This window comes from Agelaius tricolor, unplaced genomic scaffold, assembly GCF_023055355.1.
Source record: "Agelaius tricolor isolate 1412-34295 unplaced genomic scaffold, bAgeTri1.0.p SCAF_2, whole genome shotgun sequence".
Classification (NCBI taxonomy): Eukaryota; Metazoa; Chordata; class Aves; order Passeriformes; family Icteridae; genus Agelaius; species Agelaius tricolor.
Window position 1 is genome coordinate 52,360,048 of NW_027269262.1, and position 72,089 is coordinate 52,432,136.

At 39.7% G+C, this 72,089-nt stretch overlaps 2 protein-coding genes across 4 annotated transcripts in view; both read right to left on the bottom strand.

The window, feature by feature from the left end:
• Positions 1 to 213: 213 nt before the first annotated feature.
• On the bottom strand, positions 214 to 32,915 carry LOC139600699 (ras-related protein Rab-10-like). Of its 2 annotated transcripts, XM_071449075.1 has the most exons (6): positions 32,533 to 32,915; positions 26,490 to 26,550; positions 23,234 to 23,372; positions 14,646 to 14,735; positions 9,743 to 9,844; positions 214 to 587 (listed from the first exon to the last, which is right to left on the bottom strand). In XM_071449075.1, the coding sequence occupies exons 1-6, from the start codon at positions 32,690 to 32,692 to the stop codon at positions 513 to 515; spliced, it is 627 nt and encodes a 208-aa protein (XP_071305176.1). In that variant the 5' UTR covers positions 32,693 to 32,915; the 3' UTR covers positions 214 to 512. The 2 variants fall into 2 exon arrangements, with proteins under 2 accessions (XP_071305176.1, XP_071305184.1); XM_071449083.1 differs by lacking the exon at positions 14,646 to 14,735 and having other exon boundaries at positions 32,533 to 32,911.
• Positions 32,916 to 63,078: 30,163 nt separating this feature from the next.
• KLHL14 (kelch like family member 14) overlaps positions 63,079 to 72,089 on the bottom strand; it is a 60,613-nt gene continuing 51,602 nt past the window's right edge. For both annotated transcript variants that reach the window (XM_071418825.1, XM_071418834.1), the window contains exons 6-9: positions 69,462 to 69,652; positions 69,142 to 69,300; positions 66,244 to 66,401; positions 63,079 to 65,786 (exon numbers count right to left, since the gene is read on the bottom strand). In XM_071418825.1, the coding sequence (XP_071274926.1) occupies positions 65,646 to 65,786; positions 66,244 to 66,401; positions 69,142 to 69,300; positions 69,462 to 69,652 (649 nt within the window). In that variant the 3' untranslated portion in view covers positions 63,079 to 65,645. The remainder of the gene's footprint in view (positions 65,787 to 66,243; positions 66,402 to 69,141; positions 69,301 to 69,461; positions 69,653 to 72,089) is intronic.

The following is a 72,089-nucleotide window of genomic DNA, read 5'->3' on the forward strand; positions in this document are numbered from 1 at the left end:
CCCTATTCAAGGGTATTAAAGTAGCATGTATGTGTCTGAAATTAGTATAAAAGAAACCAAGCCAAAAATTCTCTGAGACTTGTCTTAAGGGATTGCAGTAAATATCAGGTACTTAAAGAGATGTTATATGATTTCATATATCAGAAGGTTGCTTGTGTGATGATGTCAATGTTCATTGTATTGCAAATCTGGTATAAATAACACACAAAAAAGTGAAGGGTATTTTTTTAATAACAGAAAATTAGTACACTTAAGACTTCATTTCTGCAAACATTTACATTCAAGCACTGTCACCCTGTAAAGCACCTAATAATTCCTAAATCAGATAGCTGTTTTATCTTCACATTAAAAATATGAAAATATAATATAAACATATAAAAAAATTTGGTGACAATGTCTGTGTAATGCTTAAACACTGTATTTTTGGATTGCAGGCTCACTTTTAAAATCTTATATGTTCCTTTGTAACACTTGATATTTCCTGAAGAGAAAACTGAATAAGAAACAGTATTTTAGAATGCACAGCAGGTTCTCTTCTTAGTTTCATTTAGAGATACAACGTCTAAGTCATGTAATACACCGGATTTCTGAAAAACAAACAAAAGCAAACACTTCATTAAGATAACTAGAACACAATGGTTGAAAAGTTTGCTTTTTCACATACTTTAATGTAAAATATTTGGTGCAGTCACTGGATATGTTTTTCCTTTGAATATTTAATTAAATTATTCAAGTTTTCTAATAAATTAGATGGAAACTGATGCCTACGCAAGTCCCATTTGGCATCTTTACATTCTTTAGCTGCCTCAAACACCTCTCCTAAATCTGAAGGGAACAGAAAATGTCTTTTGAGGAGTCACTACAAACCATACATGCCAATCCTGTAAATCTTTACTCACATGAACTGTTCTATAAGTACAGGTTCTTCTGTTGACTACAAATTTTAGCTGATTTTCAGTTAAGTACCATTATCTTTGAAGTATTGAGCATGGGTTGGAAAAGTACAGTTTAAAGGAACAGGTAATACAGAATATTAGTACTCACTAAAGAAAATGCACAGGCTATTAACTATTATAAAGGATGTTAACTTGTTTTGTGAAATTCAGTAAAATTCTGTTTTCTTGCCTCTATTTAATAACCAGGAATACCCCCAAATGGAAACAGCTCAGTCTTTATCATGATAAACTATCAAAATAGCACTCCACCCTTGTAAAACATTTATGTACTGATTGCAAAAGCAGATTGTAACAAAAATGAAAATCATCAAAACCAGGACTCTTCCTTTCAGCAATGAACTCAACTAGATAATTAATGTTGACCAGAGAAACAATCAAACCCAGTTGTGCAATGCAGAACATGTTGCAATCTTGTTCTCTGAAACTATGAACACTGAACCCTGAACTAGGGCACAAAGACACACAGGATATTGTCACATGCCCAGGAAAATGAAAGCCCCAACTTTCCTACCTGCCACTCTGCTGCCTGTGTCTTGGCAGGTCTAGCAACCAAGCACAGAGAAATAAGTACAACCTCTGGATTCACCACATTCCTCTCTCAACCCAAACCCAACAGCCATAAACAACCATGTCTGACAATAAAGAAAGCTTCCAACAATCTGAGCTGAATGAATGAAATCCAAAGCACAGGAGAAAAAGAAAGGAAGAAGGGAAAAAAGGGCATAATGTAGTACAGTACTAATCATGATTCAGAATTGAAAACTTACACATAGAAAGTCACAGGGTAGTTGAACACTGACTACATCCAGAAAGATTCACTTAAAATTACTCAGCTGCATCAGAATGAGGGTAAAATATAAAGTCTCCCCCGTGCTACAAAGAAGCTTTATGCCTCTTTGGCTAAGAATATTCATCACTTCCTAAAATTCTGGAGAAGATGCATGGAATTGGGTTCCTTTTTCCTTCTGTAGCCATAGTTCCAGCTCTTCCAGAGTGTTGGCTGCGCTGTGCCAGAGCTGTCCCCACAAAGAGTGGCTGAACTCATTCCTCCCTGAGGCTGCAGGGACCCAGGGAGGCTTCCACAGTGCATAGTGCTGGGGGGAGAACATTAAACATCTGGGAAGGGATCAAAAGTGATGGATAGAGGAAGGAGCAGAGGGCAGGAAATGTATTGTGGTGTCTAATCCCCAGGATGGATGCTGAAGCTGTCATCAGCAAAATTATTAGCAAATATGGTCTGACTAGAATATCTGAAGACTGTTGCTTACTGATTTTAGAAATTTCTTGTCATAATGAATTCTCCACATAAGGAAGAAATACAGCAGGTGCACTTTTACTTGGGGTTGTTTGTCTGTTTTGGGTTTTTTTGGCTTTTTTTAAATTTATTTTTTGAGTGGGAAGGACCAAAAGGCATAGCATTTTTATTACCCTTGAGAATTCCTAGAAATACCAACATGCAGCTTTATAGCTTCTGATTAGTTTTAACTTTTTACACAGTTGTGGCTATTATGATTTCTGCTAGGCAGAGACAGTATTTGGTAGTCTGCAAGCACAGACAGTACATTTTTGTAAAATAATTTTTTATTAAGATCTTTTTAAAAAAGGGAGCAAGGCAGATTCAAAATTACACAAACATAACCTTGTCATCTCAAGAAATAAGATACCACTCTGGTTTAGAGATAAGATTCTGAGGGGAAAATAAAAGCTTTGGAAGACAATGGTACAGTAAGAAATTTAATTTCACTCAATTGAGACCAAGAAATAACACTGAGCATTGATTGTTGTGAACATCAACTAAATAGGTTTTGTTTCACCCATGCTTTTTCTGGAGAAAACAATCAGTTTAGGTAGTAAAAGAGCTCTAGAAAAATCCCCATTTGAATTACCCTGTGACTTTCTATGTGTAAATTTCAAAATTCAAGTTTCACTTACTTAGAGGAAACAGCAGGTAATTTGAAGATGTTGCAGATTGTACTTCAAGACCAAACTTCCAGTCAAAGGGGAGAAACTTACATTTCCTTAAACACTAAGGATACTAATTTGCATCCTTAGCATTTTACTACTCAATAGTACTTTTAGATGGTAAGTAAGCTCTTCATATATCCTTGGCAAGGATCCTCACTACTGTTAAGTGATTAAGAATGATGAAACATATTTGATAATGCAACAGTTCTTACAATCTCTAAAATCATTATTTGTTAGTTCACCTACAAACTAGCCAGGACAGACAGACAAGAACCACCACTCCACAAATAAAGAACAGTCATTTTAAAATTAATTTAAAAGTTGAGGACTATTAATCACTTCAGTTTGTAAGACTGTTCCATATAGGGCCTTTGTGAAGCAAATAAGGGTCTGGGATCCATTTAAGCAAATGTGCTGCACACATATTTAAAAAGTGCACGTTCATAATCTAAAGAGATACGTCAAGTCCTGCATAAAGCACTGAAGCCACGATCAGATTTGGGCAATCCCACATAGTGCTCAGCCTCAGCCAAGCCTTGGGAGAGGTGGGGCACCCCCTCTCCCGAAATTACAGCAGGGAGGTATGCAAATCTCCCACCTGTGAGAACAAGGCGGGCAGCATTCCTCCTCCAGGGCTCCATGAACACCAACACTTCCAGCTCACATTTCAGCTCAGCTGCTTGGAACTCACTGCTCCACAAGTCAGCCAACAAACAGCCAAAAACTGAAAAGGTGAGAAGAACCAAAATGGTACCAAGAAGCTGGAGTTTCCACTTCAGTATCTTGGGCAAAGTGAGGTTTTGAAAATACCGCCACAGACACAGATGCCTCTGTACCCTGCAGTGATTTCAGTAAGATGTTGAAATTTCCTGCTATTAAATACTAGTTTTTCCTGTTAAATAGTGCAGCAGACATGTCTCACCTAACTGGCAGGCATCTCTGCAAGCCAGTTTTAAACTTCCTGCTTAAAACTTCCCTTCTGGCTGTCTCTCCTGCCCACTTCTAAGCAGAATTTGTATCACTGGCATGCAATAGATACCTAGACACAGGAATTGTGATGAGATGGCTCAGTTACCTTTTTTTTTTTTTTTTTTAATCAAGGCAAGAAAGCTAGGGTAGAATACAAAGGAAAATGTAATGGAAAAAACCCAACAACCTCTCTGAAAGTTTTCTAATGGAGTAAATATATAAATCTTCATTAATCTCAGCTGCACATTCCTTGCTGAAAACCTACTCAGGTAACGGTGGATCCACCTTCTCTAGCACCAGTTTTTGGTATTTTGATACTGGTTAAGTTATTTTGAAGGTGGGGCTCACTGTGGGTTTGAAAGAGTGACAGGATTTTACTTTATCCATATCATGTTCCCAGTCAAAGTCAGACCTAGAGTGCTTGCTGAAAAATTAGAAGCTTTGGAGGAAAACAGAAGAGACTGGAATTGAGGTTACTATTATTTATAACTTCTTTAAATTTGAGGATTTTTACTCCTATTAAAAAATGATCCTACTTAATTACTGCAATAATTTTGTTTATATTTAATGGGGATAGTTGACAAAGACTGGCAGAGAACTTCATGAAGTTAAGTCCCATGTGACTTCAGTGTTTGACCTACCATTAGAGAGAGCTCAGTTATTAATAGTCCCGACACTTTTTATGTATTTCCCCTATATTTGGGAATTCAAATTACCTGTTCAAAATACAAGAGAGTAGTGTCTCACAATCACAATAGGCTGGACATGGCACAAGCAGTACTAAGCAAGGGCTAGGGATATATTAGCAGGGAAGGCAATCAATCACTGTGGGAACAGGTACAGGAGCAGGACAGGAGGATATGAGGTCTGGCACAGCAGGATCCAACTGCTGACTACATTCCTCAAGGAATGCTGATGAAGGTCTTGCTCCCAAAGCCTGCTATTCCACCATGTCTGAAACATCTAACCCACTGGCAAACCTGGGGCTCTATCTCCCTCTCCTGTTACTACCATTGAGACTGTAACAATGTTGTCCTGCAATTAGTTATTCACAAACTTGAGAAAACAGGTGTGGATCTCCTGCGAGGTTCCTGAACCCTACAGATCATCTAGGTGATATTTAATATAGTTGCATCATAAAAACTCTGTTTAAGAGAGCAATATATCTTCAAAGTCAATATCCCGCAGAAGCAAATGCCAGAAGTAAGCCAAGTCTGTAACTTTCTTTTTTTGTGTTCCTGGAGTTTAATTTATTTAATTTGAATCATATGAAACCATACAGGCTGAGATATGGAGGCCTCCATAATCAATGGAGGGAGAAAGGCACCTCCAAAACACAATTTTATCCTAAAGACTCATCTCTTTCCATTGAATAGAGATGATTCCAGACAACCAGACCAGTCATGCAAATTTTAGCTGGCTAAGACTGCATGCTAAGATGAGTCTCATCCCCTATACACAGATGATGTGATTAAGTTTTGATTTACATGGCCTAATTATATGCTACTGTTTCCAGAAAAATATCTGGCTCATTCAATGTCCAGAACAGACTTTAAAAAAATTAAATAAGATAGCGTAGTTAAATTTTGCCTTACACTGCACCAGCACTAAGTGGGTTGGTACCATTTATCCTCTTTGCTTTAATCTCTGTACCTCTGTTCCCACATATGCAATGCTGAATATACCTAATGTTACTAAGAAAGTTAAGGAGATAAAAATCTAAAATGGATAAAAAGTACAGCAGTACAAGCATTATGAAAAACCTCTCGAAGGAATTATTATTCTGTGGTCAGTACAAGATAAATAAAGGGCAAATAAAGCCTGGGGCTCCATGCATGACTAAGGGTAATAAAGAAACACCGAGTATGCACTGCTGGAGACACAGGGATCTTTTAGACAAACTAACAATTCCATGAACCTCAGCAATAATGAAATCTGATTTCCTATGGATTTAGGTCTTGAAGTGAATTAAATTTGATATCTGTGATGCAAGTTCCAGCTGGAGTAGCTGGTTGAAGCATTTTTCAGTCTCTCTGTGTAGTGGTCTCTAATATTCTATGAACTAATGCTGGAGACTTTCCTTCTGCAGAGTACTCTGCCTCTCACCTTATTTTCAAGGAACTACTCAGGAACTTAATTATCTTTTAGTTTGATCTGTCAAATTTGTTTAAAATCAGCTAAGAAGTTCCAAAGGTACTTTAAGAGCAAAGGAATAGAAAACACAGTATAATCACAACAATCTTGTTGCCATAGGAAAGAAGTGTAAAGAAATGAAGGAAGGGCAAAATTGAGGCCTGCTACTTCTGAATGTTCATCTCAAATGACATCCAGCTGTTAAACATTAAATGTTACTCTCAACAGCACAGGGCAAGGTCTTAAATGGATTTTCACTGCTCTCTACTCAGGAGATATGTGTTTATTTAATATGATTAAAATAGTCTTAGTAGTCAATCACTCTTGGGAGGTAGGCAGAATATAAGTTTTGGTTAGTTTTATTGCAGTTTTCAGAAAAAGGTGACAACTCCATTCTTCTTTTTGTTTTTTTAATGGAGCTCTGTCCCGATCCTAGTTTAGAAAAATACCAACAATCACACCCAAAAGGACATATACAAAGGCTTGTAATATTTTTTGGAAAACCTACTTGAGAACACTACTGCTTGCCAGGCACGAAACCAAAGAACACAAAAGGGCAAATGCTAACTGCATTCTGGGTGGTATTTTTTTGGTTTTGGTTGTTTTTAGAGGACTGACTCACAAGTTCAAATAGTTCACTGGCAACCAGAAGCATTGTCAAAGAACAGCTGTCATCTATTAATGAACAGGTTTAGGCATATCTGAGATTCATGAGACTTGTGAATAAATAAAATACTGTTATTTATACATGCCTAAGCAAACTCCTGGAATAATCTATGTCATTAACATTTATTTCCACAGCAGCCTTTCAATACCATCAAATTGGTTATTATTGCCCTTCTCCAAAAACTCATCAGTCAGAGGAAGTTAAAACTCCTCTGCATTCAGTTATTATTAACTGATTGGTTTGAAAATTGTGAGTTCTCAGAAATATGGCGTGACTCCTTAGTTGTTACCAATGTAAGCAAAAAAAAACCCTCAAAAAAAATCTGATGGTTTTCATGAGCCTGCCCATGTAAATTAGAGCTGCAGGACCAAGACCCAGCATAGAATAGCTGAGATGAGAAGTATCTAAAAGGTCAAGCAGCACTTTAGTTATCCAGATCACTGGGATACAGAAGTCTTCTCTCCCCCTTAAGCCCACTACAAGACAAACTGCAAAAAAGATGGGAAAATGAGTACAAAATAGTGACAATACACTGAAACACTTGTGCTTTTTTGTTTTGTGTTGTTTAAATGTCTTTAATATGAAACTTTTAATATGGTTTTTTTCCCCAACCCACCACTGAACCACAACCTTTTCTAAATTTTGAAAGAGTCAAGAAGTTTAGTACTTCTGTATGAGCTCTATAACTCTGGACATCAATCTTCCCCATCTACAGGAGTGCTTTGTGTAAATGAAGTTACTAAGGACATGCCCACAGTAGATGGCAAACAAGAATGTACATAAAAAGTCCTAGATTTCCTCAGATTAATACAGTCTACAGCAATGCATCTGAGAATGGTCTACTGCCTGCGAGCCTACCCTGCTTATTTATCTTATCTCTGAGTAGGCTTCACGCACTTCCCAAAAGCGTGGCCATAATAGACTGTCCTAGGGAGTTCCTTTCTTCTGTGGGACTGGGAAAGCAATGATGTGCTTCCACTGAAGCATCTCATCAGTCTGGGACAGATGGTCCATTGCAGAGGGCAGGGATGCCTGATATCCCCAGGCATAAGTGCCTTGGGCCAAAATACTGTGCAAAGCTGTATCTCCTTTTTACAACCAGCAAATACGTATTTCACCACTACCAAATGGATGTATGACTGAAATTATCTCAGACTGGCATCTATCATGTCATTTTTCACAGCTACTAGTCACACTTGCTACTGCATTTTCCATTCTCCAAAATTTCATCAGTTAGAGGAAGTTAAAATTCAAGTAGTACATTCAGATTTCACAGTTTTGTGAACAGGCAAATTATTTTGTCGAACCTGAAAACCATGATGAAACTGTATAGTAGAATTTTTTTTTCCTAGCAAACTCTTTCTTATCAGCCCAGTGGTAAAACCAATTGGGCTAAAGGGGTTCTTGTTTAAATCAACAAATGCATTTTACTAAAAATGGCAAATTATACACCAAAGTAATGGTACACGATGCCGCATCAGGATTCCAAATATTTTTAGCTAAGGTGAAATGTTACTACAGACAAATATGACAAATTCTCATGGGCACACTTTCCAAACACACATACATGCAGAGCATACAACTGTTCAAAGCAGTTCTAATTAAAACCAAGCAGTAGTGTAACATGTTCAACGTGGCCTGAATTTTTTTGCCATGTCCACACTACAAACTCCGTGAATTTTCATGAAGGTGAGTAGCAATACTGAAGTTTCACTTACCGTAAAGTAAGTGTAGGCAATCTTAATGGGAAAAATACCCAAACATCATTTCTGCATGTGCAGAGAATTCTCTTAGCTATCATCCAAACACATTCTGCAGAAATGCTCACTTCACACATATTTGTCTTTGCAGCAGTTATGTTCAGTGCTATTGTTTTGTAGTTTTCATGTTTCATACTAACAATATATTCTCTATTTACAGTAGACATTGTCTCTTTCATTTACAACAAAATCAGTTATTTTACTTGAGACTTTTTTCCAACAAGCTCAGTAACTCAAGGGCCTGCCATTATCCTCCTGTTCTAAACAATATTTGACTGTTCAGTTGCTGAGCTTCACTTTTATGTCAAAGTAACCAAAATTTTTTTTTGCCTTTTTTTTTCCTCCCCCAAAATAACCAATTACAACTTGTGTTAATATGTAGTATGACAAGACCCCAATTTAGAAGCACCATCCCCTGACCAACCCCTATGGCTACTTAATCAAAACACTGCTACTTGTGACTTTGTCATTAATTTTGCTCATTTATCTTTATTATGATTTGAAGAGTATTTGGAGTGGAAGGTTAGTTTTGTACAACTAATATTGGTGATGAATGGCAGTGATAACACATTGCATGAAGAACATCTATTAAAGTCTAAAATAGTATTCTGCTGCCTAAAAATAAATTGCAATGCAAAATATTTTCAGAGCTAATGAACAATAATTCAGTCCTACAAAAGAATTGCAACTTTGAGGAGTAAGGGCCTTTAAGCCAACACACTCAAGTTAGAGAGATGCTGATTCTGACAGATACAATATTGATTCTACCACTAATTAACTCAAATCTTTAGGCCCTGACTTCAGAAGCACTAGTGTAAATCAACCAAACAAACAGCTATGAACCTTGGATAAAACATTTGATTGCTGAACATAAAAGCTCCACTGATTTCATCATCATGCGGCATCTTCACTGTGTGCGCACTCTGCAGAAACATAGAGGAAAAAGGAATCTTCCTGGCACAGAAGTGGAACTACTTGGGAGCTTTTAACCTCACCCTTAAAGGAAAGTATGGGAAATAAAGCCACAAATGCAGTCTTCCTGAATTTTCACTTTCTCTCTGAACTGTATTGTACCTGCTCACCTTTTTATTTTTCTGTTCTCCCATGATTCTTCTCCCCCATGTTCCTCCTCTGTATGCCTGCAGTTACAGGATCCCCCCAAAGTACTAACTCCAGCATGCAAAAACAGCATCAGCTGTGCTTTGCTTAATCTATTCTGTAGTTACAACCTTGTTTACCCAATCTGTCAAGAAAAATCTCCCATCTTCTTTCTCCTTGGAAAAGAAGCCTACCTTTTCCAGGATTTCCTTAGTCAAGACTGAGAATGCATCCTCGATGTTCACGTTTTCTTTAGCACTGGTCTCAAAAAATGGCATTCCGTATTCCCAAGCAAGCTGAAAAACAAATGCAGGAAATGGGATGAACATTCTTCAAGAAAAAAACCAGTTCCTAATACTAGTAGAAAGCAATATGAAGGTGTTCTGACTGCTAACACTCCATAAAAACCCTAATTAAGTACATGACTGCTCAGTAAAGTACTCTATATTCATCCTCAGTTTATAAATTTCTGGTACCTTTTAAAACATTCTTCTAAAATTTGTGTGTTTTCAAAACAGCTTTTTAAACCAATCTTTACTTGCAAATAACAAGAAAAAAATCCAGTGGGTCTGTTCTCAGTGTTTTGATTTATTTGGAAAATTAACTGTCTCCTAAGCAATTATTTAGAGGAAACTAATGGAGTGCCGGCAGATAAAAATATGACAAGAACTGTTGAAAAAAAGTGGCAGGATGAAATACAAAAAAAGAGATGTTCCCTTATGCTAGACAGAGAGAAGCACAGAGATAACAGACAAGCAAATAAGACATATGCATGTAAAATGATATTATGGTAAAAGGCAAAGAGAGAAAATACTTAGATGGGCAGCATAGACTTGGTTGATTTTCTTTAATTTACTCCTGTTGTCTTATTTCCAGTGTATTTCCATTACAGATAGCTTTGAGTTATGTTGGCATGAATAAAAGAACCTCAACACAATATATATACAATAATCAGACTCCAGAGTTTTAGTCAAAATATAATAAAGATTACACTTAAGGTAAAAAAACCCAAAGTAAGTAAAATGGTTTCCTTTCCAAAATGCTACAAGAAATTGTAGTTCTGAAAATAAAGAAGAGATCTAACTGGTTCATTAGACAGAGACCACTTCATAACTTCATAAGGGATTCTGAAACTCATTGGACTGCTGTGAACTGTTTTCGGTACTGCAGCAACTTGTTACAGAAAGTTAAGATCATTCAACTATTGCCAGTACAAAACAGTGATGCATAAGGGTTCATAAAGAAAAAGACAAGCAATAAAAGAATACTGGGCTAATAAAGTAGAGAGAACTACTGGGTCACTGATTATAAAGTACACAGAAACTACTATTAAATGCCCTTTTCCTTCCTTGTATCATGTAACAGGTTCCTAGAAGTTACCTATTTACAAACTTTGATGAACACATACCAACCCTTTAAATCATGGAATTGCAGAAATAATTTGGAAAGACAACGCCACTTGAAATGAGGCTACTGCCCACACAATACTGGGTCAGCCACGGCTTTTCCTACAGAAGTCTTGAAATCCACCAATGATGGAGATTCTGTAGCTTTTATGGGACCCTCTTCAATGGCTACATCAACGTTTTAGTGCAACTGGTTCTCCTCAACTCCAACCTGAACCTCCCAAGCCAGGACCTGTCTGCTCCCCATCTGTTTATTGTCTGTCTGTACAGAGAAGAGTCTATTTCTGTCATTCCTTTAGTGCCACTTCAGTTGCAGCAGACCAGTAACTGCTCCTTAGCCTGCTCTTTATCGAGCTCCCTCTCCTCATGGAATACTAGTAGTAGACACCAATCACCTTTATACCTGTCTGCTGGACCAGCTGCAGTTTCTCAACACCCTTCTTGAAATGGGAGAGCCAAAGCTGGACACAATATTCCATGTGGCCTTGTCAGCACTAAGTAAGGGGGGGTAATAATTTCCCCAGATCCACCATCCATCATCCTTCTAATGTAGCCCAACACCTTTAAAGCCATCAGGGAAGACTGCTGACCTATATTCAAGCTGGTGTTCATTGTAACTCATCAGTCTTTTGTGGCAGGGCATTGACTCATGCCTTGGATTATTCCATCACAGGTGCAAATCTTTGCACTTCATGAACTTCACGATGTTTCCGCTGGCCCAGTTCCCAAGTTTATCAAGGTCCCACAGAACTGGTGTTCTCCCATGTGGTGTGCCAGTCACACCCCTTAATCTCATGTCACATGCAAATCTCCTTCTATCATCAGCCAAATCACCAATGAAGATGCCAAACAATGTGACTGAGGCAAGGCTGACTGCCTATAGTTCCTAGAACCTTCTTCCTTGCCTTTTTTAAAAGACACATCACAGCATCAAAAGGGATCTCTTCTAACCACCATGATTTTTCAAAGTTGACTGACAGTGGCTCAAATCACAATGATCAGCTCTTTCAGCACACTTGGGAGAACTTCCTCATGTCTATGGGCACATCCAAATTTCCTAAGCAATTTCTAATCCAAAGCTTTCACACTGCTGGCTGACCTGCTCCTTTCCAAACCAAGAAGGGACCTGCAGGGGTCTGGGAGCAAGCTCTATTTGTGAAGACCAAAGAAAAGAAAAATCAAATCAAATCAAATCAAAAAACCTTGACCCTTCTCTGCATCATGTTACTACATTGCCCACTACACCTATCAATGCACCCCCATTTTCTCTATATGTGCACAATATTGGTCACAGAAGACTAATGTATCTATCTTTTAACTTCACTCTGCATACTGCTGAACTTTGTGGCAAGCAAGTCCTCCAAAAGTGTAGCTCAGCGCAAAAACCCCCACTGGTCCAGTGGTAAAGCAGTTGAAAGTATGAACATGTATTTGGCTACTCCCTCTCTGAAAGACCATAGAAAAGTGTATTCAAATAACTACTTTTTTTTTTTTTCCCTTTGGGAGCATCTTGAATAGATCCATAAATAAAATACCTAAATACATTTACAAACATGTGGGAATTATGCTACTGAGAAATGATATTTTATAATATCCTTGATAACAGTTTGGAGAACTTGTCTTGAAATAAGCTTGTATCTTACCAACAACAATAAAATAAGTAATGCTAATACTACTTCCTAGCAAAGTGCTGGTGTGATTTCTTAGTGCTGAATCAGAGAGATCTGTGATATTTCTCTGATAGCTGAACCTGATTTATAGCCTTGAAACTATAAATCAGGTTCAGCTATGAAGACAGCAAAAGCAAAAAAAAAAGAAAGAGGATTTTACTTGGCTTTTTCTGTTAGAAAGATTGGATAGGAGAAAACCAGCCACATTCTACCAAGTCATATAACCTTCAGCATTTTTATCTTTCAATGAAAATGATAATCATATTGGGGGCTGAACAGAGGAGCCCAAGAAGGTTGAGTTAGAACTTTTATCTAAGTGAATAAGAAGCAATTAATACAAGAAAAATATACTTCATAGTGTTAAAATTAAATATCTCAATTTCTGAGTGATCACAATTACATACGTTTGTACAAAATGAATTATTACATGATTTTGTGCAAAAAGAAACAACAAAAAAATTTCTCAGCATTAAACTGAAATGAAATTATACACAATAGCCACTCAGTTATAACAGATTTTTACAGAAATGCCAATATAGATTATGAGATTCCCAGGGAACCTAGAGTTCTTCTGTGCAAGAGACTGAACAGAACAGCACTTTAAAGCTCATTCTATCAGGGTAATATGAAATATGTAACTACAAATTATTATTTGTCAAAGTTGGAATTAAACTGTTTCCCCTCTTAATTAGGATATTTTCTTCTTTAGAGTGAGAGGACAATTACTGTGTCTCTCTCTCTCTCTGCTAACAGAATCTTTCTGCAGCACATTCAGTCAGATCCTTTAGCACTTGTAAATCATATTAAAAGAAGAAGTAGTATAACAGAAGAGTTGCCTTGACTCAAGGTCAAACACAGGCAAAATCTAGAAAGCAGACTCACTGGGGAGGACGTAATGATTTCTTTCTGAAAAAAAAAAAAATACTACATCAAGAGGAATTTTGGTTGCATGGTTAAGGACCCATAAGTCAGAAAATGTCATGGTTAATACCCTAAGCAAAACCCTACTACTGCCCTCTGGTGCACATGCATCCAGTGACTCTCTAGGTTTCTGACAGTGCATGCTTTGTGTGAGACTACAACATGTATTTTTCAGTAACCTTATTCCTTGTACACAGATATGGTACATTAACACTGACAGCATCTTCCATGTGAACTATGAACTCTCAGGAGTGTAATGTTGTCCAAAAGTTGATGTTATTTTTTTAAAGTTTCCTAATCTGGGATTATATAATTGGCAAGAAGCTATCTGTGTGTTTTTCTTCAAACATGAGACATCCTGCTTGACTCACCATGCCTGAAAGCATAACAGGAGGGCTAATTCCAAGTTCCAGAGAACAGATTCATACAGTTTGCAGTAGCAAAATTTACTGGTATATAGGACACGCTGTCCTGCAATATTTAATTATTATCCCAGTTTCTTCTGTCATAGCATGGCTTCTGAATTTCCTAACTGGCACTCAGTGAAAGACTTTTGCCATTCCCTTTAGACCAGCACTCCCCACTTAGTAAGTTCTTCCCCCACCCATGATCAGCAGCTAGAAACTCTACTGCAGTTGAGTCAATTATATGTGACATACACAGTTTTGGGGAGCTGGATGTTCAGTATTTGTCCAGTCTTATTCAAGGCTATTTAAGAGACAATGCAGATCACTTTGCACAGGCTGCCAGAATAGTTCTTTCACTGGTGGGTGGTATCAGAAAAAGTATGCAGAATGTATTTCATTTTAATAATCTACATTACAACAGTGCTCTGAAAATGCAGTCTATATAAGATTTCTGTTGTAACATCTAAAACTTTTAAAGTACATTTTAACCTTTAAAAGAAAAATTGGTATTCTGATGACATCAGCAAGGGATTACTTAATGTATTTCTAGCACTCTAGAACTTCACAACTGTTCTTCTAGAGCCAAGACCTAATAGAACTTTTGGAATTCAGGAGCTTTTTATCATTTTCAGTTTAACAGCTCAGTCACACACTAAGAAACTCAGGAGGACCCAAAGAAAGTACTAAAGATACCTTTTCTCCTTTCTGTTTTGGAACTACCCGCTCTGACTCCTTATCACACTTGTTGCCCAACAGTATTACGTCCACTTCATCACCTGCTTTCTAAAAGAGAACCAGCATTAATAAATGTCAAGTAAGAAAAAAGCAAACAAAAAAAGCTCTTCACCTTAAGCTCACAGTAACCTTCAGCACTCCATTTCCTTGAAAGTAAAGGCTAAATTCTCTCATGACCTTCATATGTGCAAATATTTTCCACCAGTTACTGGGATTTGGAGGAAAACAGCAAGGATGGAAAGAGCAGAAAAAAGCTACTTGGAAGTGCCACGTATAATTTCCAACCTCTTTCATAAGATATAAAGTATATGGTGCATGGGCACCATCTTCTGATGAATGCTCCAGCTTGAGGCTTTAAAGTGACTGGAAATGCCCTGAATTCACAGACATTGCCCTACTAAAAGTAATAGATTCATGGATTAGCATATGACTCTGCTCTACATCCAGCACTCACAAGTAAAAGGGAAGGAATTTGCTGCACCTGAAAGAGCACCTCTCTGTGCTTCACTTTTGCACACAGACAGTAAAATTACTTTCAAAGTGTTCAAACTCAACATAAAAGTCTGATTATTCCAAGACACTAGGAAGAAGGCAATAGATTTTAATGAAGTAAAATTTAAAAACCTCATTGATTTCAAAAGGAAGAAAAATCTACCTTTTTGACCTTGTCTCCTTCTCTGTTCCTCTAATCCACTCACATACATGATGACTGTGAAATGCACTGGGTTTTTCACATCAGTGTTATTTTAAGATAAGTAATTTTAACTATACGTGACTAGAATAATGACAAGAAAAGGGAATAATTCTGCAACAGCATGTGGAATTTGAAAACTGACACTCATTGTGAAAATCATAACATTTAAAACAGCTTTTGGTGCTTAAATGGAGGACACTGAGGGTCTCAATCTACAACTGAAGCTACTGTAGTCTGATGCCATGGCTTTTATTCTGGAAGTACATGCTCCCACAGCTTCCCTGAAGACTCAAAAGGCCTGGTCTCAGGCTGCAGATCTCTCTACAGGGACTTTGATGAAATCTCTGATCTCTGTCAAATGCTTAACTTTTGTAAATTTGCCATAAAACAAAATCCACCACAAGCATACACAGAAAAACCTCTATTCATCAAAGGATGAGAGAACACTATTTTTAGTCTATTTCTACTTTTACAACAATTTTTGAAGACTTCATCAGTAGGCACAATTTAACATTAAGGAACATTATTTCTTTTTTCTTATTCCATTCTCCTCTTAGAGTCATCTAGACTTATTTCATACCCACAGTTTATTAAAATGAAGTAAACTCTGTAAGAGTACAAAGTAGAGGCCTAAAATAATGAATTATTCTAACCCTGGATTAATGGACCAAAATGTTGGCTGTTTCAGAATGCATTGAAGCTTCACTCATTAAGATCAGTGGCTCTCCTACATAAAACCACATATATCAGCCCCAAAATAGGCTAAATAGACAATTAAATCTCATTATGTAATCAACCTTTAATTTGGAAGAATACTGAAGGCTGATGAAGGTTTTACAAGTGGCATTTGACTTCACTGTGAAGTTAGAGGTAAATACTTGCATACTGCATGTACAAACCAACTACATTCGTTCTGTAACTTAATTTCTCTATTAACAGCACAAATTTTTGCAGTAGGAATGTTCTTTCTAAACAGCATCAAACAATAACAACATTTAAATGAGGTTTGAGGTAGCAGGCCTTTCAGCAAATATTTATTAGTACTACCAATCACAAAGTATTTACTTCTGCAAATAACTACTATTTCTACCTCAATATAATGTATTAATGTATTTTCACTTTGTCTGGATCCTCCACCAAAGCACTTAGAGTTCTCTTTTTTTAAAGATGGTATCTTGCAGTATCATGCATTTAGAAAACTGAAGATTGTTAGTCAAAATGATGGCCATTTTAAATTCTGAAAACTGATTATGTATGATGTCTGAAAAAATTAAATCAATACGACTAGGCAGAAGTTTGACCATGTGCTCAGCTGGCATAAAAACTGCACGGGTACACTGATTTCAACTGGCCAAAAATATGGCTTTGCAGTGCTTCCAAAAGCTTGCTGTACATTTTCATGCTCTGTTATTTATAGCTCAGGAATAAGCTTTCCAAATGCAAAATCTATAGCTAAAAAGATGAAGGCTATTTTACAGTTAAAATCCTATTATGCAAGTCAGCACTGAATAAGCTCATAGACTCACTAAACATTTTTCCCCCATATTATGAAAAAGTACTATTAAAAATCATCAATTTCATCAAGGCAGATATAATTTTTTTCCAGATAAAGTTTTACTCTGGTATCTCAAAAAATGCCAATTTTTGATTCACTCTTTCAGTTTTTCTTTGCATTTTAACATTTCAAAGTTCACATTATACTGAAGGTTAAATTAAATATAATCTGAACCTGAAGAATACCTACACTACTATATTTTGAGAAAGAAAACATCATCATTGTATTTTTCTGAAAAAAATGGAGCCAAGAGATTTACTGAGACTGACCAAGTCTTCTCAAGTGTTTGGCACAGCTTGGAGCCACCACGTTTTGGCAGAAGGGTTTTTCTCCCACTGGGTTCCCAGGCAGCTAGATGTGGCAGCAGCAGAGCCAGGCTGCTCTGAGCAGTGGCCACGGGAGGGAGCAGCAGCAGAGACTCCAACCGAGCAGTGCCACATCCTGGACTCGGAACACTGGACACTCACATCACAGTACCACAGTCTCTGTAGCACACTGCTGACAGGGGCCACCCACCCATGCCCTTCACCCTGCTGCTTAATGTCCACCCAGCCAGGGAAATACACAACCTGACTATGAGGCTATTAACTGTCACAGACAGGTTTTATGAAAAAATCCTTGCCTTAGGATTTTTTCTCCTGAGAAGATGAGAGGCCTCAGGAATAAAATGTAAATGATGGTTTTCTGCTGCTTTGGAATGCAACAGGGGGATCTGTGATTGGTCTCATGTGGTTGTTTCTAATTAATAGCCAATCATAGTCCAGCTGTCTGGACTGTCTCAGTCAGTCACAAGCCTTTGTTATTCATTCTTTTTCTATCCTTAGCTAGCCTTCTGATGAAATCCTTTCTTCTATTCTTTTAGTATAGTTTTAATATATCACAAAATAATAAATCAAGCCTTCTGAAACATGGAGTCAACATTCTCGTCTCTTCCCTTATCCTAAGACCCCCGCAAACACCACCACAATTAACAGAAATCAAAAATGCAAAAGTGAAAATATCTTGCTCATTCCTTTCGTATATAATTTGTCTGGGGATTTGGGTGGGGTTTTTTTTCAAATATTAAGTCTTTCTTTTCCTACAGTTTTTATTTTCCAGAAGTGCTGTGAATTCATGTGAGTATGAAAAGTAGCAGACACCTTTTCTGTGAGAAAACTACACCATATCTGTACTTAGAGACTATTGGAAGAAATTATCCCTTCGCTTCTTAAATGTTGAACACAGATCTACCAAGAATGATCCCAACCTCCCCTGCAGAAAACTCCCCAAGATGATTATGAGCTCACCCAGAGTCCTCATTTAAAGTGGATAGATATCCCTCTATCCAGGGATACATCTTGCAGAAAACCACCTTGTCCCTTCACCACATCTTCAGGATGTAGCTGTGAAGGGCTGCTTGATAGTGATACTCATTAATTACAGCTTGAAAAGGCAACAGAAGTTTCTTTGTAGGTCCAAACAGTGAAACTGAGAACCCATGCCTGATAAATAAACTATGGGAATTCTTAAACAGTCTGTATTTGAGGAAGAAATGTAGCTTTTCACATTTGAAGAAGATGTACATGGTCAAACATCAAGATGAAGGCAGAGCTGGAGAAGGCCATAAAACTGGGAAACTTCTTACTCATTAGACAATGACACTAGAAACCTACCCTTTGTAGTACTGAAGAACAATTTGTTAGAAATAGATTGTCCTCAGAGTGTCTTTGAAAGCATCATGGGCAGTGCTCATATTAGGATTGCCAAACATGTCTCTTTCCACATTTTTTCCTAAGTGCTACTTTATGACCTCCATTACAAATGCTTGGTTTCCAGGACTTCAGTGGAAATAAAAGAATGATCAAATTTATTTGTTTACTAGCAAATTTAGAATGCAGTAGATATAAACCAATTTATTCCAAAGCCAACCCAGGACTACAGACAAACCAATTTAATAAAATGACAAGAGCAAGAATTTTAAGTTCTAATCAGAGCCATAATGACAAACCTATCTATGAATTGGGAGAATTCAATCTTTTGACATCAAGCTTTCCTACCTGAGGAAGAAAAACTGAGAAGAGCTTCAAGTCAAACTAATTTGCACTTATAAAGCAGTTTGCTGTGCTGCTTTTATTTAAGTATGATGCTGAAATACAGTCTAGCTAGTGTCCCAAATGCACCAGAGGAATCAAACCAAAAAAGGCCACTATGCAGAAATGAGAGCAACTCAATAATTCATACAGTTCATATCCCTCCTGGTTGAGAGGTCACTTCTTCAGGTAGGACAAATAGAAAATTAATGTATTAAAAGAACACTAAACTACTGTAACCAAGACTTGCACAAGAAAAGAAAATTATCTTCTCCATGCAGAAAATTCTGTGATGGCTGACAATTTCCAGCACAGAGATAATTGTTAGGAGCTGGTATTGCCACCTCGATGGCCACATCAGGAGACTAGCACAATTAAAACAAATTCAAGGTATTTAGAAGTAAATTATGACCTACCATCTATGTCAACCATTTTTGGGGACCCAGATGCCATGTGTGAATAATGGAGTGATTTAGGTTGGCAAGACTTCTAGAAGTCAGCTGGTCCAGTCTTCCACTCAAAGATGGGCCAACTTCAAAATCAGGTCAGGTTGCTCAAGGCCTTGTTGAATGGAGTTTTAAGTGCCTCCTTTAAGTGATCCTCTCTGGGCACCTATTTGAGCATTTGAGCCACTCTATTGTGAGGAACCTTTTGACAATGTTAGTTGGATTCTTGTTTAAAACATCCTGGAAAAAACTGTTTTCTGCAAAATGATTTGGTACACAGCTGCATGCATTTATTTAATTTGCAAAGGCCAAGCAGCATCAGCCTTTCAGAACAGGTGCATACAGTAGCTAAAAGCCAGGTCAGCAGGAGGAACACTTTCATAAATTGGACATAACCTGAAATTCTACAAATAAAGAATGGTTTCAGGTTCTAAAGTTATCTTCCTGCAATTATCATGCTTCTAATGAATGCATTACAAATCCAATATTCCTATATTGGACTTGCCAGTAATGTCCTAAAATATTAATCTGTGTATGAGTATATTTTTCTAGCAAGCTTTTAAAAAGTACATTTATGTTACTTAGTTCCCTCTAGTTCTGAATTCAAATTTTACAGCAATACAGATATGGAAGCATATTTGTGTCTTGTACTTCCTTGGACAATAACTCATTTTTAATAGTGAAGCTGCTGTATTCCACACTTAAACTAATTGAAATATAATGAGAACATTACTGGTAATCTGATTGTAATTGCACTGACTGGCCAGTTTTTTAAAATCAATGGGAGTTTTTAAGAATACTAAATTGCTTGGATTGTTATTTTCAACTGTTGCAAAAATGGCTTAGCACACTGAACAGATTTTTAGAAAACTTTCTGTTTAAAATCTTCATGTGCAAAGAACCAAAAGATGAGAGCATAATATAATAACTGAATTGCCTCCAAAATTCCTGTTCGACTGCTTCAGGTGCAAGCTTTACACCTATTAGTCTGGTATTTAGTGAAGTCTGGATTCTCTCTGTTTCCCTTTTAAAAACTTATTTATTTTTTCTATACTTGCATAATTTAAATGGTGCTGTAGCAACAGTCACTTTGATTTTGGGCATTTGTAGGGAATTAAATACTGGTTTACATTCACAGACCAAAGAAAGTGCAAGGAATGTCACCGACCTCCAGGAAGTAATTAATTTTCATGAAATGCCCTGTCTTTTAACAGTTATTGCTTAAAAACATTTCTTTTGCAATGAATAGCCCCATATATTTTCACCAAGACACTTCAGAAATTGATATCCCCCTAGGACTAAATTAAATTTTTTATTACTATCTAGCTCTATTACAACACTAATTGCTAGTTTTGAGATTGGTACAATCAATCATGCAATTTACATTCCTAGAAATTGTTTTAGATTATTTTTCCATTTTTTAAACTTTAACAGAAGTACCTTCAGGGGTTAAGATTAAACAGTCTAAGTTTCAATACCTTGAGTACATTTACACAAAAGTTTTAAAATGTCACAAATGGAGAGGAGGCTTGTGCAGGTGTCATTTCCTGATTGACTAAATCAGATCTAAACCTGCATGGTGGCCACAGGAGCTACTCTCATCCTTCCCTCCACCCTGGCCATACAGCCCTGATACCTTCCTGCTGTTTATGGCTGTGCACTGTAGGCCACTGAATCAATCACCCTGTTGATCTAATTGAAGATGACAGGACAATATGACCCCATTGGAGCCAGTGTGAAGCCAGAACAATATTTTCTGTTGAAATATAGATAGATAGATAGATAGATAGATATAGATAGATAGATAGATAGATAGATGGATGATAGCTAGACAGACAGAAAAGGATATATGCAGGTAATCTACATTTGCAGTTTCAAACTGCCCTCATACTGTTTGCTGAGCTAAATCTATGTTAACCATGAAACTGTACAACTGTAGTGGCATATCTAGCTGTGACTTTTATTTGGCCAACAGAAGAAAGGCACATGCTTTTTTTAAAAAAGTAAGAAAACAGATGTGTTAGTTTAAAGTTTGTGCAGACAAGCCAATAAGAATATTGTGTCATCGAATCTCCTTTGTAACACATTACTGAAGTTAGGCTTTGTTACCACTAGGACTTTTAAGATGCCTCTAAGGTCAAGAACAATGATTTAGTAGGTTACCAGAGTAATGTTTTTAAAAATGAGATATTGTGTATGTAATGTTTTCCTAAGGGTATAAGATATCCCATGTATATACTGTTGGATATATGATCATGTGTAATTCATTAATTCAGCTGTATACTGAAGCTGTGAAGAGAGAAAATAATGCATTTGATGGTTTTATTTCAAGCCCCTTGTCCCAAGATGAAAAGCCCCCTTTCCTATCCATGCCCACAAAATCACAAGAGTATTAAAAAACTTGCCTTAAACTTAACTTGATTTTGATCAATGGAGAGCACTACCTTGCTTGTATTCTTACACCAACTTCCACAAGCATACTAACTACAAACTGCTGTGCTACTGCTGAGGGGAAATATCACTGCTCCCTACAGCCTCCTCAGGAGGCAAAGTAGAGAGAACAATACTGATCTTTTTTCCCAGATATCAAGAGACAGGGCACATGGGAATGGCTCCAAGTTGTGCCAGGGATATTCAGACTGGACATTAGGAAGCATGACTTTGCCGGGGTCAAACACTGGAACAGGCTCCCTAGGGAGATGGTCAATTCCCCAAGCCAAATTAAGAGGGATCTGGAAAATGCTCTTAATAATATAATTTAACTTTTGGTCAGTGCTTAAGTGGCTGGGCAGCTGGACTAGATGATCATTGAAGGTCCTTTACAACTGAACTATTCTAGTCTAAAACTGCCTTGCCTCTATCTAAAAGAGAACACATCCAGAGAGACCTACCAAAAAAGACTTGGAATACAGGGTTAGAGTCAGCTGAATGATCTCTTGTCTAAGGGCTTACCCATGCTTCTGTCCCTTCACATTGTCTCCAGAAATTCATCTTCTGGCCTTCCTACTCTTACCTGTTTACCTTACTGCAGCTCCAATAAGTGTCAGACCTTTCTATGAGCCTCTCAAACTCACTAATAGAGCAGAAAAAACACTCAATTTCTTTTGCTGTGATAATTTTCTACCACATTAGGAAGTCAGAGCGAAGCACAGAGGGCTCTGACAAGCTCCAGTGGGAACACATACCCTGTCTGGCAGCCATGTGCTGTTGAATCACTTCCTATGTCACATGAAAGCACGTATTTCTGGCTGCAGCAGCCCGAGCAGCTGAGCTAACCAAACAGCCTCCCACCCCATTTCCTCCCTCTTGAAACCATCCTCTCCAGGAATATGCAGCAAGGACAAAGAGGATATTTAATTCCTTTGATCTTGGGATGAGGTAACTACACTGAAGTAATGAAATTAGGAAAGGGAAATCACTGGCTGTGATACAGAATTTTGATATGGAATCTAATTAAAATCCCAGGATGAGCTCATGCAGACTATCTATGCATAGCCACACCAGTGACAAGAGCACCATAATGCAGCATGCACAAAGAGGGATTGGAAGCTATGTTTTAGAAGTACTTCAGAAAGCATTCCTCCATCAACAGGGGCTTGCCTAAATATAAACCATGTTCCAGTTTCAGATGACAGTAATTCTACTATCATACTGTGTGCTGAGTTAAATGCAAGAAATTCTGGTCAGAAACATACAGGAACAAGAATACCTCTCATGCAGTCATTTAAAATGACACATTAATTACCTTCATTTAGTGATCAATTGCTGACAGATATATTTACCTCATATATGTCATTTATCCAGATTGTTATACTTTGAAAACTCTTCAGATTTGTGATGTCATACACGAGAACAAAGCCTTGTGCACCGCGGAAATAGCTGGTACTAAGTGTATGGAACCGTTCCTGGCCAGCAGTATCCCTGAAGGAAATTGTAACAAATCACACACATACAAACAAACAAACAAACAAAAAAGAGATTATCAGACTGCAGAATCCCCAAGAAAGATTACTTTACTTTAAGGAGTATTGTTCAAATTTTAAATTATGTACTCTAACACGAAAGGAAGAAGAAAAAACACAGATGACAGAAAATCTGGGTGCCAGATATAGCAATAAAAGAAATACACTGGAAATTCATTCTGTATGATACAGCCCTACTAGTGAAGCCAAGCCAGTGGCTGAAACCTGAGAGTAATGTCAAGCCCACCATTCCTTCTTTATATAAATAATTGAGGTGATAAAAAGATGTCAGATGAGATCCCCATATTTTGACAACCCCTTTGTAAACTGTGATACAAACAACAACCTGGTTTAGATGGAAGACAGGTTTTGGGGGAAAAGCCATAAAATATAAGGACACACTGGTTCTTACATGTAATGCCAGAACTTGAGGAAACAAACACAAATGGGATCCCTCAATCTGCTTCAGGAGATGTTGGCTACAAAGTACCATACCTGAAATGTTTCTATACTACTACACCAAGCAAGAGGAACAAATGAGACAAGCTCCAAGCTTTGTCCCAGTCCCAGAGACATGACATCACTGGCATGACTGAAACCTGATGGGAAATAAAATGAACAAGGAAGGTGCATGCCCAGGGGAAGCAAAGTCAGGTGACATGGAAAGAACACAGAGATTCTGTCTGCCACTATAGGGAGAAACTGTGTGGAATTGAAGCTGACAGAAACATGGGAGACAAAATTTTTTCAAATATATGAATGGCAAAAGGCGGTGTAGAAATAACATCAGCTCGTTACAGGATGAGGATGGTCACCTCACCTAGAGGGACATGGACAAGCAGAGGTGTTTAATGCATGCTTTGTCTTCAACACAGATGACAGACCAAGGGGGTCTCAGCACCCTGAGCTGGAGGACCATGACTGTGTGAATGATCAACACCCGGTCGACCCTGAAATTGTGTGGGAACTGCTTCTCCAGCTGGATCCCTACAAATCCATGAGGCCTGATGGGATTCATCTGAGAATTCTCAAAAAGCTGGCTGATGTCATCACAAAGCCTCTCTTGGTTTTTAAGCAGTCTTGGGAGTCTGGAGAGGTCCCAGCTGACTGGAAGCTGGGTAAAGCTGTCACAGTTTTCAAGAAGGGCAAGACCCTGGAAACTACAGGCCTGTCAGTCTCACTTCAGTGCCCAGTAAAATAATGAAAAATATTATTCTGGGAGATAAACCTGGACGACAACACAGTGTTTGCCACAGACAGCACAGCATGCCAAAGTCCTGCTTGTTGAACGTGACTTCCTTCTCTAAAACGGTAATCCACCTAGTTGATCTAGGAAAGGTGACATGGAAAAGGAAAGCCAATAGATATGATCTCATTGAACTTCAGCAAAACTTTTGGTAGTGTCTCTCACAGTACCCTCCAGACCAAATGTCCAGCACACAGCTGGATAACCATGCTCAGTGATGGGTGAGCAGCTGGCTCACAGGCTGGGGACAAAGGTTACAGTGAATGGGGTGATCAGGCTGGGGTCTGGTCACCAGTGGGGTTCTGCAGGGCTCCATCCTCAGCCCACTTCTCTTCAACATCTTCATTAACCACTGGGATGCAGGATTCAAAGGGACACCAAGTTTGCCAAAGACACTAAATTGGGAGAAGCTGTTGACTCCCTCCAGAGCAGAGAGGCCCTGCAGAGAGACCTCAACAAATGAGAGGACTGGACAATCACCAACTGCACGAAGTTTAACAAGGGCAAGGGCCAGATTCTGCACCTGGGATGGGGCAGTCCTGGTCCTGTGTACAGACTGGGGAATGACTTGCTGGAAGGCAGGGCTGCAGAAAGGGACCTGGGGATCCTGGTCACTGGGAATTTGAACATGAGCCAGCAGTGCCCTGGCAGCCAGGAGGGCCAAGCATGTCCTGGGGTGCACCAGGCACAGCAGCACCAGCCAGGCATGGGAGGGGATTGTCCTGCTCTGCTGTGCACTGGGGCAGCCTCACCTCAAGTACTGGGGGCAGTTTTGGATACCACAATATAAAAAAGGCATCAAGCTCTCAGAGAGCATCCAAAGGAGGGCCATGAGAATAGGGGAAGCCACACAAGGAGCGTCTGAGGTCACTTGGTTTGTTCAGCCTGTAGGAGACTGAAGGGAGACCTCATTGCAGTCCAATTTCCTCACAAGGGGAAGCAGAGGGGCAGGTGCCAATCTCTTCACTCTCATGACCAGTGACAGGACTTGAGGACATGGACTGATGCTGAGTCAGGGGCAGGTAGGCTGGCTGTCAAGAAAAGGTTTTTCAGCCAGAGAAAAACCTTTGTCACCCATTGACCGTGACAAAAGTTCAAGAATCATTTGAATGTTCTCAGGCACATGGTGTGATTCTTGGTGCCCTGTGCAAGGCCAGAAGTCACTCAATGATCCTGATGGGTCCCTCACAATTCAGCATATTCTATGATTCTATGAATTATGCCTTAAGAAAACTATAAACAAGCCTCTATTATTTTTGCATTAAAGCCTGAGATGAAATAAGTGCTGATCCAATACTGGTCAAATAATTCATACACAGATTTACTCCTTGACAAGTTAAATACTGGTATATAGAGATAATCTTCAGTACTAGATGCCTGGAAAGCCAGGTGTCAGAAGCCTTACATAACACTTAGAAAAATTTCAAAACCATAAGTAGCGCACATTCCCAAAGATTCATCTTATCAAAAGTAATTTCTCTTGGTGACCCTTTTGGACACACATTTGATGGGTAATGAAATGTAACATATTCTTTCTTTGTCACTTTCCCCAATGTTCCTACACAATTAAATACACTTCATAGGGATCACAGACCTGCACTTGTTTGTATGCTGCAAGTTTTATTGCTAATGCAACCTGGTGACAGCCCTCTTTTTAACGTACATTAGTTGTTGCAAAAAAATATACTCTCCCAGGCTAAACTCAAATTTTAAAATTTCCTAGTAGGAGCACCTGCACATTATGAAGACACACAATTCAAAGTAGATGAGATTTTTGATGTCATAATGCAATTTAGTCGGCTTTCTTTTGTGATACTAATTAAAACTTACCATATTTGAAGTTTCACTCTTGTATCATTAAACATTACTGGCTTTACTTTAAAATCAATGCCTAGAAGAAAAAAGGAAAATCTGTAACATTTCTCATAATAACATGGATTCCCTTTGAAGATTGTTTCTCACCTCTAGTTATCATGCAATTTCAAACAGAAAGTGAAAAGGAACAATACCATAGAAAGAATAACTAGCCAACCACATACACTCAAAATGGAAGCTTTAAAAGGAATTTATTCACTGCTGAGTGCCAATACATTGCACAAATACAATGCAAAGCAATGCCAATACCAAGCAAAGAAAGGGCAGGTCAAAGCAAAGGTGAAGATACTCTGAAACTGCAAGTATTACCATGGATTGGCAAGGGACATGACAGCAGTTTCATTTGCACAGAAGTACATTGTGCAAATACACTGGTGATTTTCAAGAGCATGGCAGCTATGAGTGGGAAGGTAAAAATGCTTACAAAGCAGCTATCACATGTGCAACACAATTTTTCTGTCCTTACTTTCAAATCCCTAAAAAAATATCCAGGTGTACATGAGCAGAAATAGGACTTGCCTGTACACATTAAATGCAAAGACAAACATACATGGGATTTAATTCAAAATGAAGAGGATTGGCTCTACAGCCTAAATCAGATCCAGAAAGCCAATGCTAAAAGCAAGCATTAACACTTAAAATCAATGCAGAATGTTGCCTCTACATAAACTACAAATCCTTCCTCAAAGATATTTTCCTTATGATTTATAGTGTTTTCCTTTACTGAATCGTCAAATTAGTACTCCAGATGTGCTAGATGATACCTAGATTTATGAACAGTTGAAGTTCCAGTTCTAAAATTAGAATCTGCCAGCTATCAGCTGCTATTTTAGAGTGACATATTTTTGCAGAGTAAAGCATTGTTTCTCCTATTACTTCATTGTTTGAAATACCATTTGATAATTTCCGTGACTGCTTTTGTCCCCCACTGAAAAACAATTAGGCTCTTTTTGTCAATTATAGTAAATGAAGTTAAGGTAACATTGTGACAGCTGACCATACTGTATGGGCAAAATTCCATAAGATCAAATTATAGCTACTTAAAATGACAGTGTCTGTTCACCAATAATAATGTCATTTGAAGGAACCAAACAGATTGAAAAATCACAAAAAATTTAAGTTAATACCACTGAACTGATTTCTGTAAGAATGTGCAAGCCAAATTACTTTATCAAAGGAAAGAACCCATGGCAGCAAACCAAAAATGCAGAGGAAATGCTCCCTTCCCTTGTACTGACAGATGTATTGTGCACAAAATTTTGACAAGTACACTCTCACATGCATGCACTCACATGCACTTTCAATGCCATTACCATTTTTCTGTGTGTATGTGGTAAGGGACTTGAGGTGGATTTTAAAAATTATTATGATAATCATGTCCTTCACTTGATGAATTTTCATTGAAGCTTCAATGAAAAGGAATGAAATAATATAATTGGTATTGGTAATTAGTATTACACAAAGCTTCCTTGATGGAATTAATATTGTCAGAAGGAAATGTGATTTAAGTAAAATTTGCTCATGTAAGGTGAAATTCCAACGTGATGGAAAACATTTGCTCCTGAAATTCACATGGTTTTGTTTAATTATCTGTATAATTTTCTACAATTGATGTTGAAGCAGTTGAGAGGAACAGAGTATACACTGGGAGGCTGGAATGTCACTTACAAATGGTGCATTGGGAACACAGCAAAAAGTTATATTCCAGACAGGGATTACCAGAACTATAGGGAAAAGTTCTTAGTTGACATACATTTTAACAATAAATTGCTATAAGCTTTTTAAAAAAAATTGTAAAAAGGGAAGCAGAGTGCTGAATCAGACTAAAACTTAATCTAAATTAAAATCAGGCATATTGACTTCTTAAGTCAACTTCAAAATTTATTGACCTAAAAGGTCAATGAATGTTAGTGAAAAACAGAAGTCAATATGTTCTGCATGCATGAATTGTTCATGTCTTTATATGAAATTTCCAGCAAACTTAGCAAATTGGAAAGACAGAAAAGAAAAATGAGATACACAATGCCAAAGACAGCTCACGGATTTCAGATGCTTTTAAGGCCTACCTGGTATATAACCTGATCAACATAACAAAGCAAGCATTGATTACAGCTCTTGAGATAAATGTTATTGCAATGCAACAGCATGTTCTTGCTTCTTTTAAGCTGTCAAATAAAACCAAGAAGGAGGATGCTGGGTGCAAGCTCTAATTCTTGGCTGGTTGTTATTTCCAACTTTTATAGCCATGAAAATTTATTTTCCTTATATTCCAAAGAGTAAATAATGCTCATATTAACACTGAGGCACCTTAAAGACAATTAAGTCTAAAAAGCATAAAAATAGTCAGCCACAGGGTAATTCAGCTGTGAAATGCCCCTCTCTTCCCTCCCTTTGGCCAACTGCAGAAGTCCTCTTCAAAGAGGTCTTTTGCAGCTGGCCTGGAAAATTACATCACACTTTGCACCCAAACAGAGTTGGTGGGTTCCTGATAGAAAATGCTCAAAAACGTACGTCTATCCAAAGAAAATGCAAATTTGAGTAGCTAAGCAGGACACAAGAGTGAAAGCATGGACAGAGGGTGGTGAATGCCCCTGTGCAGGTTCCACCCAGCCCACTGCCTGTCATACAGCATCTTCAACTCCAGGAACAGGGAAGCAGTTCCTAGCAGCTCCTGTGCCCAAACTGGGCAAGGGCCCAGTGAGACATGGTGGGTTGAGTTTCCACTGTTACTCCTAACCCCTATTTAACCCCTCCTAGTTGCTGGTGCATTACTTGCATCAGATTCTTTAATGAACATATCAAGCAATGTCTGAAGCAGAGAGGTGTCTGAGCAGTCACAAGTACTGGTAATTCCTGGTTTGCTGAGAAAAGCAACTCATGGGATAAGATTGTTTGTTAGGAAAACAAGAGTGACAAAAATATCCAGTTTTGTTAAAAAAATTAAGATGTGGATTGCTACTGATCTTCTTAACACAAGACACATTTACCTTCAATATGGTTCATTTTTGTTTCTTACTTTATTCCCTTCTAAAGTAAATATCAGGGAACCTACACAGACTTTTTAATCCTAATGTTGAAGTTGCACCACTTTCAACTATAACAGATTTGGGAGGACTCACAGCTCTGCAGAAAAGTTTCTCACAGAAAACACATGTGCTGAAGGACCACAGCGACCATAACACAGCAAAATAACCTCACAGCCTGTGAGATCACAGTTCTGTTCACTGGTATACCAGGAGGTTCTTCTGTTCATAAACCTCTATGAATTTATAAGCAATAATATTGTTTAAACAAAACCGTTTATTCTTTATAATCTATTCATAATACAATGCATCCACCTTATGATGCATTTAAGTTTAATTAGAAAACTATAACTGCTGATCATTTTTCCACACTATGTCATTGAAGAGGGGGAAGGGCACCCAGCCTTGAGTATTGAAGTGCTGCATTAGAATCTTTCAATGAAAATTTACAGTGGATGTATTTTTTGCATTTTTTCATAGAATACATAATTTTAGAAACTACCAGAGCCTACTACAAAATGCTTGTCTGTTTTTTCCCCCCTGCAATAACACTAGGATCTCTCCTAGTAACACAAATCTGTGATTCATGATGACATAGAAATGAGACTTTCAACAACCTTTTAACTTCTGTTCCTATGACCCTCTGCCACCAAGGAAGGTGATGGCATGTGATTTTGCCAGGGAACTCAGGAAGTTGCAAGACTGCACAGTCAGGATAATCTTCCCTCTGCTCAAATCACTGTTTCAACTGGACAAGTAAGGTGAAAAATCACCTGACAGCAGCTGAGCATTTAATAGGTTTTACAACAGAAAGGAATCATTTGACTGAGTTTGTATGAAACAGGCATCCAGATAAAAACAGTTATTTGTTCTGATGGTATCAACAGTGAGGAAGGAGACATCACAAACTGAGAAAACACTATGTGTCTTCTTCCTTTCCAACACTAGGAGCCACAATCTCTAGGGCATCCTCTCCATTCCAGCTGCCTCAATGAAGAAGGAACCTTCCACTTCCAACATTACTTTTGGAAGACACCACTCATAATCCCATTTGTTTTCAAAGTCCAAACTCTAAAACACATAGTAAAATGGAATTAAATGTAACACAGTATTTCAGAAATAACTTTAAAAACACATTCAGGTATCAAATACCATGTCTGGATTATTCATTTATATTACAGATAAGCACTTTTAAAAAAAGTTTTTAAATATCTCAATAATAGGTGCCACTAATGAAACTAAAGAGATTAATCTTAGTCCATAAACTGTCACAAAAATTATTATCTTCACTATTCCTTGAAATAGTTCAAGTCACAACTTGGGAAAGATATACTTAATAGCATATAAAAGTTTTTGAGTCTGCAGTGGACTGAATCAGGTGTAAAAGAAATTACATCTCAAAATAATAAATAACCTCATGGCCAGAAGGTAAACCACATCAACAAAGCTGTTATTTATTTTTACAGCCATTCTTTGGGGTTTCTTGCTAAGCCTGGCAACAAGTTGCCTATTATTAGGATCAATTTCCTAACTTTACTGTTGTGTTCTTCCCTCTTTGTCTGTGCTGATTTCAGAAACTGGTTTGTAAGAAAGGGCAAGAAAATAGAAAGTGGTCAAAGTTCAGCCATTCTTATGTGGGCAGGTCAAGTCATCTTGTGTACATTAAGTATTCCCTGAACAAACTACTGCCACAGCTACTGTCTGGTATTTAACTCCACTATGCCAGTATCTCCCAGATTGAAACAAGTGTAAATGAACCATGCATATTCCAAACGCACGAATACACCATTTCCTGGCATAATTTAGTTTTCTCCACAAAATCAAATCAAATCAAATCAAAGAAGAAAAAATTCTTACACACAAACTCTTAAAAATTAAAATTTCCTAATGAGGATGTGGGAAAATGTCCACAGCAAATCAAACCACTGTGCTCACATAACACATCTTCATGCTGGAGACAAGCTTTTCAGCATGTGGACAGTCATCCTGCCATCCTGCCATTCCCCATGGCACTGTGAGCCTGGCAGTGCCAAGGCAGTGGGGAGCTCCCCATCACCCACCAGCTACAGCGTGCCAGGACAGAAATAACATGGTCTGGCAGGGTTAATGATCTCCATCATTGCAACAGCTCTGCTTTAATCATCATGCACACTGCTAACTACAGCAGAGGATATCCTTATACTATTAAATTTATAAACACAAAGTTAAAGCCCTTTCTAGCCTGAAATATTGATTAACTGGGCTTTTTACTACTGACATCTGACAGCTCTCTGAGGTTGGTACCTGCAAGGAGGCTGTAGCCAGGTGGGGATGGGCCTCTTCTCTCAGGCAGCAAGTGACAGAACAAGAGAAAATAGCCTCAAGCTGTGCCAGGGAAGGTTTAGGTTGGACATTAGGAAGAATTTCTTCACAGAAAGCGTGATTAGACATTGGCATGGGCTGCCCAGGGAGGTGGTGGAGTCACCCTGGAGGTGTTTAACTCTGGTTGTTACTTCCAACTTTTCAGTGAATGGTCTGTTTGACATGGCGGTGTTTGGTCACAGGTTGGATCCGATGATCTCAGAGGCCATTTCCAGCCTAGCTGATCTGGGGCTCTGTACTGTTTTCTCTGCACCTTCACCGATGTACAGCAGCAGGGCCTCAGTGGGCAATAAGAAGGAACAAGTCTTCACAAGTTTACCCCAGGAGCAGGTTCCCAAAGCCCAGACGAGCAGCAAGGACAGTGTAACAAGCCAGCTCTCTGCAGTGGCTCTGGAGCCAGTGTGACACATGTCCTGACACCACGGCAAAGGTTTGACTGCTGGACGCGGCTGCAGAGCCGCACAGCTCAGCGCAGGGAGGTCCGACACCTCCCAGCCCGGCAGAGCCGCGCTGACAGCGCCGGTCCGGCCGTGTGCGAGCCGCGGGCACCGCGAGGGGAGGGCGAGGGGCGGCAGCGAGGCGGGCGGAGGCGCACGGAGCAGGCGGGCACTCACCGATCGTGGCCAAGTACGAAGTGGCGGGAGAGCCGGCGGGAGGCGAGCCGGGCTCCGTGTACCTGCGCACGATGGAGGTCTTCCCCACGCAGGACTCTCCGGCCATCACGATTTTCACCAGCAGCGGCCGCGACTCCGCGGCCGGCCCCAGCCCTGCCATGGCGGGCGCCGAGTGCCGGCCGGGCCGGGCCGCGCCGGGGCGGGGCGGGAGCGGGCCCGGAGCCTCCCCAGAGCCAGCCGCTGCCCCGAGCCCGCGTTATGAAATTATGCAAAGATACACTTTTTTTTTTTTTAAGAAGTTTTATCACCAGGGAGGAAGCGGGGAACTTTCACAACCCCCATGACGCTTCCCCCGTGAAGTACAGAAATAAACAGTCTGGTTTCATATTGCTTCCTAGCGTTAGGTCAGAGGCAGAGGAAACAGGTTTTAAGAATTTCCTCTTTTTCACTTTTAGTTTATTGTCATCTGACAGTCAAAGTGACCTGTAACACACATACACACACACACACACAAAACCCAAACCAAAAACCCCCATATCAACAGTGTAGGTTTGCTGCATTTGTGTCTGGATGTTTTTTTTTTACCAGAATCCCCCACTGTCCAGATTATAAGGCCATGGCCATTTGCCAGCATGGGCATGGAACTCATCCAGTGTCATAAATTTAGGAACAGGATATATTTGAATGAAAAGTGCTAATGTATATCTGCAAATATTTGTGTCTATCTAGGCCTGCAATGACTTCCCATGAGATTTCACCTTCAACTCTTCAAGCAACAACTTGATGACTTTATGTATCAGAGCCGTAGATGTGACACATTCGCTTTCTGTGGAGGACAATTTAAGATTCAGTGAGCTCCACCTAGCATGATTCAGAATTACAGAATCAGGACCATCAAGGTTAGAAGAGCCCTTTGGGATAATCCAGTCCTATCATCAACCCAGCAGTGCCACTGTAACCCCTAAACCACTAAACTGTATCACCAGTGCCAGATACAGACAACTCTTAAATACCTCCAGAGGTGCTGACTTCACAAATGTCCTCTTATCAAAGGCCAAGTATTATTTCAGGCTATGTCCCCTTCATCCCTCACACCAACCTGCACCTCAGCTTGCCAGTGTTGGACTTGGTGACCTTTAGGACTTTGTGGTAGAAAATCTCCAAAGGATGTCATTAACCTGTTTCTCAGACAGTAACATTTCCTTCATTGCTGGAAAAATGAGAATTTCTGGGACAAGCTGAGAAATAAGGAGTAGGAAACAACAGATGAAATCAACTACTGAGTTCAGTGGGCTTTTTAGGAGTGATCTCTGTGTAAAAAACCCAACGCTGCAAAAGAAGGCATCAGTTAGAGTGTTTCCATTAGGGACAGAGTAAGGTTGTGTATTGATGAGTCTGAATACATTCTTAAGTAACTGCTGGAAAAAGTTGAGCCCACAGGATACTTTCAGGTGACACCTCACATTATGAAGGTGTTTTGGGAGCCTGACTTGTACAATAAAGCAGCAGGCATGTGGCTTGCTTAGTTCAACAAAATAAAGGCTAGGAGGGAATATGGTTACTCTTTGCCAGGGATTCAACTAAAAGGAGGCAAAAAAAGCTGCATAAAATAAAGAATAATATAGTGAATAGGTAGATATACACTAACCATGAATGTATCTAAGCCAAAATTTGTGAGGGTTCTAATGATATTTCAGAAAATTCTTGCAGTTGAGGTAATTGGGAGAAAATTCTTCATAAAGGCAAAACGAGAAGAACATGTTGGCAGGCTGTAACTGCCTGCAGTAGGGAAGGACTGGATTTCATCAACCAGAACATTTCCTGTGAGAAAGATCCCCTTCTATCTCAGCAGCCCCATGAAGTTCTGCTTTCCCATGCGGGAATTTGAAGTTACCATTGTTTATCCCAAATCTGAGGGAAGATGGGGTGCTGGCATCTTCTGCTATTTCTCATGGGTCAGAGGTGATGATGTGTATGGGGGAACTCCAACACAGATAATGTAACATCAGCAGGCACAGACAAGTTCCTGCAGGCAGCTGTGTGTCTGTCCTGCTCTGGTCCGTCTGTCAGTGAGGCTGCTGGAGCGAGGACAGTGGTGCTGTGTCCTGTGTCCTGTGTCCTGTGTCCTGTGATGGGTGCTGTAGCAGGGGTGGACAGATGCATGCATGCATGTGGGCAGCACACTGCTTTACAGATACTCCTTAAGGCTTTGTCTTTGCTATGGAGCCTTCTCGACTGTCTGCTCTGAGGTTGTCCTTCTCAAAATAGCTTTCTTCAAAGGCAGGCAATGCTGCAGCTGCCTGCAGCACTTAGATTTACGTGTTAGCCTGGACTGATGGTGTTAACAAGGATGCTACATTAGCTCAGTCTTTACCCTCTGCTGTCTATCAGGCCAACCAATTTCAATAAAAAGGCTCTCCATAGCATTTTGTACATCCGAGTGTTGATTTATGAGCCATGCGCAAGGCAGGATTCTAGCCAAATTCCTAATGAGACTCCAAATACCTGGGGTTACTGCTGCTCTCAGTGAGTTACAGTATCACTTTTCCTCATATTCCTATCCACAAGGGGACAGTCTTTCCATCTCTTACCACCGACTAAAACCATTTAAAAGTTAGCTCCTTGAAAAACTACCATTCAATGAATGAAATTTATTTTTTTAAAATACATGTTTCATGCTTTAGAAAAAAGTTCCAGAACTTTATATATATATTACTGTTCTTACAGGGCTAATCATAAGCAAAGTTAGTTTAATGAAGCTAATGACTTGAAAATAATGACTGTGGCTACAAAATAATCAGTGCAAAGCACAAAATGAAGTTTCCATTATGCTTATTGATATATCTTTGGAAAATAATGCATTTTCTTCTCATTCAGCTTTTTTGATTGTTCACTGACATTTCTTGACTCTATCCAAAAACATGATTAATAGTACTAGGAATAAAGACATAATTTTAAAGGGGGTTTTAGTGGGAGATTGTTGAATTTTCATACAGAAAAATTGCTAGATTTATTATAATTTTATAAAATGTTAGATTATGAAAACATCACATTAATTTTTCTTCAATATTTGTAAATTTTCCCAGTTGGTGTCATATCTCCCAGATATGATTCTTACATTTTTGCTTCTTACCTGAAACATTCGGTTTAGAAATAGCTGCTTAATTTACTCTGTGTACAGAATACTTTGGGCAAAGCAAATAATGCCATAATTTTAAATTTTCAAACTGCTCACACCTCCTAATTTTCACTATGTGGCATATAGCCCCAGTCTCTCCTGATAAGTTGATAAAGCAGCTGATTTTTCATAGAGCCAAACCCCCACAAAAGTGGGCCAATTCCTCACTGCAGTTACAGAAAGTACTGTAAAGTGCTCTGAATGCAGGAAGGAACCACAGAGATTCTTCAGCAAAATATTTAATGCAAACCATGCAGCATAATCTTGTCACTAACCCTGCTTTGCACATACTTGCTAGCAACCATCATTAAAAAAAAAAGTTTAGGAGAAGAGCATAAATGTGAGCCAAAGATGAAGAAGCATTCTTTTGAAACATAATAGTATTGTTACAGATGCCACAGCCTCCTTAATAAATGAAGCTTCCTCCTTCATGAAGTAAAGCTTACAAAATATTGCAAAGTGGTTCAATGTATTCCATCTGAAATTATTTTGATGGAATATTAGAATACTAATGCAATTACAAATATTAGCAGCATATTCATGAAAGTTTTCATGAGCTGGAGATATAAGCTAAAAATGATAATGAGAAGAAAGAGCGAGGCTTAATTTGGATTTAAAATGCTCAGTACTAAGTCACTGCTCATGTCAAGATTACTCACTGAATAGATTCTCTTAAGTGACCAAAGTGGAACTTTTTGCTTTCATTTCTGTTAAGATAAAACCACTTCTGAGTGGACAAAATTGAGGTAAATTACTCATGATAGGCAAAACAGGGTTCACTAATCCTTAAATGAAATTTCTAGGCCAACTGTAAAGTCTTTTAGTTATTTAGGAGATAGGATTCTCTGTCAAACCAGTATATAATTTTTAAGATTTCATCAGAGAATAGGACATCTCTCTCTACACATCAGAATGACTCAAATGTGTGGTTACTGATAAAAACTGCTGAAAAGTGATTGCGATGAGTTACCCATTGTTTGTAACAGCTCACGATCCACTTGGGATTTGCAATAGGTTTTAATTTCAATTTCTTCAATGGCACTACATTCTGCCTTGGCTTATTTTCTTCAGTTCATGTATCCTTTGATATCTCTGGATTCCAAGCCATGTTTCTCAATATATTTGAAAGAGGCAGTGCAGTGGTCACAGTAACAGGCAATTTCAGCTGATTCAAGAACAGCAAGGAGAATACATGAAAGATGTGAGGATTTCTGTAAACAGAAGGAGAGGTAATTGAGGCTAAGAGAAATGTTTTAGTTACGAAGACAAGTAAGAAGGATTCTGATACATTACAGAGAAAGAAGGGTTACAAGTCCTGCCAGAAGCTTGCTCCAGTGCAGGCTTCCCACAGGGTCATGGACTCCTTCAGTCATGCACCTGCTCCAACCTGGGTTCCTCCACAGTCTCTAGGTGGATTTCTGCTTCACCATGGATGTCCATGGGCTGCAGGGACACAGCTGCCTCACCATGATCTGCACCACAGGCTGCAGGGGAATCTCTCTCTGGTGCCTAGAGCACCTTCTCTCCCTTCTTCTGCACTGACCTTGGTGTCTGCAGAGTTGTTGCTCTCACATATTCTCATTCCTCTCTCTCTGGCTGCAGTTGCCCAGGGGCTCCCACCAAACTCCCCCCCCCTACCTTCTTGACCTGGACAAACTTGGAAGAACTGTGGTTGTTCAGCCTGGAGGAAAGAAGACTTCACAGATACCATCCAGTACCTCAAGAGACTTTATAAAAAGGAGAGACAGGGACTTTTTATATGGGCAGGTAATGACAGGACAAGGGGCAATAGTTTTAAACTGATAGAGGGCTGGTTTAGTTTAGGTGTTAGGAAGAAAAAGAGAATAGTGAAGCATTGAAACAGGTTGTCCAGAGAAGTTGTGGACAGCCCACGTCTGAAAGTGTTCAGGGACAGGTTGGATTATTGCCAGGAGCAACCTGGTCTCATGAATGGCAGCCCTGCCACGGCAGGGCTTGGAATGAGAGGATCCTTAAGGCCCCTTCCAACACTAACCATTCTGTCTTTCTGTGATTAACACTGTTGTCCCAGGTGTGCTACCACCATCACTGGTGGGCTCAGCCTTTGCCAGCTGCAGATCCATTTTGGAGCAAGCTGGCATTGACTCTGTTGGATATGGGAGAAGCTTATATCAGCTTCTTATGAAAGCCACCTATGTGGCCCACCCCACCTACAAAAACCTGGCTTTACAAAAACAATACAGAAGATATCTTGGTAAACAGCATCCACAGGAATTGCCACAGGAATCTCTATTATTTGAAAAAAAACCCAAACTTGGGAAGCATCCTCGCATTACAAAAGAGCCCTGTAATAGGAAGAGGAGTGAAAAGAAATGTTATCATTGAGATATTAGGAGTAGGAGGGAGACACTAAGTACATGTGCTTATTCTGATTTTTCTTAGCACCTGTAATGTCAGGAGCAGTGTGGATGGAAGGAGATGATTGATCTCCAAATCAGGGGGATGGAGAGTAGAAAATTAGAGCAGATGTAGAGGTGAAGGACTGAATTCATCCTCGCAGGGGCCTTTAGGTACAATTTATGGGAATTATTTCCTACAGCAGTTTAGAGGATCTAAATGGAGTATGTGGCTTAGAGAGGTCACAAACTAAAGGCCAAGCAGCCGTGACAGTCATCTTTGAAGGTAAGCTTTGATGTACTCTTCCGATTACTTTTTTTACCCAGTGATGGAAACAAATAGGAAACCATGCAAGCAGACTGCTTATAGATGAGCCTGAGAATACACAGGCTACATCTGTATCACCTTCAGTAGAAATATCCATATTTCAGTTCAAGTTCACCAAGTGAAGTTGCTAGAGGAGTAAACCAGTGAAAATGCTCCATCTATCCAGTAGGTATTAGCTCATTTCCCCTGGCTGTCAATCACTGGCTTGCTCTTGTCTCCATGTGTTGGGCCACAGTTGGTCCTGCTAACTCCCATGCCACATGCTCCTCTTCTATATCCAGACTTGCTATTCCAGCTATGAGATGACTGTCAGCCCATCACAGATAGTTGAGGACACAGCCCTGCTGCCTTTGGTGGAGCAGGCCTTTTGGAGAGGAGGTGTTGGTAGTTGCTGATGGTGGTGTTTAATCCTCTGAACCTTGATTAGCAAACTGTAAGGTAGCTGGCAGCTCTCCAGACAATTCAGCTTTCCATGGCAGGAGTCTCCATGCATGTCCAAAGCATCCAGATTCCCCAAAACTACATATAAATGGCAACATGAACTTGTATCCTCTCCTTTGCATCCTGGTGAGGAGCTCTGTCATCTGGACTGTACCATTCCCCTGTGGAATTGCCTAATTCCTTTCACCTTCAGATCTGATGGCTCCATCTCCAGTCCCCCACTAGTTATGGAACAAAAAGCTGGGTTGGGTGCACTCAGAGCTGGGCATTTTTTAAATGCTCTTAAGATTTGAAGCCACCTTCTCCAAGTGGCCTCATGGTTTTGGTTAGTGGAGGTTATCTGAATGACTGTCTGGAGCAGGCAATGGTTTTTAATTTATTTTTCAGTGACTGTTTTCTGATTTAATGGAGGTTGCTGCATTTATACGTGTTGTCACCAGTCTGACTATATCTTCCTATATATCAAAAGCATGCAGAGTTGCAGATAGACCTTTTTATGTATCATATAAATCTATTTAAGTGAATAAATAAATAAACACTCCCAGAATGGAATAAGAGTGAAAGATTGCCTTGATGCTATTAGGAGTAGAAATATTTTGGAAGTACCACTATCAAATCATCTGTGAATATGCCGAATAGGCACATGCACATGCATAACCCCCAGAGAGTATGTTTTCCTTGGGATAAATGTCAAAAATTCAGGCATCCATTTTCATTTAAGTATCTGACATAGTCTTCAAATCCACAGTGCTTGGCAAAAATCAGATCAGCTTCCACTAATGGTGAAAAGATTTAAATTGCATTATATATATATAGATATAGATATAGATATAGATATAGATATATTTATATTTAGCCTTCTGAAAGCAAAGTAGGGAATAATAAGATTATTTGATGCCTAGATCCTATAGAATTTTTTTCCTGGAAAAGTCTGGTAGAAGAATAAGGCTAAATCAGTAGTACCCTAATTTGTTGTAGATAATCTAATTTATGTTGCTATGTATCATGTTAATGACTCTAAACCAATGTGCACATTATATTTCTTTTTCATTTGCAATTTGGGATTCTCAGAATAGGAGATGCAGAGACAAGGATAACCCATGTTTTCCATAAGAGATTCATGGAAACTGAAAAATAAGGTCTTTTAATATCTTTCATGATAACTGTTTTTCTTGGCTTAAGTGTAGGTTTTAAAAAATGGTGCTCATTGTTTTGTTTGTAGTTCTTTCATGCATGAACAATCATGCTGATGATGCATTTACTTCAAGTGAATTTTCCAATTGAAAAAGTGCTCTTGAGTAGTTTAAGTACTATGAATCACCAAAACCTCATCTAAGTCCCATAAAAGCGCTGGCTGCAGAAAACAGCCTTGGAAAGAAGACATATTGGGATTGTACTGCATGATTCAGCTGAAGGGAAGTATATTTGGTCAGCCCAGAAGAAGCTGAGGAACCTGACAGTTCTGTAAAAATGAAATTATAATACGCTAGACAGACAGAAACTTACTGCTGCGGCCCCCTCTTATATGCCTCACTTGTTCCTCACGGGTTTAAAGCAGTGATTCTAAATGTGAGAACCTCAGCCCTTGAAACATAGGATTTTTGTGGGGCATATTTCATTCCTTTCCTCTTTCTTAACTTGTTTCACTATTGTCTTTCTTCCTCTCTAGTTTGCCTTGTAGTTTGACTGTTGGAAGATCTCATTTTCCCTGGTATCACTGCCTGCACCATTTGGACAAATAGTATTTCTGATACAATGTTTTCTTAGTGTTAACAAATGCAGTCTATTTATTTCTTACATAATAACATGTTGACTGAAACAACTTTGAGTCCTAAGTATTTGTCAGGGAAACATTAGTTATTTTTCAGTTCTTATTCAGCTTTTATTTAAGGCTACTTTTGAAAGCAGATAAAACTATTCAATAAATTTCAATGTTTGAAAATTGTAAACTGTTTAATGATAACTTCAAAATACTAAGCTATTGCCTTATTTTTTTTTTTTTAATTTATGATGTAACTTAAGGTTACAAGTTCTTAATAGTATCTTAAATATGTTGGGAGTTTAAAGAATTTAATGTAGCTTTCTTTTCTGTATCTTGCATAGTGATGTATTGTCTCATGTGAGCAACACAAGTGCAGTGGGGTTTCCTTATGATTGGAATTTTAGTCAGGATCCAGTTTTTGGGGCCCAGATCTGGTCACAGATTGATGAGCCCTCTGGTGCTCCTGTAAAGGCTGAGAGGGTCACTGTGGCCACAGCACCTTTTCTGCTTGCTGCCACTTATGTATGCAGTTGCTTGTTGCTGGAGTAGATGGTTTCCATGTTGCCCTGGTGAAAAAAAAGTATTTTTGCCCACATGAAGCCAAGTAAAACATTTGCATTTTGGTTGCTTTTCCAAGAAAATTTGGATACAGTTAAAGATATTTAGTATAAGCCTTGGGGACTTTGCACATAAGTCTAGCCAGCAGTGCTGACAGGCTGACCACTGATACCCAGTATCAGTTTGTGATTGGCACTGCTCCTTGGGAATCTGGAACCAGAGTGCCTGAAATGCACCTTTGGGGTAGGAGATACCTGAGAAAATTTGATAGTTCATCTCATGTTTTCATTTTTGGTCACATCATTGGTGCACAAACCTTACTTTGGGGATTAGCATTCTTGTGCTGTTCTTTGAGATAAAGCACTTGGTGAAAGTAAAATGTAATTAATGTAATCGCACCCTCTGATGAATTATTAGAACAATAACTGTAAAACAAGAAAGAATAAATAAATTGCCTTTTGGTCTCTACAGCTTCCTAAGCAACAGGGATGGTATCTTCCCCTTCCTGTCTAAAAAATATTAAAAATGCCTTGAGGGTGGTATGCAGGGGAGGGAAGCTATATGAAACATGAATGCTTACTACTCATTGAAGAGATAAAAAACCAGAAGGTGCAGTTTTGCCACAAAGGTATGAAATAATCAATCCTCACTTCTAACTCAGTCTAACCTTCTTAAAGGCATGCCTCCCTTAAGTAAAAGCGACATCTAAATCAAGAACATTTTCTTTGATTTACAGTTAAAAAAACCCCAAACTTTCATCCAGGTCCCCACACACACACAAAGGTGAAGGAGTGATTGTGCACATCATTTGAAATATTGATCAAGCAGTTGGAAGTTATTTGGAGAGAGAGTAAAAAAATGTTGAGAAAGGCGGTATGTGCCTTGTTTAGCAAAACGGACTCTTGCAGTGGGACACACAGGTTGTACACCTGTGCATGACAAGCTCTCTTCCATTCCAACAGAAAGCACATTATCAGTTTTGCAATTCTGTAATAATTCATGTTCACAGTTTGCCTGGAAACCTTTAATAGAGAGAAAAATCCAATGAAATTTTGCTTTCTTGGACAGTACCATTCTGCTCAATATTATTATTGCTAATCTTCTCTGGTTATTTGTACACCAAAAATTCTGAAGTCACTGCTAGGACTTTTTAAAGGAGCATGGCTGAGGAAGCTGTTGTTCTGGCCAGTGTGCCACACGCAGAGCATTTTCCCCATATGCTACTCTTGAAAACAAGTAGTTTAGGCCACTAAAAAAAATCATCACCAAAGGTATTAGAAAAAGCAGGTTTTAATATTGATTTGCAAAAGTGTGGCTTAACACAGTTCAATGGCAAGGTTCACTCTATTACTCACTACAGAAAAGAAGAATACAAAGGAAAGTCAGTTTAGAATCACTTTAGAATGATTTACACTGAGACTGAGGATGCAAAAGGGTAAGAGTGCAATAGGATAAGGGAGAACCTTCTGTTAAGTCACAAAGTTCAAAGAAGAAGCTTTCTAAACTCCTGAAAGATCCTAGATGTAGCTAAGTCCAGTCTAAGTCACATGCTTGACCAACGATTCTAATGGGCTTAGCAGCACATAATTGTTGATGAGTATTTATAAAGTGATCCTACAGGGTTTACTACACCCACAACAATTACTTAATTACAGATTGAGGATGGCAACATTCATACTATGCATATTAGAGGGAATTTGGCTCAATTCCAAACATGAATATGAATACTTCCAAATAAGAAATGCATATACACAGATGCAGAGGTATATATATGTATGTATATAGGTACCTGTTAAACATCCCCCTTAAGTTCAGTGAAATACTCCTGTTGAAGGTCTGTGCACTGCACTTCTCAAAGGGTGAGGGCTGAGCATCAGAAGAGTGGAGGGTATCAGCTCATACCCCATCAGCTTTTGGTGATGGCCCTTCAAGTATCACAGACTTGAGAGTTTGTGGGCTCTGAGAGGCATCCCCCTCAGACAGAGGTACTGTCCACTACTGTCCATCAGAGTTCAAAGGACCTCACTTAAGTCCCCTGTTTATAGGGTCACAAAATGACTGACTTTAATCAATATGGCCATAATCCTGGCCACAACCCAAGTCAGTAAGCACTGAAGTTTTTCAAAACTCTGATAACAATGGTGCCATTCCACTTTGGCTACAATTCAGCTAAGTAATGTTCCAACTTGTCAGGGCATAATTTATTATCCCTTGTTCTCCACCTTGGTCAGGAAATGGATGTCCTCTGTATGAACAGGGCCGCTCCCAGCTGTGCAATTCAAGTAATTCTGGTCTGGTCAAGGAATGCTTCACTGCCCAACTCGTACAGTCAAGGGACGCTTCACTGCCCAGCTGGTATGGTCAAGGCTTAATGGGAATTGCTGAAGTCACAGAGCAGGTCCAAGGGGGCCGTGAGTGTGTGGGAAATGCACCACCACAACCCACACCATGACTTAAAGTCAATTTGTCTTGCTCCACGGAGTGGTGATGGGGTCACCTCTTGCCTCTGGGCCTATAAAGGAATTAATGCCATATTCCAGTAATAATTTGAGGGAAGTTTTTGGTTGTTATGTAATTATTTAGATTTTATTAAACATGATTGAGTAGTATTGCATATGTAAGGAGGACTTTGCAACTGTGCCACCCATCTAGCTATTTTCCACACTCTGTTGAATAACAACCATAATATGAGATAAAGAAATAAAATTACAATGGTATTCAATTTAGGGCTCCTGTTGGTGATGAGAACCACCCAAATAAAGTATCCTACTAGTGATGTTCTCTGTCCTTCTCTGCTCTTTCTAGGACAGGGTATATATCTTCTGTGGTGTAATGAACAGTGCTTAGATTCCTATGTCCATGGTTTTAGACATGTATGTTTTGCTTTTTGACTCAGGTCATCATTTTCTAGTAGTTTCTTTACCAAGGTAAAATTCATGCCAGTGGTGGTAAATGTTGATGTGAGATGCAGTTAATTTGCAACAATTGGTGGGTTGTGGCAGGAGCTGAATGGTTAAAATTGCATCTAAATTTGGTAAAATTACAGACACAGATATTTGACTGATTGCTTGTCTCTACAGTGGTGTTATCTCTAAGTATAGAATCACAAAGAGTTCTCAAAATACCCAAAATCCAATTCTGACATATACAAGTACAATTTTGGGATTTCATCAGGATGCATTTCAAAATGACAAACAATTGTTCAGTGTCAAACAAATGTCTTGGGTCTTAAGGGTATTACTTTCACAAATAAATCCCTGTTGTTCTGAGCAACAGAGGCACCAACATCAACAGCTTTGTGCCCATTTTCTTGGCCCCATAGTCTATGTTCTATCTGATATAGTTTCATGCTGATTTAATCCCATCACAATGATTAGCTTTATGGTGTATCCCAAAGTATTGTCAAAATTGTATCTCCTTCAGGTCCCTTTAAAGATGGAATTTATAGGTTATCATTTTCATTTGTATGAGTTCATTCCTGCCTACATATGAAGTTATTGTGTAGTGCTACTTCTGATCTATTTAGATCAGGCATAGCTACATTTAGAATTACATATGCATCAACCCATAGACACCCTGTTGTACACAAATTCCACATTTTGTGCTTAACAATCATGAAATCAAATAATAGTTCTACACTGTGTTTATCCAGAGGCAAAATATGAGTATGGTTTGTGTAAAAGTAAAATTGAACCAATGTTCTGGTTCTGACAATTTATAGAAAGATTTCTCATTATTTCTTGGTTTGAAAAAATCAGTATAGTGTTTATTAATCTTGATGGGACTTTCTGGGGTAGAGCCGTTGATTGCCCAATGCCCTATTTTTATTTTTTATCTCCTCTCCTAGTATTACAATTATTATTATTCCAATTATTTTCCCATGAAATTCTTCCATCTTCACTTATCTTCTAAATATACCTCATTTCAATGTATAAACAAAGTGGTAAGGTTCTAGCTTGCCTTATCTTTTGGCAGGATCCCCCAATGTTCCAGTATAATGCAGTGCATGATCCCAAGGCTTTTGTGTTTGATCTGGAGGGATTATATTTTCTCAATCAAGTGGAAAACCAAGACTATGTTGGGGCTATACAGCTGTTTTCATTGCTCTCAATATAAAGATATATATATCTGCTGTAAAAGAAAAGAAATAAAAGGTTTTGATAGGGAAAGTAGAATTGGTTATCCCTTTTGTGATGCAGGATAAATCCACTGTGCATTGATTCTGTATTTTTCAACACTCCTATCAGTAGCTTCCCATGCAAGTAAGCCATAGGGTCTAGTCAGAGTCACAGGCACAGTTCCTATTTGTGGTAAATTTACCATATTGGGTTGTCCTGGCTGTAATGCTATCAGATATTTTCTACAAGTGGAAGGTAAAGCATCAAGTTCAGCTTTTGAGAGAGAGAATGCTTGACTCACAGATTGCCGATTATTCAATTGATGAAGCACTTTGGAAAGTCAGGTATCCCACTGAACATTATGTGTCTTAAGGCTCCTTTATAATAATCCCTTAGGTCTTTCTACCATCCCATTTTATTTGGGGTAATTTGGGGTAATACCCATTGAATTTCTTCTTGTTTGGCCCATCCTTCCATCTTTGCACATGAGAAGTGTGAGCCAGTATCACATTATGGGGGGTAAGTAGACTCAAGAACCAAGATCATAACCCCTGCACTTTCATCCATCATCCTTTCAGCACTTAGTCACTGTTGGTAAACTGGAAGACTACTGCTACACTCTGTGAGGATAGGTTGGTATCCTACAGAGGATTTGAATGGCCTGATCCAATCAATTTGCCATGTAGACCATAAAGTTTTCCCCTGATTGATGCTTTAGCAGGGTGATCTGGTTGTACTTTAAGCTGCATTGATGACACTCTATAAGAGTAGCTCGACAAGTTTTTCAGCCTTTGGTCTGTGCAGCAAAATAATGTGCTGATTTGCCATTGTGACCTAATCTCTGATGTGACTATTCTCCAAATTGATACCACTCAGGATTTAAAGAGTTCCCTATTTTTATCTCCCAAATTTTAGTCAAATCATCCACCTTTTCATAGCAGTTTGTGCCTGGTTTATTACCCTTGGCATGAGCTTTCACCCATCCCAATTTGAATTATGTTTTCTGTCTATATCAAGAAGTAATTGCCAGTCTTGAGTTCTCCAAACTGAAGATCTGCCTACTTCCCAGTTCAGATACTTCCATTGACTGAACCATTGTGCAGTGCCTATCTACACAGCACAGGACTCCACATATATATTTTTTCCTCCATTTTTGCTTCCAAAATAACTGCCCTTCATTTTCCTACTTGTGTGCTACCTTCACCACCTTCTATTTTTTGTTTGCCACTGTTAATGTTTAGTGCAGCAGCCTTACATTGCCATTTACCATTTATCTTTTTTGCTGAAGCATCAGTGAAACACTTTGAAATAGGTTACTGGAAGTACCCTGTTCAGCAAATCCCCATTCTGTTATGACAGGGTCATGGAGGTATACTGGTCCTAGTGATTGATGGTTTTAATTCCTGCATTAAGGTTTTGACTGCCTCTTCATGTTCCAAATTCCACCTCCACAGTTTTCCCATTCATAAAAGCGAATATAATGTGCAAGCAGTGGTAGAAAATCCAGATACTTGTTTTCTCCCAAGTTTTCATTAGCTTTTGTAACTCTTTCCTAGACTGGGATGACTGCAGCTGTTCTGTTTTTCTTAAGGCGTTTTCTTACTGCACTGCCTACTATCCACCAAGTACCCAGAGTCTTTGCTTCTTCACTTGGCCCTTGACATGTGTTTCTGGTGAGGTCTCACCTTCCTTATGCAGGGCTTGCACTGTTACTGATGCTACCCCATCTTTTCAGGCAAATCTCCTGCAATTACAATATCATCTATATTAACATAATTTTGCAGCTGAGGAAGTGAGACTGTCTGTAAAAGTTCAGCAAGTTCAGCAAGCACAGCATGAGCAATGGTGGGTGAATGTTTTTACCCCCATGGGAGTCTGCTGAAGGTGCATTGGACACCCTCCCAAGTAAAAGCAAATTTCTCTTTATTGTCTTCCTGTAAGGAGACCATAAAGATAATATCTTTTCTATCCAGTGCTGCCATCCATGGATGTGTGGCTACTTGTAGTGTGGCTGCTGGGTTTGCAGCATTGGGTACTGCAGCTTTTAGTGGGGCCATGTTGGTATTTAAGCACCAATAATCCATAGAAAGTCATCACCTCCCATCTTGTTTTCGAACTGAAACCAATGGTTCTGGAGACAGTCTGTCATTTTTTCAAATAAACTATAACTTTCTAAATTCTGCTTCATGCTGCAACAGAAATTGAATAGGGAGGATGGGGAGCAGGTGGAGGTGGACTGTGGGTTGAATGCACCACCACAGATGTTGCATACAACTCTTCTCTTTTCACTGCTGCCTCATCCATCATCTTCCACACCCTCCTGGGTTTTCCACTTTGCATATTTCTCCAAAATTGTTCTTCACAAGGCATAGATAGGGCCTGGTGAAATGGAAAGATCAAAAGGGTGAGAAGAGCCAGGATGGGAGACACAGGGTCTGGTGAGTTGTTAGAAGATTGAAGCAGACAGTGAAACTTAACCCTTCTGTCCTTTACAAACCACACTTGTTTGTGCTACACTGGTGGCATGGCGTTTCTTAAATTAAATCAAAATCCAGGAGGTCACCTGCCTCAAAGATGACTTTGAAATTTGGAGTTTGTGGTTTTTAAGATGGAGGAACAAAATTACTGTGGGCTACCTGCAGGCTGTGGCTAAGCAAAGGAGAGCAGACAAGTGGTGCTATGGTTGTGGAGACTAAGGCAGCTGTGGCTGTAGTTTATCCACAAGCATGAGCACTGATACCTTCTGTGAAATAAGGATAGTTAGCACTGAGGGAGTGCTCCAAAGCTCTTCTGGAGCCATTGATCATGCACATTACAAAGTGCACAGGAGTGTGTCAGCTTAAAAGAGTGCTGCTTGATGGCCGGTGAAGTTGACCAAATCTCACCTTCAGAGGAAGCTGGAGATGAAAACAAGTAATGAAATGTGTGCCAGATAAGTTACACAGGATAAGCCTGGAAAATGATAAACGTAAAGCTTATATTTAGAAAGCAGGGAAAAGAAGAGCCAGAGACTAAAGGAACAAATAATCAAACAAGCTTCAAGGACAAATGGGATTTGTCAAGTACAAATTGTATTAAACTAGCCTAATTTCTTTCTGTGACAGGATAACAGGCCTTATGGATTAGGGGAGAAGGAATAAGAGTCTGTAAATCACAACTTCAGGGAGATTTTTTCATGGTTACACATGGAATTCCCATAAGCACACAAGGAAAATACACTCTGGGTACATCAGTCCTAAGCCACTTCAAAAACTAAAGGGAATAATTAGTAGATGACTGTCACACTGAAGCATGTTTCAAGAGAGAATGTCCCAGAGATCTGTCATTGACCTGGTATTAGTGTTGAATATTCATTCAGAGTAAGTTTCAGTGAAACATGGGTGATGAAGTAAATAGCGAATTTATTAAATTTTCAGAAAACACCAAGCTAAGGGACTTGCACACAGTTTTCAGGACAGAGCCAGGATCTAGATTGTTCTTGGTGTCTTGGAGAAGGAGATAAGAAGAAAACACTGGGTGAGTTCACAAGGAAAAACCCTACACTCGGAAATGAGAATCTGCGTTTCAAACCCCACAAACCTGGAAATAGCTGCAACACTATAAAAGCCATGGAGAAGATCTGGAAGTCACCATGAAAATGAGTTAATTATATGGCAAAACTGCAAATATTGTACTGAAATGTATTTTAAAAAATGCCCTTTTTCTTCAATGTAGATGAAGTTTTCTTCCTCTGCTCAGTGCAGGTGTGGTGTTCAGCTGGAGAATGGTGTCCAATTTTGAACACATTTAGCACTTAAAGAAAGATGAAGGTGGTAGAAGTAAGGTAGATCTGGAAATTTTCTTTATTTTCCTCTAAATAAGATTAAGGGAACAAGGCTTTTTTGATCTAAAGCTCACTTCTTTGAGAAGATTTTGCCAGTTTTGCAGAAGAGTGAGATGCCATTCCTGATAAATGATAAATTCTTTTCTCTCTGTGACTTTCTCAGCTGCCAAAAGTTTAGTGATTCTTTTGTTAGAGTCACCTTTATCTGAGGAATACAGACATATCAGAGGACAACCTGAGGATGTATGGTGTCCTTCCCTCTGATCATGTGTTAAAAGCCAACAGGATTGTGAATTGAAGATAATTGTACTCACAAATGAGCTAAAGACCCATGTGATAATTACTAATTCTAATTAAGTAAAGGTCTAATTCAATATTTTTAGTAATGGAACACTAAATGCAATAGAGGAAAAGAATATTTTCTTTGTCAGGTTTTCACAGGTGAGTTAGACTAACCCTGCCTGCGTGCTTAGCTTGACATGAGCAGTGACATGGCTGTTGGCAAGTATGCAAATTAAAGGAGATGGACAAGCATAGATTTCAAGAGGCACTAAATGGTATCAGTGGAGTAAAATCAATACATTCTTGTGCCATGTGATGTGCCAGCACTCTTTTAACTGCACAACCTCTTTGGATTCTCTCATTATCATCAGAGCTGCAGATAGGCAATGGTGCAAGTCTTCACACATACAGTATATTTCTTTCTTGAAGTCTAAGACCACTGAACATTTAGCCCCTCTTGTCATTAAAAGTAGAGGCTTTTCAACTGGGTTCCTTCCTGTCTTCTGGAGCCAGAAACATTCTACATATATTACAATAATATGGAACTCCCTGGGGCAGAAGTACCACAACAAGGAAGAAAAAAGCAGCTGAACCTTTGTGGTTCCACTGTGTCCCTGGTGGAATCACAAGACAAATTTCAAACGCCAAATTGATTTCAAGTTTTTTGAAGAATCTATTTGGTGATTATTTCAGGTCTTCACTAAAGCTTTTGACCATAGTTTTAATATCAAAACTCTCTCAGAAACATGGATGTATAACATCAATAAGAGGAATGATTTGTGCATTGCAAACCTGTTCTTTGCAGTCACATGTTAAAGGTGAAATGCAGGTATTTTCTGTCAATCTTTTCAATTCTGTCAATTTTGAAGTACCTAACCTCCACTAAGCCACTTGTCTTTGCTGCTATCCTATCATTAGTTATATGTTATATGTAATAGTTATATGTAAAAAATATAGGTGCTTCTCTCATGAAAAAAGGAATCCCAATAGCATGTTAAGATTCTCCTGGCTTCCAATCTTCTACCACTTTCCATGCTGTGTAAATAAATTCTGGTGTCTGTAAAGGTCAGGTTGAACATATACAGGTTGCAATTAAAAAGTGGTAAAGTGGTTTGACGTGCACTTGTGCCTCTTGGATAGCATTTCAGCAGGCACAGATCTGCAGCTCACACTGAATGTCATGTGTTAAATTCCAAATCATGATGTAGCTGTGATACATATCTACAGATATGACAGACACAGATTGCATTAAGAAATTAAACTTCTTTTTTTTCCTTGGAGCAACTGATATAGCTGGGAAGAAATACGTTTTCAGGCACAAATTTCTCTGCAGATAAAAAAAGCTAGGAAGCTTTTCTGTAGTTTTACAACCGAGTAACGGGTCTAACAAAAAATAGAATTTCTCCTGACAGATTTGCCCCACTGCAGCCTGGGCAGTGGGACTTGTCAGTGCTTGCTGGTGGTCAATGCTGGGACTGTGCTGGCATCGGCTGTGGGACCTTTCATGGGGACTGTGGTCCTCCTGACACAGTGGAAGTAGGACAAGGCAGGGATGTGGCAGCAGCCAGTGAATGAGGAGGTAGAAGGAAAAACCTCATATTTGCCCCCACAAACCCCATATCTATCCTGCAAACCCCATCAGACTTTAGTTTCCCCTCAGGTGCCCCAGCTTTGTCTGTCTCACGTTTGGACAATGTCCTGCCATCTCTATCCAACCAGGCTTCAGCCCTCTTGGTTTTGTCCCGTCTTTCCAGAAAGCCCACTCACCACCCCAGCAGCAGCCACCTGCTCCATCACTGCCAACAAGCAGCCATCACTTGCCACAGACGCCAAAGATGGAAAAGGAGGAATGCCACAGCTCTTCATTGAGTTCAAGTGCAAAGCATTACTTTCCAGGGAGAGAAATTATAGCAGAATAAGTCATACAACTGCAAGATTGATTCAAAAGTGCTAAGAGAATCAACACAAAATAAGAATGCTCCCTCTTAAAGTTAAAATAAGCAATGTGAAATTATGAAAGGGGTCTAAGGAGCCACTTCTACAAAGGGCAAGTATTTTAAGTCACAGGCTGCTTTTGCAGACTTGCTGACTTCAACTTCTGAATGCTTTGCTCAAATCCAGAAGTACTTAATGTCCTGAATTAACTAGACTCTATTTCCACAAAATACAGCCTAAGTACTGTTTTTTTGCCCCCTTCATATATTTACTTAGACATGACCTTGTGGTAAATGCAGCACTGGGAAATTTTTGAATGCTGAGTCAAGCTTCTAATGAGGAAAACAACAGAAGTCATGAGAGGACTGGTAAATACAGAGAATCTGTTTCACCCTGGAGCTGCTTCCACCTCTGTCTATCCTGTGTATGAGTCTGGGGAAATGGTGTCTATTTGAAACCATCAATTTCTACAGCCAGCTGGTGTTCGGCGAGTGAGGCATTCCACAAGGCGGTGCTGGTACTCCAGAGGCTGTACACACTGGGGGCTGGTTCTTGTGGAGCAAAAAGTGTCATCCTGTGCCCAGAGTAAGAGCTTTGCCTTGCAAACAGCAGCTCTGTGCCCTAGCTAGTGCCTCCATCCCTTTATTCAAGGAAGCCAAAGCAATATTGCCCTCCACTGGTCCTGAAACTAGTTTAACTGCTAATGTGAGTTGCACAAAATCTTTGTTGGTACCATCAGGGGCACTTTGAAACCAGAGTTTGACTCAGATTCCTGGGGCATTGGTGTTGTCCCATCTGTGCCAGGAGCTCTTTTGCTTTTCAGTCCCAGCTGTGGAGGCACAGTCATCACTAATGGCACTGGCTGTGCAGCAGGAGGGGGGTGTACAAGCAGCATCACCTCCTGTGAGGGATCTTTGGTCAGGGGATCTGTGGCTCAGCTTTTGCTCAAAGCAGATAGAAACTTCTGGCACTGTTCAGCCTGAGCCTGCCCAAAGATTGGATTTGGTGTTGACAGTGAACAGTGACATTGCCATCAGGTAAAACCTGCAGGTCCACTAAGCATTTCAGATTTCTAAAGTTTGTGAGGCTGTGTTGAATAACTGTGTTTTCAACTTTGATGTCTGCTGCTTCTCACTGCTGGCTGAGGAGGACGTGAGGTACAGAGGTTACAAAACCTCAAGGTCTTGCAGGCAGCAGGGCTGGCTCTAAGGCACCCAACAAAGCCACTTAAAAAACCCAGGCAAACACCAGCATCCAACAGCTTCATGCTAACAGCAAGGGGCTTTAGATACTTCCCTTCATGCTTTGAGGACCATCTGAGGACTGTGAAGGCAGGCACAGTCAAGCTGCAGGTCTATTCCTTGGATGTGAAGGTGTGTGAAAGCATTGGTGGGGTTTCACCTGTGTGATGGTGGCACAGGAGAAGTCTGTTATAGGGATTTCTGGTGTGGTGAGCAGCAGTGGAAAGATTAACTGTCCTGGCATTTAAGTGACCAAAATTAGGCTTCCAGTGAACAACCCTTTGAAATAAATAATAGAAATTCACACCTATCTGGGTTCTACAGCTTTTCAGACTATTTGGGGCAGAAATTGGGTGTGTAAATCTCCTTGAGTACCTTGGGCACTTTGCAGTTGTCTTAAGGAGCTCTGGCAGTTGTTGGCTTTGCCTCCCTAGTTCAGTCTTTTAACCCGCTGTTCCCAGCAGCACCTCCATGAATAAAAATGTTCCTGGTTTGCAAGGCATGCTTCCCAGAAAATTACTTTTCTAAGCACCCACAAATCTTACTTCTGTCTTGATACATCTAGAATAGATGTGGGAAATAAGTCCAAGACAACTGTGAATGGTTGAAGTATGAAAGATTTTAATATTGATACATTTATTGTGGCTTATCACACATCAGAAAAACTTATTTCATTTCCACCATTGATTTCTTTCAATGAAGTTGGAAGAGATGCATGGGAGCAGCTTGGATGTCAGAGAGGTTTTCGCAGACTTAAGGACTTAATTTTAGAATAATTTTCAATAAGTTGCTAGGAAAGATTATGGGCTGAGGGTTTTTGCAGGATATTAAGAATTATATCACCCCTTCCAGAGCTATCTGCAAATCCTGTGCTGGTGTGATAAATAACCCCACACTTGTCAAAAGACAGGGAGCAACCAATGTCCTTGCAGTCTAAAAGAGGTCTGTTTTCCAGACAGTGAGGTAGTGAGAGCTACAGTTGTTGTTCTAATGCTGTTAATGGGTGACTGTATGCTAATTAGTCAGATTAACTAAGCAGGTGAGTCATGCACTAACCCTTCTTGAGAGAAAGTGCCCATTTTGAGATGCTAAATGAGAACATAAATGCAATCAGGTAGAGAATTCTTGAAAGATAAGACGAGAGCAGACCTGCTTGTTAATGGAGTTAGTGAAATTAATTCTGCTCTAGAAAGGGGTGCACATTTTCATGTTCAGGGTTCATTTTAATGGGGAAAGGTTCGAAACCTACAGATCTATATAAAGCATTTTGCTAAGTGGCTTTCATGACCTAACATAATCAAGGAGATTTCTAATATTCTCTGTTATGTTGCACCTTTGGAAAGATTTCTTTATTTTTTCTTTTTTTTTTTTTTTTTTAATTAGAGGCATTCAGATGTTTCAAATGAAGTCAAAACTATAATATTGTGAAAAAACACAAAGCCCTCTCATCTGTGATTGATGGGAAAGTATTAAAAATGTTTATTGTGAATGCTCAAGCTATTATACAGAAAAACTACAGCCTTGCTACATTTGAGAAGCTGGCACCAATGCTGACAGGGGCCACAGGTGTGGTTCTGCTGTGGTGTTGGGAATCACCACTGAGGGTAAGGGAAAGAGGGCTGGGGTGCCCTTCTGTGGAGAAGATCTTCATCCTTTCTTTGGTGTATGTGATGCCTTCCTGTCTGGGTGGCCACCCACTATGTGTGTTTGCCTATTTTTACATTTTTTTCTTCATTACTCATAACAGTGCAGGCATCAAGGAAGCGTAGCAGTGATGCTAGCAGCCATCCCACACTGCGTGAGATGCTTTAGGTCCTGAGCTAAACAGGGCTCAGACAGCCAGGAAGCCCCAGTGTCTGTTCTGAAATCCCTCTCAGGGTCCCAAGTGCCTGGCATGGTGAGAGGAGGAAGCACCAGACCTGGCTCCCAGTAGCTGTTCAGTTGTCCAGCCTGTGCATGGCATTTATTCATGGCAGCACCTGCAGCAGCCCTTTGAGCTTCTGGGGATACACTGCACGTGTGCCATGGAGCCAGTGGGGAAGTCAGTGCTGCAAGGAGGCAGATGCTGGGCAGAAGCTCTGAGGGAATGATGCCCAGGTGTGACAGTGTTCACAGGGGTTCTTGGATGAGGCAAAAGACGAGAATGTTGACTCCATGTTCAGAAGGCTTGATTTATTATTTTATGATATATATATATATTACATTATAACTATACTAAAAAGAAATAGAAGGAAAGGTTTCCTCAGAAGCTAGCTAAGAATAGCCAAGAATGAATAACAAAGGTCTGTGGCTTGGACAGAGAGTCCAAGCTATCTGGTCTGTGGTTGGCCATTAATTGTAAACATCCAAGATGGCCCAATCACAGACAAACCTGATACATTCCACAGCAGCAGATAGCCATTGTTTACATTTTGTTTCTGAGGCCTCAGCTTCTCAGAAGGGAAAAATCCGAAAGAAAAGGATTTTCACAAAAGATGTCTACGACACCCAGGGGGTTCCTGTGGTCTTCAGGACCTCCTGAAAAAACACAGGTCTTTCCACAGATCTTGGGCGCTGAATTCACCATGAAAATATTTTGCCTCAAGCTTGCCTTTGAACATATTCTGTTGACTCATTATTTGCCAGAAATAGTCTTTTTTCTTAAAGTTTTTTTACCCTTTAGTCTGATAGCAAGGCAGCAGCTTGGCAGTAGAACTGCTGGAAGTGTTGGTTCCACAACCCTGCCTCCTTTTCTAACCCAAACTTTTCCCAGTGCCACTGCAGTGGCCACCAGTTTCCAGCCCAGAGGTGGCTGCACTGAGGTGATTGGTGAAGTGATCCTTATATATATTTTCAATTCTCTGAAGTGCCTTGAGGCTTGCAAAAGGCACTATATAAATCAATTAATAACAGTATCAGAGGTCAGTCAGCCAATAAGAATACAATTTAGTTTAATGAGAGATAAATAAGACAGACAGAGTGAGAGGGAAAGGGAGCTACAGTGCTACAAGCTGGCTCTAAGTACTCCAGCTCCTGGCTTTATCACAGAGATCATCAGAAACACCGAAGATAATTGTGTCATTGCCATTTCTTGGTCCAGTGTAATATCTATTACTGGTTTTGATGTCTTACTCAGCTCTGTACCAGTATGATTTTAGGAAGAGTGTACATTATTTTCATGAAAACAAATATGAGCATGAGGAAGCATTTTTCCCTTGCGTGCAATTCCTACTAAAGAATTTACATTCTTCTAATTTACTGGTTTACTGCACCACTTAGTGCACTCCTGAGATGTGCAGAATGTCCTCGCAGTTAAGAATGTGCAGATGAAATTTACCCTTTTTGCACTGAATCACTCACTCTTCCCTTGGAAGTCACCATGCTCTTTCCTCCCTCGAAATCTCCTTTAATAAATACTAATAAAAGAATAGATTATTCTGCACAGTTACAAAATGGATCCAAAACGGATGGTTGGCAGTTTATTTGGGTTTTAGGGTACTTATATATTTTTGTAACCAGTCTGGTACTAAATAAATGAATGGAAAGACACTGTTTTACATTTGATTCTTCCATTTATATGAGACTGTGGATGTTGGAATTAAAATTTTCTATTGTAGCCCCAGACAAAACGCTGGGCTACACCACCATCATCAAAGCAGTATTTGTTAAGTTGCCAGAAGATGCAGAGAACATGGGACAATAACCCTGAGGGGGGCAGGAGAGGGGATTGGGGAGCCCTGTGTGGCTAAACAAGGAGGTGTTCCATGCCTCATCCAAGAACACTGCTAGGGAATGTTCCAAGGCTCAGCATTATAGAAACTGCCATTAGCAGCAGAGCATGAAACATGTATCTAAAGCAGAATTAAGTGCTATGAAGCACTCATGGTGAGCAAGTCCATAGCTGTAGGGCAGAGCTGACTTGGGTTCAGATTTGACACAGTTTAGTGTAGCATCATTACATGCAGAATTGTCTCACCTGGTTATTCCTAGATTCTTCTTTTTTTTTTTTTAGCTGTGTCTGCACTCACTGTGTCTCTCTTTGTCTGGCATTTGCCTACATTGTGCTCCAGGGGGGATGGGTACTTGTTCAGACCTCAACCTGTGGCCATGGCAAAGGGAGGCAAAGGAGGAAAACAGACCTTCCTAAAGCTCTTTCACAAGAATCCAAAGCCAAACAGTGCTGGCTTCAAGCACATCAGCACTTCCAATGCTGTGCCCCCAAAAATCCCACTTGTATTTTTCAGTCTTTTCACGTGCCTCAGAACAGCAGCCTGTGGGGCTGTCTCCTTCACACTTAGGTAATCCATTTTCAGCCACTCAGACCTGGACATGAAAACATTTCTTCTGCAAGGAGGACTGCTCTTTGTTCTCTCTCCCCCATGCCAAAAAATCCAGCCCTGAACACCGTGACAAAGGATTAGCTCAAGCTGAGGCCAGGCTTTAATGTAAATAGCCAGACAGAGAACAGAATGGCTTCTTTTATCAAACTTAACATCCCAAAGCTCTACTGATTTCATTGTCATTATGGTGGTGATTAATTTGACCCAGAGTACTGCCACCCACTGTTAAAGCCTTCGCTGCATCCCTGTTGATAGCTCTCATGACAGAGATTACAGTCTGCCACTGCGTTGTCCATAATTAGTACTTGTCAAAATGAGATTTGCCTATGGTAGCCCACTGCTCGTGAGAAACCCATTCAAAATTAAACATGCTTTAGAAAATAGAGGACAGTTCATCCTCTAATTGGAACCAATAAGTACAGAATGACTACTCTTTTTCTCATCTGTTAAATGTTGTTCAGGTCTTAAAAATTATTTTTTGAGTTATCTCCACAGCTACCAATAAGTGCCCTCTGGTAAAGTATGAGGATGTCAATTCTCTTCTGGAGCTGGGTCCTAAAATGTTTTCACAGTTAATTCCCCAAAGCAAACTAGTTTAATTACTTCATCTGAAACAGGAACGTGGTCAGGGTACAGTGGCAGACACTGACACATGGCCAGTGCCAGCCCTGCTGCCCATCCGTGAGTGACAGTGGGCCCTGGAGAAGGCCAGGGCTGGGCACAGCCTGGGGAATACCAGGAGTGACAGCAGGGAGGGGGCATTTGGAAGAGCTGTCACTTATCTCCAGGGAATGGAGGAGAGAGGAGGGAATGAAGCCACACAGCCCGATAGGCTGGCATGGAAATTTGTTGTTTGTAGTGACTGGGGTGTGGGCTACTCCAAGGCTTCATTCAGTTATGTTTTGGGTTGGACTAGGCATGGAGTCTAATACACAGTTCACTTTGCAGACCAAAGCTACAGCTCTTTGGGGTTTTTTCCTCCACTTTAAGAGGAGCGGCCAGTGTTACTGCAACCCTGAATGCAAAGACTTAGTTACTAGATCCAGTATCACTAAGGATTGCAACAAAAGGTTTTCTGATTAAACTCTGAACTACAGGGCCAGGGATGGAGTAAGTATCCACATTGGAATCAACTGAAGTTGATGTCCAATGACATTTTTTACAGGGCAAGCAGGAGACCTGGTGTTTTTCAGAAGCATGAATACATCAGTCTATGAAAATAATTGCCCTGAGCAACTGCCTAAAAACAACAGCAGGCAGTCCAGAGCATGAAACCCTTGTGCTAGTCAAAACAGACCATTGTTGGAGAAATATATCTTTTCAGTTCAGGTACCAGAAGTGCTCAGCAGCTCTTGAAAACACTGGAATATATCATGGCAAAAGTGAATGCTTGGAGAATAATTCACAAGAGGTGATGATGTGCCAGACATACTTCTTCACCAAGATCTTTCATATTATTCCACTAGAAGAAGCAAAAGCACTTAAAAGACATCAGTAATTTTGTTCTGAGTGCCCACTGATTAAAGTGCCACACTTTCATACAGCAGGTTAATTAATCACAGTCCTGTATGTAAATTCCATTCACTGAAGTTTACTGGATTCCCTACCTGAACCTTGCACAGCCAGATGACGGCTTTCATCCTTATCTTCAGTGGAAGCGCTGGTAAGAGGGAGATGTTTTGTCTTGTGCCAAAATATCAGTCTGATCAGATGTGACCTGGGCAAGTTATAGGAAGTTTCCAAGGGATGGAAAGACCTCATTCCACAGCTTCAGTCCATTGCAATGCTGGGCTGCATTACTGTAAGTTAGACAGAAACCTCCTGGTGAAGATGTGGGCCAGGTGGAGATCAGCTAAAAAGGGAAAACCAGAACCGCTGGTGGATATAAATTCCATAGTCAGGGAGAGATTGAGTCACAGGCTTAGAGAATAGTGAAGATTGGTAGTCTTTGGGTTTGCAAAAAAAAGCTGTTGCAGAGTGAGAATAAACAGTTTTCCTGTTTATTCCACTGAAAGCAGGAGAAGAAAAAGCAGCTTTAAAGATTCTGTCTGCTGTGAAAGTTTTAGATTATTCAATTACGGACTTAGACTTTTGGAAAATATTTGTTTTCTGTTTTAGGTTTTTTCCAGGAATCACCTCTTTAAACTAATGAGACATTGAAGCTAGCCATTAGGAGGCATTTTCTGATGATGACGGTGACTCCATCCCGTCACACATGGCTACGAAGGTTAGGCGAGTCAGCAAATGTCTGCTGGGAGCGCGCCGGACACCGCCGGCCCCGCCGTGCTGGGGGGAGGCAGCGATGACCTTGGCAAGCCCCAGCCAGTGCTGTTCCCTCTCACTCCGGCAAGTCTGAAGATTTACTTTCACCCTGAAGGTAATCAGTCAGTCGTGATTTTGACCTACAGTTTAATGTGCTCTCTTGCTATAGTTACAGACATCCTCCTTCTGGTTATGCTCCCTGCTGTGACTAATGGCATCTTTGCAGTTAAAGAGGTGGTTTTTAAAGAAAAACATCCAAGTTTCAGTGCTGTTACCGAGTTAACACTTTTAGCAAAAACAATGTCACAGCAGTCCTTGCTATGGCCAATGAACTTGTCATTTTTTGGGTGCAGATGTGTACATGTAAATTTGTATACCTTTTGCAAAACCCCTACATAGGAAGCAACAATTTTTTTTTCCTGTTAAGGTTTATGAAAAGGATCATCAGCCTTGGTATTCATTATTCACAGTGAAGAACCTTTTAAGTTCACTCACCATTCATATAAAACTGTCTTGGTCAGTCAAAGTTTTTTGAAAACTGAATTATTTTGCACAAATGGAAACAAAAATGGAAATCAGTTTTTTTTTCAAAGATCAGGAACTGAATACCACACAACATACCAAGATATTAAGGAAGCTTTACAAATCCAATCTTGCAGGTGTGATTTTCTGGAATATGTTTAAGGGTGACATGAGAAACCATTTTTAAAGATAAAACCATAAGGATTTTCATGATATTTTGCAAAATACCTCAACCATTCATAACTACTCCTTTTTAAAACACTGAAATGATTGAAGGTAATTTTCCAAACTGAAGAACAGGTTCTTGGATTTAGTGATGGGGCCCTTTAAATAAATAAAACAATTTTTTTTTGTCTGTGTAGATGCTGATGAAAATTTTGGGAAAATGTTACATTCATTTAAATCTCCTTCTCCTTTCCAAATAGGTTCCCTGTATCTGTTCACCTCTAAGCCCAATTTAATTCAAGGGCAGCAGATCACAAAAACTAATGCTACTAGACAAAATTTCTACTCTGTATGGCAAGAAAATCAGCAGAAAGTAGATCAAGTTCTTTTTTTCTTTGCCATATAAAACTGCAGATGTCATTTGGATACTAATTGGAGTCATTGTACAATCATGTTAGATGCCCTGTTCTCATTCAATATGTGGCAGGTAACATAGCACCTATGTTCTTCAAGAAAAGATCAATGACAAAAAGGTAGTTTTCTGCTGCAGGGAGAAGACAGACAATTAGAAAATCACTATTTGTATTCAATCTCTGTTTACACCGGTTGACCACATCTCTCACAAGTGCACATTTCTCTCCAGCTTCAGAAATACACAAATATATCAGCACCAGAAGTCTCCTCTCGTTTTAGTTTGCAATTCAGGATTGCTTTATTAATCAACGCAAGATGCATTCATTGAACTGGATTAATCCTGCATAAGTAATTTTGAAATTTCCTGCTGAAGTTATTTTTCATTTCTGGGAACAAATCATTTATTTGGATTTTCATATATCAGGATCACAGAGATTTGCCACAGTCAGATTTTAATTTTAGTTACATCTGAGCTGGCTTATATATTAGGGCGCATAGTTTTGCATGAGAGCATCTTCTAAAATCTGTAATTGGTGTGGAACACTGACATGCACAGAATACATCTGACAAGGTCCAGAGAGTTAGGTTCAGTTTTGCTGATCAACATCTATGCTGCAGATTAACTGAATCTTTTATGGCATTACAAGCCCTCCAGAATACATTAGTGTGCTTTCCCTTCCTGCAAACCCCCCTGACCTCCAGTGCTGCCATCACTGCTTCCTTCGACTGGACCCGAGAGGCTGAAACACTGACTCCTCTCCACTGCTGCACTAATAACAGAAATTAAATGTGTTTCTTAAAACTGCCCTGGAGTGTGTGCATTGGCACTTACCTTGGGTCTTTTAGCACTGCTTGGGATTTCCTTCTCCTTTGTCTGTACCAGAAAGCTCTATTTAAATTGAAATATGACCTCTCTCTTAAAAGCAAGGGAAATAGAGTACTTTATTGATGAGTGATTATAATACAATAGAAACCAGTATATATAATGAGGTTTGGCATGGATTTTTCTCAGAAATTGACTCACAGATGCAGCTAGCAGAGGAAATCATTGTATTAAAAGCAGAAAGGGGGATAAACACATGAGGGAAAGCAATGCCAGCTTTTGCGAGGTGGGTGCAGAGTACCTTCAAAGACAGCACTGTAATTATTGAAAAGCATATTTTTCAAATGCCCTCTTGGTCATTCTTAAGGGCATGGCTACAGGTTACAAGTCACCAGCAAATCATATTTCTCACACTTGTCACCCAGTGGATGGGACCATAGCTCAAGATCAGGAAAACACCTTCAGTCACCAATCCAGCTTTTCAGGTCCCACTCTGCAAAAGTACTTAGGCAAATTTGTCACGCTGAGGATGAAATGGAGAAGATTAAGGTTTGGCAGGAAAGGCAGCCAAGAGAACTATGGAACAGTCCATGTGTCCAGCTCCCAAAGATGACTCTCATCTGAGAATCAGAAATGAAAAGGGCTCTCAATGCAGCTGGGACCAGGAATTGTGGCTCATCTGCTCTTCTTGTGCTTCCCACCACCAGCATCAGCTCTCCTCCCTTGTCACAGGGGCTGGCTGTGGTTGGGTGTTTGCCACAGCCCAGGCCCTGCAGAGAGGTGTCACTGGGCAGCTCTTTGATAGGTTTTGTTGTGCTGAAGTCTGTGCATTAGAACTTGAACACTGCAACACCTAAGTACTCTGCTGATTTATCCTTCTGCTTAACAGAAGGATACATAACACTGAAAATTATTAGCTGAATACCATCACCCAAGGGCTTTTCTAGTTAGTTTCATGTTTATCTCATATTGTCTTCTATTGAATTTTCTTATGTTTCTCTTCTGCCCTTTGTATTGCCTTTCCTCTAGTTTTTTTTTTCAGCCTTGTTCTGATATGTGCTTCTCAAAAACCATTTTTGCTTTCCTCATTAATGCTGATTTTTTTCTGTGCCCTTGATTCTCAAAAACATCCCACTTTCTCCTTTCACAGTCTCATTTTCGATTTTTCCTTTTGTTTACTTTGTTCCCTTCCTTTCTAAATCATATCTCTGCCCATTGTTTCCAGTTTCTCCTCTTCATACTTCTCCCACATTACTTAAAAAAAAGCATAAATCTCCCTTCCTTCCTCTGCTGCAATAAACTCATTAATGAAACAATTCTATTCATTGTGCTATCTTAGTGCTATCCAGTACAGCCCACACCTGCTTGAAATACAGGGGCCACTTTGCTCAGTGCACCCCTCTGGTTTGCATAGGCAGATTCTGGTCCCTGACTAAGGTGTGTAGGCATGAATAAACAATGCATGAATAGTAATTGGCATTGATGATGCTTCTGCTTCCTGGTAGAACCTCCTGCTTTTACCTTGTCTTAACCTCACGATACCTCTTGTCCCAACTCCTCTACAGCACACCCAAGCCAGCACTTTCCCTCCAAGAATTGAAATACCCACAGTTAGAAGGGTCAGTTGCCACAGGAGGAACATTTTGAAGAGGTATGAAGTTGCCACAAGCACTAAATTCCCCAAAGCAAGACTGGGCTTAACAAAGCAGGGTCCTTTTCACTTACTGTGGGACAGAGGAACAGAGGGAGCAGCACAAGGCAGAAGCATTTCACAGGCATGTAGTGGCTTCTCCAGTGAGAGCAGGCCCAGGGGTGGAGCTTTCCCTGCTGGAAAAAGGTGCTGCTTTCCCAGGCCAGGCACTGTGCTCTGGGGGAGACCAACTCACTACAGCCTGCCTTTTACTGTGGCCACTGCACTGACAAGCACTGAGTAATGACACTTGGAAAACAATGAGGATGTTATGTAACACCAGAAAATAAAGGAAGTTCACACATCTACATGATAAAAAAAGTTCCAAAGAATTTAATGTAGATATTATTTATACATACACTTTATAAGTAGGAATATGGCAGACAGTTGAATTAGTACATAAAGTTTTATTTAAAGTTTCCCCCCTACAAGCAAGCTTCATTTACACAGTCTAGTACTGTACAAAATTTACATTCTTTGTGTGACTTATTTAGTTAGCATTGTTTCCTTGGTCATGCCTTCCTGATAGATAGAAAGATTTAGATACAGTCCTCATAAATCTTTAAATTATCTTGGTAAAAAAAGGAACCATTTAAAAGGACAAGAAGTATCCTTTAAAAATGGTACATTTTAGTAGAGACAAGTGACAGACAATGTTCAGTGGCAGACCTTTTAAATGTCATACAAGGTTTCCTCATTTAGTATCTTAACAGTTTCCTTTTTATATATATTTATATTTATATACTTTCAACAGGAAAGGAAAAAAAGTCATGATTGCACCAAATATATTTTACAAGGGATCCCTTGGATCTGAACAATATAAATAAATACAAAACCAACTAAGATTGCACTATGTAGGAGAAATGGATTGAGATTTCAGGATATACACTCCACCTTTATGAGTTCCTTAGTGATGCTCACTGGAGAACTCCCCGAGGGCACATTCAAATATTAGCATCTTCAGATAATTATTTTGTTTAAACATTTTTTTCCAGGCGTGCAGCTACCTCATCAATTGGATTATTGCATTTGTGTGGTACCAGTCTTTACTGCATGACTCCAATTTTACAAGTTGTGTAATTCTGCTGCAAGCAAGGGAGTTGCAATAAAATTGGACTGACGCCAGAGAGAAACAGTCCCATGATATTTGCTCTCCGTTATTTATATTGCTCTCAAGCATCAATATATAGTGTAATTTCTGTGTACATTCACCCTTTTTCTATTTTGCAAAGCAAATAATGAAGTCTATTTCCCATCTATTGCTTCTGCAGCTGAAACCAACCTCCAGTAGCTGCCTACTCCTTGCTTAATGCACTAGCATTAAGTCCTGTCGTGAAAGATATGTGCAGGGCTGAAAATGCAGAGTGTCCTTTGCCTTTATCTGGTGCAGCCAGCTACAACTAGGCAAATTAAAGGCCAGATATTTATCTGACATAAAGAACATCCATTGGCTTCGATGGAGCAATGTCAGTTTACACCAGCAAAGAGGATGGTCCTGAGAGTAATGGATGCAGCACTAGTAAACCACAGTGGAAGAATTATGCACATACTTTAATGAGGTGAAGATGATTATGTCTGTTAGCTGCAAGGTGGTGAAGAATCAGGCTCAGATTTTGTCACTGCTTTTGCAAAGCCAGGACAGAAAGACATAAGCTTAACACACAGACAATCTGATTTGTGCAAGCAGCTATGACTTCATGAAGCAAGTCCTAAATGCTACTGGTCCCATGTGGGAGCATTCTGAACTCGCTTTGCAGTGTGTAAATAATTACACAGGCTATAAGGCAGTGGAAAGTCTAGCCTTATATTACTTTGGATCAATAGTAAAACTCTCTCAGAGTGCATCTTAAGATCAACCACACAGGACTACTTTAACTACCAGTGTCTCTCCAAAAATGTGCATAAGCATTTCAGAGTCCAAAGCAATAAATTTATGATTAAATGCAGTCTTCTTGTCTTTGGAAAGAACTTGCACAGATGCTGATATCTAACAGGTTAGTGAAAAGGAAGTAAGGTTTCTGGTGCTTCGTTAAGTGGTCATAGAAATAACTTACTTTTCAAAGCCAGATTTTAAGCTGTAGGATCCAAATTCTGTTATACTAATGTAGAACCAGTCATTCCATGTGATTTTAGTGAAATGGTTCTGACTTTACACAAGTGTGATTAGCAGAATTTGATCCTAATCCCTAAGCTGCTATTGCAAGAAGTGCTCTGTAAAGCATAGCTTTCATTGTAGTCTGCTTTCTGCTGCACTTGCACATGGGGACTTTGAAGGCAGAGTGTATTAGTTGCCAAGCTGCGCAAAAACTGAATGATATTTCTTTACCTTTTATAATCTTCTGATGCTGTGTTGCTTGCAGAGCATATGAAGTAGTTGTAGGTTAGGATTACAGAGGAGGAGACAATTCTGCAATGCAGTGTGAGCTTTTCACTATCTGAATTCTGAAACATTCATGAAAACAACATCCTCATGACTTCAACACAGATCACATGCAGGTAGATACAATGCACAATACTGATCTTGTCTCTTCAGGCTCTATTTGAACAGTTAGCCATCATTTTTTTTTAAGTTAAATCTGATGTGAGGAGTGTCTCTGCAGCAGGAAAAGTTTAAATCAGTCTGAAATGGCAGTCTGTCAGCATGTAATGTTCGGTGTGTTTTAGCTTCTCGCTTCATAAGACACCGGGCACCTATCTGAGATGGGACAACACTTGGTTTTTCTTTTCTTTTAGTTTGCTCCTAAAGCATAAACATGGAATGAGGGGTCAATTATGGTAGCTTTGTTTTAACAGGAACTCTGTTCTAATAAAATATTTACGTCACCCGTCATTGTTTTCCCAAATGCACTCAGTGTTCGTGTCAGTGCTCCCGGCCCATCACTTGTTGTACGGGACGCAGGCCGGCAATACCACAGTCGAACACGCAGGTCCTGCTAGGGGCTCCGCAACGTCACCTTCCAGCTCTGTCCAAGTCCCCTTCTCAGGACTGTAGCAAATAGTGGAAGATTTGTAGGCTCCCTGGTAGTAGAAGAAAATGTCATATTAAATGTGGCTTTGGTAAAATCCAAGTCACATGTCAGCTCTAATGATGTTTGAAAGTGACTCGGGGTCACTCAAACTTAGAAGCTCTTCAAGAGGTTTTTGGTTTTTTCAGCACCCAGCCTCTGAAAATCAGTCTCCTTTACAAGCACCTCATAAGCAGAGCTGTAACCATACAGTCCCATCAATCATTTTTTCAAAATTCCTTCTGATTTTTAAATTACTCCATATCAGTGAATAGAGTATAATAATAACTTATCTAAATAGAGATGCACAAAGGTGAAAAAACACTCCATGTTCTCTATAAGCTGAAAACCAAGTGAACCTGCCCCTGTAGCTAATTCCCCTCTTCTCTCCATCCCATCTGCATACTATATGGACTGGCCACAAGAACTCAGAAGGAATAGAAAGGTGATTGTAGAAAGCAGGTACACACCATACTCCAGCTGTAGCCTCCTACAAGGTAAATACTGTCATCAAGGACTGCACAGCCAGGGCCACTGCGACCCTCCAGAATAGGAGTCTGCAGGATGTTCCACTGGTCACCTTTTGGATCGTAACATTCCACAAGCATTACGTCGAGATGGGAGAAACCTGGATGAGGGCATTCAGGAAAGAGAACATGTGTTATGACATACTGTTTTATTGCTTATTTTACTGTTAAACTTATTAAATTATAGTTACAATTACACTATTACAATTATAACATAATTGTAAACATTTTAAAGAAAATATTTTCATATACATTTAAGCCAATTTCTGTAATATTAATGCTTTGTAATTTCAGTTCAAATAAATCTGTTGAAAGTTTTTACCATTAGTTCTACAGTCTTCTACAAATCATGAGTCCATATAAAATCTGACCACATCAGGAAACACTCAGTAATAACTTATCAGTTATTAACACTCAGTAATAACTTAGTGACACAAGCAGATTCAAACAAAATTCCTCCTTGTCTATGAGTGCTAATACAAGTTTGACCATGTAGGAAAAGATTGTCCTGGCAGTCTTTCTCAAAATTCAGCAGATCCAATCTATTCAAAATTGAACAGATTGAATTTTGCTCAGAAATCAATGTCTAACAAGTCCAGGGAGAGCTTAGACAGCTGAAGCCAATTGGTTCTAGAGGGACAAAGTGCTTAGCATGATGGACATGATGTGCAGGACCAGTTTCAATTTTCCAGCTGACTTAAGGTATACTCTAAAGCACACAGCTGGGGTAAAGTCTTTAAGGTGACAAAAAAATGTAACCACAAAAATGGTGGTCCCATCTTTCCCTGGTAGGCCAAAAAATGCTCCAAGCAACTGCTGCTGTTTGATCACCAAAGGGCAGAGGGGTCTCAGCTCAAGATTCTCAATCTGTATCAGTTAATATGAATCAAGTGAGCTAAACACAGACATTGAACACAAGAGTCCTGGTTCCTGCTCTAATTTTAGGCAATTCCCTATTTCAAACTACCTTCTTTATCAGAGAACTGCAGTAAAAGAATGGCTTTCTTAATATGCTGAAGTGCTTTTCTTAACCCATCTGTCTTCTCTTCAAAGTATGGCAGCAAAGAGAAGTAAGATTTTCTGTAAAACAGGGTATTTGGTGATATTGACACTTCACAAGGGAGCTGCTTGCTTGAATATTATTTATGTCTGGAATGAGTATGAAATAATATGAAATAATTCATAATCATATGAAATAATTACTTGCTGCTTTAAGGTTTTCAAGGCACCATAAAAAGGCCACTGCCGTGCACCCAGAAGCTGTCCAAAGCTCTGTAACAAACTGCAGTATGCACATGACTGCTGTGATGTGGTAAATACACAGCTAACACTACTACACAGTTCAGCTTCACAAAGGAGGGTTTTGCCATGGAGCCCTGCTATTCCCTGCCAGTGGAGAATTTGTAACATTTCATCCACACTTCAGTCCCCTCCCTGTCCTTGCAGCTCTTCCTTTTGTTTCACTGTATAGGAGAAACCATTTTTTTCCAAAAAGTTCTTTTACCAGAAAGTCACATCTTTCCAGAAGCCTGGATGTTAAATGCTCCTCACAACAGTGAGCAGTTCAAGCATAACAAAGGCACCCAGGACAACAGCCGTAGAGGCAAAAATGCAAGGCTTATTAGAAGTAGGTGAAACTATGTGGAAAAAAAAAAGAAGGTGGCAGAATAGATGCAATTCGAGCCTCTGCAAACCAAAGCATGTGCTTTAGCTTGAGGAGAGCTGTGACAGGTTTTACTTTTGTAGGAGGAAAAGCCAACACTGGGAAGCACTGAAACCTGGCAGTTGTTCATGTGCAAGCCCTCTTCACCTTATAAGGTCCAGTCCATAACCACCCATCCCAGCTGGGGGTGGGGAGCGGAGGCACAGCAGCACTGAACCTGCCTGCAGGGGTTTATGCACCAGTACTATTTATTAGGGAAAATTTACATCTGGGACTTTGTCCCTTGCATGCTCCACAGACACTCAGATCTCCAAAAGCAGCATGTGGCTTTACAGTGTCATGGGGACCCGGGGACTGGAGTCAGACATGACCTGGTCTTACTGGCAGTTAACACATTTTTTTACTTTTTCTTCTATATCATGATTTTATCTTTTGCTGTTGAGAGTCTTTTATTTTTTGGTTTTCAACATTAAAGGAGAAAGAAGAAAAAAAACCTGAATATTAACTATCAAATATTATCATGGGAGAAAGGAGCAGGAGGTGTGCTTTTTGTCTAAGTGGCTGGATTAAAAAACATCTTTAACATCAATGACATACAGGTATTAAGATAAAATTACCAAATGCCCAAGCAATAGTTATTTTGAGACCTTTTCAAAAGATGAAAACAAGAGACCTCTAAAAAGAATTATAATAAACAAGCTGCATTTAATACTAAAAAGGGATTTAAAGAGCCTAGTCCTATAATTTAATGGCTGGAAGTTTCCTTTTTTTTTCTCTTCATTAAATCAGGAGCTTGGGTTTTGTGTGTTGCTCTGAATAAAGCTCTCTTTAACTGCACATTTTGGAAAATGATTTACAGAGGAAAATATTGCTGGTACTTTCGGGTCAAAGAATAATCTGTTTGTTTCATTGAATTCTTGGTAATGACAAATTGTCCATGCCTTTGAGTAATGGAAGCTCCCATTTTTATTATCTAAAGCATTCATTACTCATATATTTAATGTACTGTTATAATTTTAAAATAATTTGCATAAAATGTTTTTAAAATTGCTGGCTCAAGTGTCCTGTTAAATTGTGTTGCTTGGCTTTCAATGTATTTAACAGTGACTGTCTAACAAAAATATTCCTTATCAGAGATGTGGGACACTGAGATACTTTTTTGCTATTAAAAATGTGACCTTTCAAATGGTTCCCTCCAATTGCATACAGTCGATCATTCATTACAGCCAGAGTGTGAATTGCTCGTTTTGTGTTCATGTCCTGTTTTCGGGCCCAGACGTCCATCACAGGGTCATAGCAGTACAGCCAGGGGACGTATTCTCCATTGTGAACACCTCCTGCAAAGTAAATACACATCAGCTCATTAATATAAATAAAGACATTGAGCTGCAGCAGCAATTTAGCTCCCTGGTTTTGGGATTCTGCGGTTTATTTATTTTTTATGGTGGTTTTGGGTTAGTTTTCTGGTCATACAGCAGGAATTACTCAAGACACTGGCCTGAAATATATATCTTGCCATTGTGGACGGCTCCTGCGTGGGCTGCCAGGGGCTGGGGTAGTGAAGACACGTAGCGCCACTCGTTTGTCTCCAGGTTGTAGCACTCCACGCTGGACAAGTAGCCAGTTTCATTTCTTCCACCGATGACATACAAGTTCTTGTCAAGGCGGCAGGCGTAGAAACTGGCTCTCCTGGAGGACAGGGCAGAGCAAAACAAACAAGCCAACAACAAACCAATTAGCCATGTCAAACATTTCTTTCCCCTCTCCAGCTGACTCCCTGAACTAAGAGAGCTGCTCCTTCAAATGCTACATCAGGGAGAAGTAGCTTCCAGAAAGCTTCACGTGCTTACAGCTATCCTAGAGACTGTGGCTGCTGTGCTAATCAAATACACAATACTCCACATCAAAAAATACTTCATTTTTTTGTGTCAAAACAATCAGGCACACATAAGGCTGCCAGAAAATACCCCTTTTCAAAGCTGTTTGTTTCTTTTTCACACCCGTGAAAGATAAAAAGGTGCTCATTAATGTATGGGGCATTACCTTGTAAGGGATATAACAACTCAGTAAGACAAAGTGAAAAATGAGGTAGATAATGTAACAATAATAAATTATCTTGACATTCACTTTCTTTATGGTCCTTCAAGGGTCATTGTTCCCAATTTACTAAGAGAACCACATCATCAAAATTTTTCTTCAATTATCATTTTTTTCTTCCTTCTGCAGTACTGCAAACAACTTTCCTTATGCTAGCCACAACACTACATTTCCACCCTTTAACTCAAATGAGGTCTGTCTCCATCCAACTAACCCTGAGAAAAGTTTTAGCCACCTGTCTGCTTTTACATGCAACTCAGGTGTGTAGGAAAACAATTAAGTTTTCTGGTCAGGACTGTCAGGCATATATTAGTTTGTCTTCCTTGTGCCTCCAAAATCAATGGTGAGTGTTTCTTGCTGAAGTAAAAATTGAGCAGTAGATGATTTTGAGAGACCTTGGTTGGTGTAATCCACTCTGGGGAAAGCTCCCTGGATCATTCAGCAACAGGAAGGTTTGCTAGAGTAGAGACCTTTAATTTCAAGCAGCAATAACATGAGGAAGAAAATTGCAAAAGAGCACAGCTGGGCTAGGATGAAGAGCTGAACAAAATATTGAATGAGAAGAGTCGTCAGTCCCCAACATAAAGTTTTCTCCTGGGTGAAATCAGAATGACATGGGAGCCCAGAAATGAGCAGGCAGGCCAGGCACAGCAAAGTGTAGCTCTGACAGCTCCTGCAAAGCACTCTGGAGTGTGGCTGTAGCTTGCCAAACCCTGCTCCGTGGCTGATTCAATGCACTCTGGTTCCTGCCCAGATGCCTTAATTTGAATCTGGGAGCAGCTGCATATTTCACTCCTGAATCATGCAATAAATCTTGGGGCCTTGATGGTCAGCTGCACCATCAAGGACTTGAACCTGCAGACCACTGCAAAGCATTTGGATGAGCAGTGGCACACACAGCATCATCAGTGAACAGCTTCCATGTCCAACTCCTTCCTGGGCTTCCTGAGAGCCATCCTGTGACCAGGTGAGCTGGCAAAGTCTGGTGTGCCCTGTCCCTAACCAGGCATCTAGTCAGGCATGTTCAGGAGCATTTTCTTCAGTGAATGCAGGAATAAGATCTTGCTCTTTTGCACAGCTACCTATTTTCACAAAATTTGTAGCATCCTTTAACCTTTTGGAGAAATTTTCCTCTTAGTTATATGTCTGAGACTGGCTGGTGGTTTATAAGTTGGAAGAGAAGTCAGGCAGACACCAAGGGATACAGCCATGGAAACAGCAGGGCTGGCTGGGCATCCAGGAAACAGATTTGATGCATCACTGCCAGTTTCTGACCTTACTTTTTGGATTTGGTGCACACCTGACAGGGCTCCTCACCAGCCAGGGTCACTGGACATCTCCTGTTCACTTCTTTGCTTTCACCCTGCCTGCACATGGGCAACTTGGACAGTGTGGGGCAGAACCCCATTCTGAGTGGGGCTGGGAGCTCCACCATAGGGAAGACCTCTGAAAAAAACCCAGTGGAAATAGCAGGACAGGAATACTGGCAAGTGTCTTCAGATCAACTGATGAATTAAAAAGGACTATTTAATTTATCTGTCAGTGGGCAGATAGAAGCTGATGGCATATTCTGCTCTGCATGGTCGGGCAGCAAATTGTGCATTTATGTTTTTAGCCTGATATTCTATGGAAACAAAGCTAATTTGATTACACTGTACATGTACCCATGTCTGCCTACTGTTGTCTCTTAAAAAAAACTCTGCTGACTGATTTCACTCTAATTTGACAGAGGCTATAGGTGTTACAGGCAATCGAATGTATATAAGCTTTCTGAGAATATGTGATGGGCCAGAGGCAACACAGCCCACAGTTGCCCCAAAAGTAGGAAAAGCTGCAGAGGTCACCTCCTATTAGATATGAGAGAGCCTGCATAGTCAGGTGCCCATTTTTCAACCCTCCTGTGTCCAGCAACCACAAGGCACAAAACCAGAGGGTGCCTGTTGTCAGCGCTCCCACATCCACTCCTCTGACCTTCTCTGCTGAACCCATTACCAAACTACTCTCAGCATGTTTTGCCTTTTTTTTTTTT

Excerpts from the sequence above, each read along its gene's own strand:
- LOC139600699 (XM_071449075.1), bottom strand. The coding sequence starts at position 32,692 with ATGGCAGGGCTGGGGCCGGCCGCGGAGTCGCGGCCGCTGCTGGTGAAA. Across the intron at positions 23,373-26,489 it reads AGAGTGAAACTTCAAATATG|GGATACTGCTGGCCAGGAAC; the intron begins GTAAGTTTTAAT and ends AATTTCCTTCAG. Across the intron at positions 588-9,742 it reads CTAAGGAAATCCTGGAAAAG|AAATCCGGTGTATTACATGA; the intron begins GTAGGCTTCTTT and ends TTTGTTTTTCAG.